Source organism: Mytilus galloprovincialis, chromosome 11 (genome assembly GCF_965363235.1).
Source record: "Mytilus galloprovincialis chromosome 11, xbMytGall1.hap1.1, whole genome shotgun sequence".
In the NCBI taxonomy this organism is placed as follows: domain Eukaryota; kingdom Metazoa; phylum Mollusca; class Bivalvia; order Mytilida; family Mytilidae; genus Mytilus; species Mytilus galloprovincialis.
Genome location: NC_134848.1, coordinates 39,729,005 through 39,790,889, shown reverse-complemented (window position 1 = coordinate 39,790,889; position 61,885 = coordinate 39,729,005). Strand labels below are relative to the sequence as shown.

The following is a 61,885-nucleotide window of genomic DNA, read 5'->3' as shown; positions in this document are numbered from 1 at the left end:
CAACTATTTATCGACTGTCAACATTCCACTCCTCAACCAACCGTTACGGATTACGCCTATTTGATCTTTTACTTTTTCAATTGCTTGAATAGTCCAATTAGCGTGTATTGGATTCATATTTGACAACTTAAGATTTATTTGTTTTTGACAGTTTTACCAGCTTCTAATTGTATATAAAAGTAGATGTGGTATGATTGCCAATGAGACAACTATCCACAAAAGACCAAAATGACGCAGACATTAACAATTATAGATCACCGTACGGCCTTCAACAATGAGCAAAGCCCATACCAACTTGTTTGCATACCATGCAATGAAACTCGATTTCACTTCCTCCTTAATCCGAGATTTATCAGATAAATCAAGGGGTTAGAGGTCTCAGGTACAACCTGATTAATTGTTATGCTTGCTTTCTGCAATAACATTAACGGTACCAATTTTCTTGCACCAGATGCGCATTTCGACAATACATGTCTCTTTTTCATATAATTATCCTTTTTAGTATAAGAGTTACCTCCCTTTCATTGCCTTTTCTATCTGAAAAACCATAATAATACATGTGTAAAATCATGGCGGAGAATTCGAAAGATTATATATTTATGTCATAATATGTCGCACTTAGTTATACATATAGGATGAATTGTACTTTCAGTTTTGTCAACACATCTGTGTGTTGTATTTGCATTAGTAAAAATCTCTGTGACAAAGACAGAGAAACTAAGGACATTTTTTGTCAGACGTTCTCAGTTGTAGTATGGATATTTTTCTGCCGTAGAGCAAAAACTTCTTCATTTTGCAAAACACATTCGCAAACACTTTTAATAGAAACCCGTCAAAGCGTTAATCTGTGCCATGTGCTGTTCATGTCGTTCATGAACTACCTACACAACTTAACTGAAGGTGGTACCTAACACTACAGGGAGATAACTTTTAAAATCAGCTAAACGGTTTTATTACGTTGCGTTGTTAAGGGAATATTAAGCTTTTCAATGATCTAAATTAGTGTTTGTCAAAGTGCTATATAACCAGTGTAATTTTTCTGATCAAACGGTTGATTCATTTTTTTGAAGTTTTTATATTTTTGTCAAAGGGTCAAAGTAAATACTTTGTCAAAATTTTATGAAAATTAAACGAGCCAAATTAATTTTAGTGAAGGTGTTGGGTACCACCTTAGGAAGACCAGAAAGAAATGTAAGCAAGCATATCATGCTAAAGATCCAGAGCAGCACTGACATTGTACTGGCTAAAGGAACCCGTATATATAGTACTAGGCACTGCTTATTTTCCAACTTTACAAGAGCCTTGACTTTTTTAAATCTGTAAGGATGATGTGTGAAGTAACAGTTTGATCCTATGGTTTATAGATAGTGAAATAAATTACCTTCCCTGAAAAACCGTAAAACTAAGAAACTATTCTTCTACCTGCCTAACATTGTAAAATAAAAATATATCTGAGTGCTTTAATGCATAATAGATTATCGACAGACTTACAACCATTTTGTTTGTTTAAAGTTCCTTATTTATCAAAAATATTTGCGAAAACTTGATTTTAGTATGCAAATTTAAAGTACCTTTAAAGTAGTTTTCTGATAATGAGTATAGAATCTTTATTTCATTTAAAAACATTAACAGTGAAACCCTAGTGTGTGGTTAAGGTCATGAAACATCACTGATTAATAAAGAAATTTACCAGCATGTAAAAAGTAAAATCACAAAAATACTGAACTCCAAGGAAAATTCAAAAAGAAAAGTCCCCAATCAAATGGCAAAATCAAAAGTTCAAACACATCAAATGAATAGATAACAATTGTCATATTCCTGACTTGGTACAGGCATTTTCTTATGAAGTAATGGTTTTGTTTTGAAATTTTGTTATATTTAATGTAACTGTACCAGTATCAATGACCCACTATAGTGTTAATTTGTTGATTCATGGTTTCCTACAGGATAATTTGCCCATCATAAGTCTTTCCCTGTATTATGTATGAGATATATATGAGAAGTTTTGTTGTACTAACTCACTGACAGGGTGGCAGTAAGTTTGTGCCAAGTAAAACTGAAAACAGGAATTGACTACAAACTTGTTATATGAGGGCAATCCCTAAACAAAAATATGTTTTTTTTTGTTCTATAAAACGTTTTACAAATATTGTAGAGAAACGAAGGCTTGAGAGAAAATACAATGCAATTTCCTGTAATAATTGATGTTTCCAAGGGGCATAACTCTTTAAAACTATTTATTGGCACTAATTTTCGAACTTCTCAGAGACATCATTATATAGAGCTGCTAGAAAGTTTATAGGTCTTCCGTAGGACAATAAAATATAAACTAATGGAGATGACATTTAAAGGAGGTTTTAGACTTAATGACATTTTAACAATATGATAAGGGTACCTGACAATGTCCTCCAACTTAATATAAATATACCAACTTCACCTGCATATGTGATATACATTTACCAACGTATTCGGTATTCAAGTGCTTGTAGTTGCTAGTTTATAAAACGTTAGCAGTGTCTTAGCAGAAAGTCGACAAACCAGGGTTATGTCAAGGAATATCTCGACCTTCTTCTTAAAAAGTTCATCAAAAGATATACAAAGGGATAAATATTTCTTATCAACTTCAAAAATAATACATGATTGTCTTGAAGTATAGATTTTAGATACTGGCGTTGTTTATCATCTTAATTACGTGTTTTAGTTTTCTTTTTATATTTTTATATTTTTAACCTTCACTGTTTAGTCCATGTTTTTGTTGATATGCTTCTGCCGTGGCTCGTTGTTTTATACACCGCCATTGTGTTATTATGCTATGGTCATTTTCTGTATTCTTGCTTTTAAGTTTTGCGAATATGCTTATACTAGTATGCCATTCTGCCTGTCTTTGTTGACATAGATGTGTGTTTTCATTGTGATTATGATTGTAACACTATGTTGACTGCTGTTCCCCAATTTCTGACATTTTTACCTTTTGTGTCTGTTTGTTTTGCTCACAACACATTGCTGTCAATATAATGGAATTATATCCGAATGCCATCCAAATGAGAAGTTTATCTAGCCATAAACGTTTAATTCACCATTTTCTACATAAGGAAATTCCTGTACCAAGTCAAGAATATGACAGTTAATTCCATCATTTGATGTTTCAGCTTTTGATTTTGCCATTTAATTAATGATTTTCCGTTTAAAAAAATCTTTGGAGTTCGGAATTTTTTATGTTACTTTGAACGTTACATCTTTTTTTAATATCAACTGGTCTTAATGTTCTGTTTCAGACAGTATATGAGATGATAACTAGACGTTTGTATTAGATTCATAGAGAATAAAGATGCGAAAAGGTTAGTACATAAAGCTTCGTCCTATGGTTCTGATGTGATGAATAAAGAACATCTTTCGTTCTAATGGAAGAAAGTCATATTTAGAGGAATCACGAAGGATATGTGATGTACAACACTGATGATCATAGCTGTGACAGCGTGGGGGGTCAGAGATCATTTTTTTTTTCATCACATTGTCCAAATTGCGGGAAGGACTAGATAAAATACATATACCATCAGTTTTGTCATTGCACCAGTATGGTATCGAAAATCTTATTTCTCTAATCTAGTTGTCTCCCTTTTGCTATTTAGAGGTAATACAAGATGAGGAATGTTAAGGGACTACATAACACTACAGGTAGATAAATCTGTAAAAGTTATGTGAACATTTTAATCACTCTCCATTGTTAAGGAAATATTAGGCTTCTCAATCATCAAAATCAGTGTTTGTCAAACTACAGTGTATTTAATGAATTTTTTCCGATAAAAAGTGCATTTCATTTTTTTGAAATTTTATATAACTTGTCAAAGGATCAAAATTTATATTATGTCAAATTTTATGAAGATTGAATTAGCTAAATAAATTTAAGTCAGGATGTTTGGTACCACATTAGCTCTGTGGCGTATAATTTTTCAATGATACGCACTCCAATGAAACATACATTCGTATTTCTTTCTTTTCGTTTCACAGACATATTTCAACCTGTACAGTTTACATTCAATCCGTAAAAAAGGATGTTGTGCTTTTCAATTCAATTAAGCGTTGCTGATGGTGAGGATAACTTTTTAAGTTAAATTAATTGTAGATTGGGAATCTGATATCAAATTGTTATAGTTTTTTTCGTTTTTGAATTTTACATTTAGAAAGCAAACAGTTTTGTTCAAAGTCATTAAACAAGTTTAAAGTCCAAAATGAGCTGTACTTGATTTGTACGTGGACTAATACAAATATTATAATTGCTATTATCATTCGTGCGCTGATCTGACTGTATATTTGAATGGTTTATTTTAAATTTCTGATGATAAAAGAACACCTAATACGTCTGACGACATCGTTTCCATGTTGGCTTGTTTCGGAGCTTTTAATTCTTTGCGAAGTCAGAGCCAGTATTTTTTTTATTTTTTTACCATACAAAACTATGAAAAGTGAGAGGTAATAATTATATGCTGGACTAAGACGTGTTAAATAAATAACGGCTGATTTAGATGAATTTTATTGCTTACATGCATTGCAAAGCATACTTATTGAAGAATGATCAATGTTGCTATAATATAACGTGTATTCATGTTGTCAAGATACCCATACAAATCCATGAAGATGTTATGCATCTAGCAAAGGTTCGTTTGATTCAGTTTGATACCCATACAAATCCATGAAGATGTTTGTTTGATTCAGTTGAAATTACTTCTCGTATTTTACAACATATTTTGATTTTAAAACGCAAAAATAGATTTCAATTTGTTTTACTTTTTTTGCATAACATGTATTTAGCACTGTTAATCAACAATGTCAATAATTAATCTTGTTTTAAGTAAAAGACAAAGTTGAACATCGCAGAACACAAAAACGATCAAAAGACAAACCACAGTATATAAAACACAACATCGAAAACTAAAGACTGAGAAACACAAACCCCACCAGAAACCATGATATATGATACATAATGGGGGGTTTTGACATTCCGCTTTTTCTTGGAGGTCTTGTTATGTCAAATTACTAATTTTTGAACATTTGCTAATGCCTAATTTCTTTCATAAGGCGATATATAAATATGCTTCGTATAGCAGACTTAAAATGGGAAACGGTCGGTTGATGTTGAAAGCTGGTTAACCTATTTCGAATAAAATAAAAACAATATGAGATTATATTTCTATTTTGAAAATACCATTAAATTCTTTGTTATTATTTCTAAGTTATTTTCAGATTATATCCCTTAGTCATTTAATGTAAAATGTCCTCAGGAACTTTAGAAGGAAAGATGTAACACCGTCATTCATAGCTTCATTTAAACATCATTTGAGTAGACTTCAACGAATATTGATATCCTTTCCATGTAAACCATACGATACCATCGGCAAAAGACGAATATGGTCCACCTAAATAGGCTCCATTCAAATTTGCATAATGACACGCTCTGTGCCACCACGCTCCCTTGAACGTGTGTGCGCAGTTGTGAGCAGAATATCTGTCATTATCTCTATCTTTAGTAGAAAACATCATACCGTTGTGGTTTCTAGTACCAGGAATCATAAGGCTATCTCCTGTGAATGTAAAAACAAAAGAATACAAATGAGCATGCATTTTTATAAGTTTGACAATACAACAATCGTAAAAAATTAAGGAAATTATAATGTACTTACTAGTATCTCATTTATCCTTTATTTTTCTATTATCTCATAAAATAGCGAGCAACTCTCAAGCGCCTTATTTGTATACATTTTAATGTATATATATGTGAAAGATTACAGATATTTTATATCTTTTTTTTTTTGGAAAGAAATGTTTTGTTTTTGTTTGTTTATAAAGTGGTTTCTATTTATAGTAATAACACCCAAAACCAATTGTTGAATTTAATTTATATATAGGGGTATAACCGAAATATTATTTGTTCATACTTATATATAAGCATATATTGTTGTATATAAATGATAAGTCACCGAGCTTGTTTTCAAGCTACAGGTTGTAGAAAAAATATCACATTTTGTATGAATTTTACAGAGAAAAAACATCATTATGTGAATTGATAGTAAACTAATTTAAATGTCATATTATCAATTTTTCCACATCTTCTATGTTATATAATAAATACTTTTTTTAAATACTAAATCAGAAGACAGCTCCTATAAAGTGCTTTCAGAATATCAAAAGATCATTGTACATGTTTCCCGGCTATAAAATCTCGTGCATTCAGAATATCAAAGGATCATCGGACATGTTTCCCAGCTATAAAATCTAGCTTGTTGTAGAATCGTTCTCTGACCAAGTTAAAGAATGTCGTCTGGTGTAGTAAAGTATTCAAACTTCATCAGTGAAGTCTAAACATTTACAAAAAAAAAACGTCATTCAACCTTTTATCCAGGAGAGAAAAAAACCGTTAATAATATGTTCACAGTTAAGACCTTTTAACAGAACGTTGTATTACACTTGAGAGTAATGCCTTACAAAATACTGTTTGTTAAAACAAAATATGCTGTACCCAACCAGTTTGTTTCGTTATAACAGAGTACTAAACAGAATAAGGATAATTAAGAAATTAGAGGTTATCAATACTCAAAATTCACAATTCTATAAGGAAGAGACAAACCAAGGTAGCTAACAAAACTTGAGACTATCCCATGAATTCCAAAAGAACTATGCATGCATTACCCACCATGCAAATACAAACTTATAATTTTGGAACTGAATCAGTTATATTTGTATTTATACCTGCAGTTCCATTGTATCCTTCAACATCTAAATGGTAATTTGTTGTGGCATCACCAATACTGAAGTCACTGTACTCTGCATATGTCGAATTTCCTTCAAAATCCTCAAGAAAGATATAAAGTTTCTTCTTTCCAATAGAGGTAAGAAGGTGTATGTATTTATTTCCTGTTCGACAATGAAATAGAATGCAATTGACCAAAAATGATCACACATATTCTTACTATATGTTCCCGGAACAATATTGTGTTGTTTTATACAGAAAATGCTATCAGTTCTAAAAATAAGATTTGTTATGATTGTCAAATAACTATCCTCTACAGACGAAAGGAAGTGTATACAGAAAACTATAAGCTAATTAACAGCCTTTAACATGAGCAAAACCCATACCATGAGTAATGCCAGTGCCGACCATTGAAAATAAAATGGGAATCGTCGAAATCAACGGCATGATTTATGCATAACACAATAAACGAACAACAAATTTGCATACAACAAACAACGATAACTATTAAATTACGAGCTCATAACTTGGGACAGGTACATACAAATTTGGCGGAGCTTAACATATGTTTGAACACTCATCCCTGTTCTGACATTGGACAGTGGTGTAGTTACATAACGGAGAAATAAGATGTTAAAATAAGTTGAATAGGGCTTAGTAAATGAGATCAACAAGACGAAAAGCAAACGCACACCACCATGCTTGTTTACTACCATTACTGTGGAAGACCAAATTTAGAAACAATATAAGCACATACACTATACAATTATAGGTCTTTAAGGTGGTACCCAACACTTTCACTAAAATTAATTTGGCTCGTTTAATTTTCATAAAATTTTGTCAAAGTATTTACTTTGACCCTTTTATAAAAATATAAAAATTTCAAAATTTTTTAACCAACCGTTTCGTCAGAAAAATTACACTGGTTATATAGCAGTTTGACAAACTCCAATTTTGATCATTGAGAAGCTTAATATTCCTTTAACAACTCAACGTAATTAAAACGTTCAGCTGACTTTACAGAGTTATCACCCTATAGTGTTAGGTACCACCTTAAGAGAATGATTTCATTAAAATACATTTTGAAACCGTTGGATATTGAGATGTGTTGACCAAAACCTTTGAAAATCCAAAACCTATAACAAACGCTGACGAGTACAAATAACCATATGCATTTTGTTGGGTGTAACAATCATTTTCGTATATGAATTCCATAACAAGTTTTAACAAATAAATAATTCAATTTAGTTTGTTTGATTTAACCGATTCTGGTTAACCGTTCTGTCGCGCTATTGGCATGTATGTCTCTTGTCGGCAGATCGCGCTAGACTCTTATTTATCACCCGTAAGAGTATGTCAACAGAAATTTTCAAAACAAAATAAAGCATAATACACATATTTACTTCTTAGAACATGTAGAAAGTATTACACATTTATTTTTTAAGATCATTTGCATCCATTAAATAATTGTATAACGTCATATTGTCAGAAATGACGTCAATCGTGTATCTTAAAGAGATTTTCTTGTAAATGTATTAAATGGACAACGTGAATAAAATATATCACGTACAACACGACGTTTATTCTTAATAAGGCTAAATTAAAAGATAATTATAAGAATATCATCTTAATTTGAAGCGTTTTGATATTTTCATCATTTGAATCAAACTTTGATCGTCTCCAACTTGAGTCATATTTGTTAGAAATTTTGTGTTGGGTTAAATATCTAGCTATATAATAACATTAATGGTACCAATTTTTCTGCGACAGGATGCGTTTTTCGACAAATATGTAAGGCTTATCAAACATATATTTTTTTTTTTTGTTCAGACTGGTAACCATCAAAGTAACTGAATTCTAAGAATATTGAATTTTGGAAAGTTAATAATACTGAGATAATATTAAAGGGAGATTTGGTTTTTAAGAGTCTGCCCAAATTATTATCACAAACAACATGAACAATGATGAAAGAAAATTTTTAAGCAGATATACAAAAAGAAAAAATTACCCAACCAAAATTCTGTTTCTAAATTTCCGAATCCCATCTCAAACTCATACCATCCCTGGTAAAAGTCGATAGTTCCATCCGTTCTCCTTTGGAAAACCTGTTCATGTGAACAAATAGTAAAAAAATTAAAGCAACAGTATTTAAAAATCTATTTTTTCGATTAAGCAGATAAATTATGGTAACAGACAAAAACTTGGGGAATCGCAGGAACCCCAAAAGGACCGAGAATGGTCGTGTCAAAGGAGTAATTGTCGCCTATTATGCACGTATCACCCGCCACAAAAAACCACACTCTGTAAAAAATGTCACTATCGGAAATAAGACAAAGATGGTATATTTATAGTGTAAAATAAAAAAAATAGAGGTTATTCAATATAACTCTGTTGGAGCAGTTTTGCTGTTTTGGTTTAATAAAATATAAGTGTATTTGTGTCTGTAAATGATGTAGGATGTATTAAATAATCAATATGGATGATTTGATTGTAACTGGACTTTAAAGAACAAATATTTAACATATTATCGAGAAAATAAAGTATGTACGAATAAAATGAGACACTAAGTCACACGTGTTATTTTTATTTTTTTTTTTTGGCATATCAAACGTTATGTCTCACAGTAGCTTGATAGAAATTATTGAGAGAAAAAACACGTGTTTCCACACATATTTCATATCTTATCTTACCTCCCCTGCACCTAGATCCCCACCTGAGGTCTTGAGTTCCCTTTCAGCCGTGTTTGGTGGGAATTCTGCTGATCAGTCTAGTTTTCTATGTAATGTTCTGTGCACCCTTTTCCTGTTTTTTTCGTTTTTGTCATTTCGTTGTCAGTTTACCTTCGATTTATGAGTTTTGAATGTCCAAACGGTATCGTCCGCCTTTTTCCTGTTTACTTCAGAATAAATGTTATTTATACTTACAGTCCATCCAGGTCCAGCTATATCCATGTCACAGTAAACATCAAAATGTTCATCTGTTGGGTATATGGTGTATACCCCTGATAAACTTCCTGGGTGGATGTCACTGCAGTCACGTGGGCGTAGAACTATTAAAAAATTTCACATAAGATCAATTATCTCATTATATGTTAGTTTTATATTCTTGTAAAAAGATAACCATATGTCAAAGTTTTGAACAACTTGAAGATTTTATTGTTTTGAAGACAAAACATGAACTGAATCAAATGTTGCTGAGTCATAACTTTTCAAGTACTCTTATTTGGATATATTTGAAGATATTGCATTTACTCTGCATTTGCAATACCCGATCACAATTTCGTCATCGGATTAAGGGCAATCATAAACAAATTGCAGTTTTGCACTTGTGTTTCCATTGATCCAGAAGAGAAAATCTTTTCAGGTCGCTTATCATTTTTGCCGCCACTGTATATCGTTGTTTTCGATGTATGTTTTTTTCATCATTGATGGCATAAGAAATTAATTTGCGTTTTGACGAGAACAGGGTGAATGTTTATTCAAATACGATATTAATTTACCAAAATATGCAATCACAATGTGCAGGCAAAAAGGCAGGGAACTAAGGTTTCACAAAGTGATAGGTGAATTGTTCGGCTATGGAAAGTTTTCTCTTGTTTTCATTCAATAACTTTGCCTGAGAACATCAAGGTTTTAAGTATGTCCTACAGCAAACTATATAGAACTGCTAATGAAAATATGAATAGACAGATGATGCCCCCGCTTGCATATAACAATACAAAAGGACATGACTGAAGAACGGATTGATCATAAAACTGATAAAATTTATATGAGATCATTGAAAGTTTTTGGATAATTTTAATCGTTGGCTAATCAGAAGGACCAGCAAAGCATGTATACCAGAAAACACAAAACAATAGTTTGAAACAAAAGTATGTGTTTTGGATATATATGTTCAACATTTATACATGTGGAAGTCAAGTGAATTCGTCAGATCTATTTGGGCAGATTTTTCCTAAACATAATGGTGAGCAAGAACAATTAGAGAACATAAAACAATCTTGAAACAGTTAACTGTTAGTAAATCTCACATAGAAAGATAAATAAATTCATTCTACTTCTATCATGTGTTGTTTTACAATACGTTCGTTCAGATAACAAAATATTAGAAAAGAGAAAATACGGTATATGAAAACTTGAGAAAAAAGATGATGATATATAAATTAAAAAAGTAATTTATTGATATTATTCATCTAATTGTTCTTTTCTCTTTCTTTAGTAAACATACCTGATAAGTCTCTGTGAATAAGAATGTTTTCTGTATTTGAAACATCGATTAAAAGAGAGAAACAAGAAGAATACATCATACACATATTCGTTTCTGTATCATAACTTGCGACACAAATGTCATCATTATTAAGAAGCCGTCGACTACATTCCATGAGAGACCTTTCTTCTTTGTATACTATAGTAGGACTTCCAGCTAATGATATATTGATGTTCTTATCCGTCAGGAACTTTCCCTTTTGAATCTCAGCATAAAGGGAATAAATCTGGTCGCAAATCATAACTCTTATCAAAGAACAATATAGTGTACTGAACATGTTTGTCATCATACTGAGAAATATAATTTAGCGATGAGTTACTCGTGATAAACAATCTTCAATTATCTCTCAGTCTGGTACACCTGAAATAACATAAGAATTATATTATCCAATTATATTCAAAACTATTTTCAATTGAAAAAAGTTTCATTAATAAGGATATATTCACCTCAGAATATGTCTTGTACATGTCCATGCATAAGTTGCTAATAGTTGTTCCGTTACAAAATGTCTAAAATGTCCTGTATCCACTCTGAATTTAAAACAAAAAAATGTTCATAAGTTCCAGTAGACAACAGAGAACAAATGTTTTGTTACCTAACATGCTAGCTTTAACATATTATTAGAAGTGGGAGGAGCAAAGTTAGTCAATCAGCCAATAAAACACAAATTATGTTACAGGGTCTGGATTGGGAGGAGCAAAGTTAGTCAATCAGCCAATTAAACCCAAACTATGTTATAGGGTCTGGATTGGGGTTTGCAGAGTAGAGAATAAGAGGCGAAAATAAAGACAAAAAAATGGCCCCAAAATGAAGAATAGAGAATAATGGGGTCCACAAATATAAGGGGCAAAAGACATAAATCATAGAGAAAAATGACATAAAAAACTAACGAATACAGAAATGAAGGGCCCCCATACAGACCCTCATGTTATGGTTCGTTTATGATTACAATATACAACGCATGAGATAAACAGGATTTTTTTTATTATTTTCTGTTGAAAGGAAGTTGTTTTCAAATTATATTTTCTTTTTTTTTTGTTCATATTGTTTGAAAACTCGTGTACAGAAATAGCGAAATATCTAAACGGACATTGAAAAAAAAGACATTTAATGTATCTAAGTATTGATATTTATAAAGTAGGAAAAAAGATGAGTTAAAATGAAAAAAATATATTTGTTCATTTGCTTATCTGGGTTCATTGTAAAATATCGCAAGAAAAAAGGAACCTGTTTATTCACTTAATAATTTTATGTTAACTAAATTCTATCAAGAAATTTATGCTAGGAAATGCAAGCTTAAAAATATCGTTTCACTGGGTCGATACCTTTGCTGGTAAACAATCAGTTCCCGAGGGTATCATCAGCTAAGTAGTCAGTACTTCGGTTTTGACATGATTAATAAGAAAACATTTCTGAAACTGTGCGTTTATAAATTTTGAAATTACAAAGAAACTAAGGTTTCAACTCTCTCATGCAAAGTTGACCGTAGATTGATTTGGCTATTTCGTAGATCCTTTTGATCATATAGCTCTTTAACTGGTTCGACTCTTAAACATTCATGGTTTCTAAATATTTTTCTTTGAGCGTCTTAAAAAAAGTAAATCCAGAATACCGCTGCGGACTCATGAAGTTATTAACCTGTTGTTTTCATTTTTATATATATTTGACAAGTTATGAATTTTAAAATTACAAAGAAACTAATTATAAGGTGTCAACTCCCTCAAGCAAAGTTGACCTAAGATAGATTTTGCTATTTTGTAGGTCCTATTGGTCATACAGCGCCTCAACTGTTTCGACTCTTATACATTCTTGGTTTCTAAATATTTATCTTTAAGCGTGTTAAAGAATGTAAATCCAGAATCTGGAGCTGGCATGTCAGAAACAGCTGGTAGTCCTTTGTTAATTGATGTATAATCGTCATTTTGTATAGTTTCTTTAGTCATATTCTGACAACGGACTCTGCCTTCTGTTAAACTGAGTTTCGCTGTGTGTATTGCTGTGTGCTTTTTTTCTACATTGGCTAGATGTATAGGGGAGGGTTGAGATCTCACAAAACATGTTTAACCCTGCCGCAATTTTGCACCTGTCTCAAGTCAGGAGCCTCTGTCATTTCTTAGTCTTGAATGATTTTTAATGTTATTTCATATATATATTTCGGAGTTTAGTATAACGTGCATTATCACCAAACTAGTACGCATTGTTTTCATTGTTTATAATGTATTCATACAGACAAAATATGTTTTATTGCAGAATGTCATGAAATATTTTATGGACAAAGTTTATTGTGTAATTTCCATAACATGATCGAACCAAGAAAGAAATCGTTTATACTATTGATATATAAAACGTTAAAAAGACAATGTACATTCTTGTTTTTATGAACAAATGGTTGAAAACAATGCATTTATCTATATATCTATAAATAAAAGTTTTATAGTACTAATTATAAAAAAGTTCTTTCAAGATTCAAAGATAATGCTTACAAAAGAAAACAAATTACAGCACGAACACGACGAGGAAAATAAAAGTTATGGTAAAAGTTATGGTAAAAAGTTCAATCTATATCATTTTTCGTCATTTGCATCCAACAAGATAGTTATCATGCATGAATCCATTCACTGGTCAACACAGGTAGATAAAAAAACGTTCAACCGTAACATGGTTCATGTAGTATCTGTACCTGCCAATCATTTAATTTATGGTGTCCGTAAAATTTTCGAAAGGGTTGGTTAAACTTCACCTCATGAAATTGTTGGTTTATAATCTTTTTTAGTGAGCACCACAAATCTATCAAGAAATACATGCTCGGAAATGCAAGCTTGAGAATATCGTTTCACTGAGTCGATACCTTTCCTGGTGGACAATCAGTTGCCGAGGATATCATCATGATTGATAAGAAAACATTTCTGAAATTGTGCGTTCATAAACTATGAAATCACAAAGAAACTAAGGTGTCAACTCCCTCAGACAAAGTTGACCGTAGATTGATTTGGCTATTTCGTAGGTCCTTTTGTTCATATACCTCTTCAACTGGTTCGACTCTTATGCATTCATGGTTTCTAAATATTTATCTTTAAGCGTCTTAAAGAAGGTAAATCCAAAATACCGCTGCGGACGCATGAAGTTATTAACGTGTTGTTTTTATTTTTATATATTTGACATGTTATAAATTTTAGAATTACAAAGAAACTAATTATAAGGTGTCAACTCCCTCAGGCAAAGTTGACCTTTGATAGATTTTGCTATTTTGGAGGTCCTGTTGGTCATATTCTTGGTTTCTACATATTTATCTTTAAGCGTCTAAAAGAAGGTAAATCCAGAATCTAGAGCTGGCATGTCAGTAACTGCTAGTAGTCCTTTGTTAATTTATGTATCATCGTCATTTTGTATAGTTTCTTTAGTCATATTCTGACATCGGACTCGGCCTTTTGTTAAACTGAGTTTCGCTGTGTATTGCTGTGAGTTTTTTCTACATTGGCTAGAGTATAGGGGATGGTTGAGATCTCACAAAACATGTTTAACCCCGCCGCAATTTTGCACCTGTGCCAAGTCAGGAGCCTCTGACCTTTCTTAGTCTTGTATCATTATTAATATTATTACATATATATTTCGGAGTTTAGTATAACGTTCATTATCACCGAACTAGTACACATTGTTGTCATTGTTAATAATGTATTCATACAGACAAAATATGTTTTATTGCAGAATGACATGAAATATTTTATGGACAAAGTTTATTGTGTAATTTCCATAACATGAATGAACCAAAAAAGAAATCGTTTATACTATTGATATATAAAACGTTAAAAAGACAATGTACATTCTTGTTTTTATGAACAAATGGTTGAAAACAATGTATTTATCCTTAGATTGATAAATAAATAATAAGTTTTATAGTACGAATTGTAAAAAAGTTATTTCAAGATTCAAAGATAATGCTTACAAAAGAAAAAAAAGATACAACACGACACGACGAGGAAAATGAAAGTATGGTAAAAAGTTCCATCTATATCATTGTTCGTCATTTGCATCCAACAAGATAGTTATCATGCATGAATCCATTTACTGGTAAAAACAGGTAGATAAAATGCGTTCAACCGTAACATGGTTCATGTATTATCTGTACCTGTCAATCAGATAATGTATGATGTCCGTAAAATTTTCGAAGGGTTGGTTATACTTCACCTTATGAAACTGTTGGTTTATAATCTTTTTTAGTGAGCACAAAAAATCTATCAAGAAATTCATGCTAGGAAATGCAAGCTTAAAAAGATCGTTTCACTGGGTCGATACCTATGCTGGTGGACAATCAATATCCGGGGGTATCATCAGCTAAGTAGTCAGTACTTCGGTTTTGACATGATTTATGAAAAAACATTTCCGAAATTGTGCGTTGATAAATTTTGAAATCACATAGAAACTAAGGTTTCAACTCCCTCATTCAATGTTGATCTTATATTGATTTGGCTATTTTGTAGGTCCTTTTGGTCATTTAGCTCCTTAACTATTTCGACTCTTATACATTCTTTGTTTCTAAATATTTATATTTAAGTGTCTTAAAGAAGGTAAATCCAGAATAACGCTGCGGACGCATTAAGTTATTAACGTGTTGTTTTCATTTTTATATATTTCAGTATTTCCCGTTAGTAATAGGGTATAGAAATATGGTCACCTCTGGACTTCTTATAATCGACAGTAAACCCCATTTTAAGAGGTCCGTTGTGGTAGCTGAATGTATAAATACGCAGCCCGTCAGTTCAGAATGGAGAAAAGGATGAGTTCCGCGCACGCTTCACATCAAAGGATCATAACAAAAACTCTACAAGTTTGAGCTTTCTAAAATGCTGTGGCCTGCTTCGCTTTATCCTAATTTTAGGTAATATGTGTGCATGTGGTTGTTGATTTACTTTTGGAAATGTGGTATTTTTGGATATTGATTGATATATAATGGATGTCCTAGACTTGGAATATCAATCTTTGTATTTATATTAAGATGAACTTGTCTAAACTTTTAAACTGGCTGTTCAGTGTTTAGTTGTCAATGTGTGGCGTGTAGATTTGTAGTTCTTTCAGCAGGCCATTGACTTGCGATTTTGATTGCTAGTTCTGTATATAATTTATTTAGATATACTAGTATATGAATGTTTAGGTATGTTTATAACATATAATTGTAAACAGCAATAAATATTTAGTTTCAGTGAAAATGATGTCGTTCTACTTGAAGAGTGTGCGTTATATACCCATACTTTTAAAATTTTGTTCACTTTAATTGATGAAAATTAAAACATTTGCAAATAGACACGACACTAGAGATGTGCCTCTCTGGAGGTGTGCCTAGATTGACAGAAGTTATAAAATACAGATAATGCCTTGTTGTAAACCTTGTATAGGAACATTGTTTAGCAAAACAAATCATGCATATTGCAGATTAACAAAAATGAAATACAGTTAATTTTCCGACATTTGGTGTCTAATCTAGAGACGAGAAAAGTCTGTAATTCTTTATCTCATTTAAGCCTATAGCTGATGTTGCATCTCAGCCGCATCATAAAGCAATCACTCAGAATCTATATGTGATAAGTAATTATTTCAAGATCGACTGAAACTAATAGCTCCGCACCGTGAAACAATAAGGTGCCAGCTGATGGCCTGTTTCTGGCCTATATAAATCCATCGCATACTAATTTCGAGTTGAACTATCAATTGTTGACGTTCAACTTCATTTTGAATTGTCTCATTCTTAATATGATTAATGGTTGCCACTAGAAATTAAATCATTAATAAAAATAAGTAGCCGCCGCTTTAAGAAAAATCCTCTTTATTAGCAATGCCTAAGAAACTACTGTGAACGTCCAATTTTTAAATGATTGATTGTTTGATATTCGAATTTAGAAAGGAATAATTCCTTGTAACTAAAACATTTGTCGGTATTTGAGCAATAAATAATTGGACTTAAATTTTCAAAGATAAAAATGATTTTTCTTTAAAATTATCACTTACCTCATGAGACGGGTCTGAACAGCGTCTTTTAGGTAACTAACAGCAAACTGTGATACATTATTGATTATAATCATTTTTTTTCATTAAACTTATGTGTTTTTTTTTTATTTTATTGAGAAGAGTTGGTATGCAAGTGGTCGAAGTAGTTATTTTAAGGGTACATGTATCACTAGCCTAACAATACTGGGGTTGTAAGTTCCAATCCGGTTCGAGGGAAGGTGTGTTCGACTCCAAACTTAATTGACAAGGATTCACACATTCCTGACGGAAATCGGTGGGGATCAGAATCAGCGCCACTTGATCAAAACAGGAAGTTGTCTAAATGACTTTTCCGGGAATGGAATCTTTATAAGGTGTATTGGTGTATACTCCTCGTCTCTTTTTGCTCATTTCTATTTTATACTATAAAATTATGAAATAAAAATGTAAATAAAATCAAACTTCCACTTTTTAAACAAAGTTGATCTAGGGGTAATCTCAGGTGCTCCGGAAGGGTAATCAGATCCTGCTCTACATGTGGCACCCGTCGTGTTGCTAATGTGATAACAAATCCGGTAAATAGTCTAATTCGGCAGGTCACATTCATGCAAGGGAAGGGGATTGTAGTTACGACGTAAGGAACATATCCGATATAAATATACCCGACTTACTCAAAAAGGAGATGGGTGATTGCAATGAAACTATCCACCATAGAATAGAGTGCAAGTATCTGAACCTGATGACTACTTTTAACAATAACAAAAATCCAAACAAAAACAGATATAAAAAAAATCTTTTATTACAATGTACAAAATATGTCTGTATAAGTAACATGAATAAAATAGCATTCAACTAACAAAATAACTTCCATTAAAAAATCAAAAATTTTCTTTCGCAAAATCAAAAGAAAACTTTTCACATGCTAGTTTTATGGTTTTCCCTAATTGAGGGGCTCCACAGAAAAACACTTTGACTTTTCCTTTCTGTTTTGAAGATATCTCTTTGAATACCTGAAAGAAGATTTTGAATTTAACTCGACATGTTTATAAAGAGATGGCAAATAATGTTCTAAAATGTATCAACAAATTTCACATTGTAAAGATTGAATGTAATATGTACTGATCAAGGGAATATTTTGTAAAATGTTGAAGGGTTTTAAATGGTGATAATGAAGTTGGGGTGAAATTTCCATCGTTTTTCGGATACATCATGATATCTTTTCTGTTGTGAAATACATGTGTAATTTTTTCACAGTTGTCCAGGATATGTTCGCCTTATCATAAATAACGTCACGTTTTCGGTTTTTAGTGTTGTTCTTGTCACTCAATCTTTATTGTTCTTATTTATTGTGTTTTACCTGCTTCTACCCTCATTTGGTAGCTTTTCAAATATATGGTCTAGGTACATGGCTATTTAGGGCTACATTGTATGTATATCGTAAATATTTTCTTTACATTTTATTCTGACTAACAGATGAGAATTGTTATTGTATATGAAATATCTAAGCTTATTCATCTTTCTTAACGATTACTTTTTAAAAAACAAGTACAGTTCCAGCTGTTCTGAATGAAGGTAAGCTTTGATAATATTTCCCTGTGCTTATTTAAAAAATTAATTTGGCTCGTTTAATTTTCATAAAAATTTGTCAAAATAAATTAACAAAAATATAAAAAATTTTAAAAAATTGAACCAACCGTTTTGTCAGAAAAATTACACTGGTTATATAGCAATTTGACAAACACCAATTTTGATCATTGAGAAGCTAAATATTCCTTTTACAACACAACGTAATTAAAACGTTAAGCTGACTTTACAGAGTTATCTCGCTGTAGTGTTAGGTACCACCTTAATTTGCTCTTTTGTGGTTACCATAACATTTATAATGTATGTTGATATGCTTGTGTTTTGTTTACTTTCATGTGCATTTCTTTTTCCAGTTATCTTGCTTGATTAAGCTTTTTACATTGAAAACAGTTGTATAAAGTTGTATGTGTTTGGTTTACAGCTTTATATAATAGAGCATCTGTTTTATTGTTTGTACCTATTGTTATGATATTGTAATTATTGTATTTATTTATGTTGGCCTGATTTGTGTTGTGTGGCCTGATAGTTGTTTACAGAATAATCTTAGAACTGTGCAGTTTAGAAATCACTGGAACAATTACAGAATGATTGGAACTTTCCAGAATGATCCTAATAAAAGATGCGTTATATAAACTTCTACATTTTACTAGAAACTTCCTTTGTAACTTTCTAGGATGTTCCATTATAGACTGTTCTAGAATCTTCCATGACAACTATATATATACAGACACTAAAGTTAAACTCTCACTCTTGGACTTAGACTTAGACATCGATAGACATTAATATTCATAGCATTTGGATTGACACTTTTATTCTACAAACAACATCATACTGGATTGTGACCGTAATATTCAGATTGGATTCCCAAAGATATCTGGATACAGATAAAGATAAAAGATTGGACTCATATTTTGACAGTTAAGTTGACAGTAATATTTGTGTAATACTTCTTGTAAACATTTGTATAATAAATCTTGTTAATTTTTATAATTGATTTGTGTCTTTTGTTGGCTACAATTTAAAGGCGATTTCTGGCCGTAACACTATATACACGCAACATAAATGAAGTTTACATATAGTACTAATTTGCTGCATACATTACCACTGATGGTGTTTCAACGCTTATAAAATTACCTTATTCCAATCAGGACGACCTGGTTGTGTTTTAACTTGTAATCCAGTTATCAAATCTCGTTGCGACTTCTCGTGCATAAGATCCAACGCGATCTGTAAACCAATTCCTTTCATTTCCGTTTTCTTAACTGCTGCTGTCATGTACATGTGCATATCGATAATTTTCTCATCCGGGTTATCTCTGCCGTGTCCAATCGATTGTTCAACTTCTAATGCTGTGAGTAATGATATAAACCATTCGAAGGCCTTCTGATCACGATTAATCCAAATAAAATCAACCTAAATTAAGTATTACAAGTTAATGCAAAGCGCAAAAATGACAAGATATTATGTAAACATATTTGATCTATTACGTCTACATATGAAGTACAGACAAATAATAGACGAGGGCTAATAGGTTACAGTTTTTATAGATTCAATTGATATCTATGTCAGTCTTATATTTTTTTTTTATTAAAACTGACCGGATTGGAATTGTTCATCCTGTGTTGGAATGGTCGAGAGTTAACAATTTTGAAGTTAAAAGTAAAATATAATGCTATGCTAAAAAGTAAAATCACAAAAATACTGAACTCTAAGGAAAATCGAAAAGGAAAGTCCCTTTTTTAAATGGCAAAATCAAAATCTCAAACACATCAAACGAATGGATAACAACTGTCATATTGCTGACTTGGTACAGGTATTTTCTTATGTAGAAAACGGTGCATTGAACCTGGTTTTATGGCTAGCTTAACCTCCCACTTGTATGTGGTTTCAATAAGTAAAAATATGTTTTCGTGCTTGACTGTAATATTTTATGGAATATTTTGGGTAGAAAAACATGATTTCCATAGCATAGCTTTTTGGAATTTTGGGTCCTCAATGCTCTTCAACTTTGTATTTGTTTGGCTTTTTAACTATTTTGATCTGAGCGTCACTGATGAGTCTTATGTAGACGAAACGCGCGTCTGGCGTATAAAATTATAATCCTGGTAATTTTGATAACTAATTATACTTCGTATTTATTTTTAATTTAGTCTGAATATGCAATTAGAATATAAAGCTTGTACCGACCAAAATTAAGTTTCATAACGTAAGTGGTAAATTTATTTCATTACATTTATAATAATTCTCCTAATCATTAATGACTATACAAAGAACAATAACAAAACACTTTTTTAAGTTTCATTGCTTCTGCAACAAATTCTTCTAACCATTAATGAAAATACAAAGAAAAATAACAAAATAGCCTTTTAAGTTTCATTGCTTCTGTAGCAACTTCTCCTAACCATTAATGACTTTACTAAGAACAAAAACCAAATACCTTTTTAAGTTTCATTGCTTCTGTGGTAAATTCTCCTAACCATGATGACTATACAACTAACAATAACCTATTATCTTTTTAAGTTTCATTGCTTCTATAGCAAATTATCATCACCAGTAATGAATATCCAATGAACAATATATGACCAAATACCTTTTTAAGTTTCATTGCTTCTGTAGTAAATTCTCCTAACCATTCATGACTACAGCTAGGACAATGTCGTTTTGATGCTTTAAACTTGTACATGACACTTTGTAAAATTGATGCCATTGGTGTGACGCCTATCCCAGCTCCTATTAAAACAGCATGCTCTGTTGTGAAGATTTCTCTTGTTGCTGTACCATAAGGGCCATCTATGTAACACTTTTAAAAAATAGAAAACCATTTTAAAAATAGAAAATCATGTTAAAAATAGAAAATCATGTTAAAAATAGAAAATCATGTTGGAAATAGAAAATAATGTTAAAAATAGATTTAAAAAAAAGAAATAGTACTAGTATTATTATAAAGGTCAGAAGCGAAAGATATCGAAGGGACATTCAAACTCATAAGTGGAAAATAAATTTACCACAACATGGGGTGGTCTTAGCTATATAGGTGCTCCGGAAGGGAAAGTAGATATTGCGCACATGTGGCACCTGACTTCTTGTCGTCTATATTTTAGTAGTTATTACACCGTCTAAATGGTATTTATATTTGAACTGAGCCACTACCCTTCAAACTTAACAAAAAAATAGTTATTCTGTTTTGATTTTATTGGTGAGTTTGCAGCATGACGTTTTGCGAAACATTTTAATTTTAATTATACTAGTTTATTGTTTTCGAGCGAAGTAAGGGCCCCGGTGGGCGAGTAGTTAAGTAGTCAAACGAATATATCATTAGACTGTCGCTAACATGGAGGTTGCAAGTTCGAATCCTGCAAATGAAAGGTAAACTCAACTCCAATCTTAATTGACAAGGATAGTCAGTGTTCCCACCTTACGTGGTTCTCTCCGAATAGTCCGGCTTCCTACACCAATAAAAAACTTACCGCCAATATATAGCACAATAGTGTTGAAAGTTGCATAAAACACCATGCAATCAAGCAATCAGGCGATCGTTTATGTAGAACGAGTGATGAAATTGATATAAAAAACTTAAACAACTTAGTTGTGACGACGCTGAAGGATTTCTGTTTAATCCTAAGGTTTCAATAAGGGTCTTCATTTTACATAGTAATGAAGTCAGGGCAATCATAATCAAAGATACTATGAGAATAAAATGGGTTTTAAAAATAAAAAAAAAATGCAAACGTAATGGGGTTCTTAAATTAGAGAAAAATAGACTTAAGTCAAAAGGAATAAAGACAAATGACATTAAAGCGACAAATTTCGGAAATGAGACTCCAACACATTCATTTACCTAAAATGTAATACATACCTGTATTTTGACTATTTTATTACGTAATGCAACTCTTCGTTCTCTGGCTTCTTCTTTCTAAAACAGAAACTTCAGACATTTTTATCATATTTAATGTATGCAAATTAGATTCTTAAACGTGTTAACTATTATCCTTGTGCTTCTGATACACAATGTTTTTTTTTCAAAGATACGGGTTTTCCGAAAAGCTTTTCGTGAAGAGCGATTCGAACTGCTTACTACATTGCAGTGTATGACATTCTAGTTTGACGACATGTTTATGGTAGCATGTAATTGTTACGGTCAACTTTCCTTCGGTGCTTGATTTTTTATAAAAAGATTTATATACTGCTGTTAAAATAATAACATTCTGTCATTAGAAATAAGGTAATATGGTGATTTCTTTTATAACTCGGGTTGATCTAATTAAAAAAAACTTGATATATACCATATACCACGTATATATGTTGATAATCGTATCTTGAATCTAAATGTCTTTGAGGTTTTATGTGTCGTTTTATTTACCTTGTATTTATATACACATATATCATAAGGCAATGCATTAAAAACATAGCATGCCGGGTAACGCAAGTTGCTTACTTAATGGAACTCAAACCAATAAAAATTTGACATCTTTTCACGGTGATATCTCGTTAAGTCCCTTTTGGTCCGTTTTAATATGTATTCAATTAAGTATTTAAACATTTTTGGCTTTTTTAACGTTTGATGAATCCATTCCACATGAAGAGGTTCGGATCCCCCATATATTTATATAGAGTATTGTTTTCATTCGTTGGTGAGTTAAATTAAAATGGTTACACGTTTAATGCAGGATCCATATAAGTGGGAGGTTTGGCTAGACATAAAACCAGGTTCAACCCACCATTTTTTTTTAACATGTTCTGTAACAAGTCAGGAATATGGCAGTTGTTAAATCAGGAATATCGCAGTTGTTATGAAATACTAGTAGTTCGTTTTTATGTATGTTGCATTATTTGTTTTGTTGCATTTCAGTGGTTCTGTTGTTCCGTTGTTTTCCTCTTATATTTGATGTGTTTGCAACGGATTTATTTTCTCTCCATCGATTTATGACTTTTGAACAGCGAGATATACTACTGTTGCCATTTTTTCATGAAATCACTGAAATCATCGAAATGTTGAGTTCATTAAATATAAATTGAGGAGTAGGTGAAAGATAATGACGTTACATACCGGATCATTTGAAGGTCTCAATGATCTTGACTTTTTTCCTCTGCTTGACAAAGTTCTTCTTCTCATTACCACAGAGTCTCGTTCTGAATTTAAAGACACAATATGTGTTATAATAAACTACAGATATATTTCTTTAATTTTATATAAAAAATATAGGTATTTCTTCTAATGAAATAGCTGATTCAAATATTTCATTGAAGTTAAAAAGAGGACTTTGTTCCCAACTTTTAAAATAACTTTCACACATATTTCATTATAAATCTATGCTTGAGAGAAGACATTTTTTCCAACGAACTAACATCTACATAGATTTCATTTATGATCTAAAATTTCTTCCATTTTACTAACTGCCATAAGTATTTCATTTTAGAACTATGTTGGAGAATAGAAATGTCTCCCAACAAGATAACAGTTTTGGATTTATCAAAAACAGTCTTCTAAACTAGAAATCAATTGTTGTAAAGTCCTTTTCAAACATTTTTTTTCAAATATGTTAACTTCCAATAAATATACCTACCGATACTACCACCTCCCTTCCAACCCCGAATTATGTAAAAAAAAATATTATTCGTTTGCCTAAATTTAAGGCGACAATTTTAAGGTGCACATTTTTCTGAAAAGAACTTGCCACGAAATCTATCAAAAGCCGACACATTTAAGTTATTTGTGCAAAATAATAGGTGCCTTACACCAAAACGTCCACTTTTGCCAAGTTTATAATGGAACTGTGCAATATGAAAATAGTTATTTGTTCCAGCTATGTTACATATTCATATGTCTTACCTAGTGAATTATGTTTGAGAGTAGCCCTCATTCGTCGGTCTATGGGATTAGTAGGAGCAAGGGAGGCAACTGTTTCTTCATCATTTGTTTCACCTGGATCGTACTGGTCAAAATATTTGTACAAACTCTTTGTCCAGTTCCCCGCAGATCTAATATGTAGCCATATTCTACCTGGAATATAATTATATAATTGATATTTTGAATTCGGTACTTTCCATTCCATATACTAACTGGTATTTAGATCAGTCACAAAAAGTATGACATATTTGTGAAAAGACTTTGCATTGTATTGATAAATCGTCTACATGCAAATTCATGGATCTTCAATCTGTCGATACATTTTTTAGTTGGCATTGCACAAGGTTATGTTTTTTTTTTCTCTAATTAGTTTTTAAATGGCTTTGAAGTAGCTGTCGGTACCTGCGACTAATCTCGAATCTGTTGTCAATGTCTTTTGTTATAGGGATGTATGTATATCCTGCTTGTTACTTGTTAGTCTGCTATGTATTGATCTGATGAGTTAACTAAAGCCCTTTTTAACAAAAAAGAAGATGTGGTATGATTGCCAATGAGACAACTATCCTCAATAGACCAAAATGACACAGACATTAACAATTATAGGTCACCGTACGGCCTTCAACAATGAGCAAAGCCCATACCGCATAGTCAGCTATAAAAGGCCCCGATAAGACAATGTAAAACAATTCGAACGAGAAAACTAACGGCCTCATTTATGTAAAAAAAAATGAACGAAACACAAATATGTAACACATAAACAAACGACAACCACTGAATTACAGGCTCCTGACTTGGGACAGGCACATACATAGATAATGTGGCGGGGTTAAAAAATGCTAGCGGGATCCCAACCCTCCCCCTAACCTGGGGCAGTGGTATAACAGTACAACATAAGAACGAATGTAGTTTGTTCATGTGTTGTACTGCTACACAACTGTTCAAAGCTATGAGACGGTTGGGCGTCCTATAACGTGTTAAACAATGCGACATTCTGTCGTACCTGTCTCGAAGCCTGTCATTCGGTTGTTGTCGTTTGTTGCTGTATATCATATTTGTATTTCGTTTATTGATTTTACATAAATCAGACTGTAAATTTTTCTAGTTTATAGTTGTCATTTTTGGGCTATAGTTGCTGACTATGCGGTATGGATTTTGCTCAATGTTGAAGGCCGTACTGTGGCATATAGATGTTATAGATGCTTAGTGATGATACTCCCGCCCAAATATGTCGGTCAACAGGGAATTGTTGAGGGATGACTTTAAAAACGTATCACACGGTAAAGCTTACTTAAATTTATACCCTGAAACAAAATTTAAAAAAATACTTGTATTGAAGTTCCTGAGAAAAATGTGACGAAAATTTCAACTTTGCTACTCGTGTTAAAAGTTATGTAATTGTCAGGTTAACAGGAAATTATTGTTTGATGAATTTGAAAACACATTACATGGTAAAGCTGACTTATATTAACTCTGTAACAAAATTTTAGAAATCTTTGTAATGCAGTTCTTGAGAAAAATGTGACAAAACAAATATTCATTGGACGGACGGACTGACGGATGGATGGACTGAAATACGGACGGACAGACAGAGGTAAATCAGTAAACCCCAACTTTTTTTTAAAGCGGGGGTATAATTAACGCGTTGGTTTTCTTGTTATAATTGTTTCAAACTAGTAATTTTGACACCTTTATCTTGCTGTAATGTGAGCCAAGGGTCAGTGTTGAGGACCGTACTTTGACCTGTCAGTGTTTATTTTTTACACATTAATGTTACTTGGTTGCATGGAGAGTTTTCTCATACCTTCTTCACGTGTTGCCATGCATTGAGAGTTTTCTCATTGGCACTCATACCTTCTTCACGTGTTGCCATGCATTGAGAGTTTTCTCATTGGCACTCATACCTTCTTCACGCATTGCCATGCATTGAGAGTTTTCTCATTGGCACTCATACCTACTTCACGTGTTGCCATACATTGAGAGTTTTCTCATTAGCACGTATACCTACTTTACGTGTTGCCATGCATTTAGAGTTTTCTCATTAGCACGTATACCTACTTTACGTGTTGCCATGCATTTAGAGTTTTCTCATTGGCACTCATACCTTCTTCACGTGTTGCCATGCATTGAGAGTTTTCTCATTGGCACTCATACCTTCTTCACGTATTACCATGCATTGAGAGTTTTCTCATTGGCACTCATACCTTCTTTACGTGTTGCCATGCATTGAGAGTTTTTTCATTGGCACTCATACCTTCTTCACGTGTTGCCATGCATTGAGAGTTTTCTCATTGGCACTCATACCTTCTTCACGTGTTGCCATGCATTGAGAGTTTTCTCATTGGCACTCATACCTTCTTCACGTGTTGCCATGCATTGAGAGTTTTCTCATTGGCACTCATACCTTCTTCACGTGTTGCCATGCATTGAGAGTTTTCTCATTGGCACTCATACCTTCTTCACGTGTTGCCATGCATTGAGAGTTTTCTCATTGGCACTCATACCTTCTTCACGTGTTGCCATGCATTGAGAGTTTTCTCATTGGCACTCATACCTTCTTCACGTGTTGCCATGCTTTGAGAGTTTTCTCATAGGCACTCATACCTTCTTCACGCATTGCCATGCATTGAGAGAAGAAAACATTATTACAAAAATCGATGATATTTAACCCACCATCAAGCTCTGGTGCACTGCTTACTGTAAACGGATGCCATTCGTGTCTGGATATCACTGGTATCTGAATAAACACATAGTCTCCTGGCTGGTAGGCAAAATTATCAGGACGAGATATTTCTAAGTGGGTAACCTGAAATTAATGTGTATTGTTGTCATCCAATCCAAATAAACTCTCCAAACAATATTGCATTATAATTCACATTCAAATCAACATTTTTTTATCTTAATGTCTTTAAGTCAGAGTTAAGTTAAAGAATAAGATTATGTCTACCCTTTTTTTACTTGTTTGCTGCTTATATTTGTTTATGAGAAAGTCAGAATTTTAACAAAATCGGTCCCATGACTCACTCCATAGTTCATGTCTGACTCAAAGTGTTTATAGCTTAATATCAATACGATCGATCTTTAATCAAAGGACATGTATTAATGCTATTAGAAACTTTCGAATTCTATAAGAATTGTAATGCAATGTGCTCTACCTTTTCTGTGTATTATAATTTATTTTAAGGCATTACAATAAGTGAAACAGTCGCGCGTTTTGTCTACATACAGCGCAATCAAAATTTGCCAAAAGACCAAAAAGTGAAAAAGTATATTTTAACAAAACACATTTGACTAGCAGGTCGAACAACGGATATTCTTAAACTCTGCAGACTGCCGTTGGCAATTTCCAAATAAACGTATCACCAGATTTAACAGATTAATCTCTTAGTTAATAAATGTATATATACGAAGCATAATGTTTATAAAAGGAAGAAAGACGTATCATAAAGCCGTACAGAGCTACCTACAGGTGGTTTGATAAAAAAAAAAGGGGGGGTTTGTTTTTTGCTTTGCCCTAATTGCATATAACTGAATTAAAAACTAAATATTTCTGTAGTAATATGTTAATGGCCAATGCATATACAAATGTGCATAACAAACATAATAACTTTCTACCTGGACGGCATCATTACTTTTTTTTCTGAATCATTATTGAAACACTCATGCTTCTGTTTTGGGTGATATTTTGTTCTTGTGGTAAAGTATGTTTATCAAACAAATGATATTCCCTATAAATAATATTATAATGCAACAACGTTTGTAACGTTCATTTTGATTAGATAACGTCACTTATTTATATGGCATCAATTGACAATTGATGCTATAAGACATACGCGCAAGCGCAGAAGGCATATGGCAGATTTCATTTACGTGTTTTAACCTTGTTTTCTGTCAGTTTCATTAGAATGGAGATAACAATATTCAAATCCCCAATTGATGCCGTCGGATCGAGCTTAAAATACAATATAGTTATCTCCTAATTTGCTATACATACCGACGAAGACAACAAAGAAACTTCCTCTATAAATGTTTTTCCATATCTTGCTTGTTTGACGAACTTTGACCTTGATATTTTTTCTCCAATGAATATGAATCCAGGGGCAATAAACCATTTCCAGAAGTTTGGTCCATGGAATATTAATAAAATCCAGAAAGGTATATAGCAAATGTGTGTCCAATAGAAAATCTAAAATGAATATAAAACATTAGGTATAAGATAAGATAAGGTAAAATAAGATAAGATAAGATCAGTTTTATTTTCCAAATTAGGTCCCCAGAGGTGCATATACACATAACATATATATTTGATACAACATACAGTATTTTACATGACATTCATATGATAAACATTAACTATTGAAATAAAGTCATACAGGCTATTATGTGTTATATATACACAAGAGACAGTGCCAATTATGAAACACAGAAAGGTCGAAGATGAATTCCACTTCCTATTAGAAAGTGATTACTATACAGAACTGAGGAGGGAATTGTATTCAAACATACCGGCATTTTTTTTAAATTATTTTTTAATATACCTAAATGTGAACAGGTAATTCAATTGATTTTATATTTTATTAGATAATCGGCAAAATACTCCTTCAAAGTTTTTACAAAACGCAGACTTTAATAACAGGTAATTTTACTACTTTATTGGTCTTCTGCTCTTGCTAATTTCATTGAAGTGAAATTTAGGTCCAATGGGACGGATGTTCTTATACTTATTGTTTTACAATTATACATCAATTGTAATACAATTATACGAAGTCAATGAAACAAAAAATATACTTACTTATATAAAATCTTTACCAGTATTTAATCAATACGATAAAAAAAGATTCTAGTAAGTTCAAGGTTTGTTTATAATAAGACAATCGTTCAAAGAGGCACTAGCTACGAGAAATATGAAAACCCTAATATATTATTTTGTTTGCCTCAATCAGAAATGAAATACAAATAGTGAATTACAAATTCCTTTTTGGTAGCCAATAAGGTTCAATTTTGTCAAAATAAGCAAAAAAACATTGATTATGAATTATTCACTTGCAAGTGAATAATTCGACCTCATTAAATCCGTATTCATGTGAACTTTAATTTAACCCCTTAGCTTGAGATGGATAACATATGAATTGTATGTGTAAAGTTATTTAAAGGAAGAAAATTTCAACATCGAAAGCAAAACAAAGGTAAATCATATGATTGACTGATTAGATCCACAAATAAACATTCTAATACAGATAAAAGCGAAGATAAACATTTATTTTTTATCTGTAATATGAAATTAAACAGACCTAGAATAATTCAACAGCACGTGTTTGCTTAATCTATTTATATCTATATTTATGTTTACATCGCTTATAGGGTCATTGGAAGACTTTATAGGTCAACTCGATAACTAATTAGATGGCGTCTAGACTCAAATACACACGAAACGAAGCTACGTATTTTCATGCCTCTGCCTTGCTTATTGTTTTATCTAGACTTTTAATAGTTTTGATAAATGTTTAAAATTGTTATAAATCAAATATGAGAATTTGATTAGAATCGGTGAACATGAAAAGTAAAATCACAAAAATACTGAACTTAGAGGAAAATCAATTAGGAAAGTCCATAATCACATGGCAAAATCAAAAAACAAAAAACCTCAAAAACGAATGGACAAGAACTGTCATATTCCTGACTTTGTACAGGCATTTTCAAATGTAGAAAATGGTGGATTAAACATATTAAATGGTGAATTTGACAGTTAGTGCCCCTTTAAATAAGCTAAAGTACATCGACGTTCAAATTTCATAAATTTATTAAGAAGATACAAATCATGGTAAAAAAAAATGATGGAATTCTATAAGGGAGCTACCATTTGATTTTTATGGGGGGGCTAGGATGAAAAATTTTGTCCTGCATTTTTTTTTTTAGTTGTAATCTCTGTCCTGCCTTTTTATTTTTCACTCTATTCGGTCCTGCCTTTTTTTTTTTAGTTTATTCTGACTTTTTTTTACCTAAAATGTCATCCTGACTTTTTTTTTTTTTGCAAGTGTCTCATCCTGCATTTTTTTTTTACTCAAAATTCCTGTCCTGCCTATTTTTTTCAAATTTCATCCTAGCCCCCCATAAAAATCAAATGGTAGCTCCCTAAAGTCCAAACGGATCCTGGCCGGATGTGCTGTTAAGGTCTTAACCCGTGATTGTGACTTGGGTAGAGAGTTTTCTCATTGGTACGGATACCACATCTTCTTATATACTAGTATACATCTATCTAAGAACAACTTCGAAATTGTGTATTTATTATTAACACGAATGTGTCCCCAGTACACGGATGCCCCATCCGCACTATCATTTCTATATTCAGTGGATCGTGAAAAGGGAAGAAAATCTCTACTTTGGCATACAATAAGAAAGATCATATCTTAAGGAACATGTGTACTAAGTTTCAAGTTGATTCGAATTCAACTTCATCAAAAACTACCTCGACAAAAACTTTAACCTGAAAACTTAAACCTGAAGCGGGACAGACGGGCGAACGGACACACGGACGCACTGACCAGAAAACATAATGCTCATAAATGCATGCAAGGGGCATAAAAACAATAAATAAATAAAAAAACTTATTATAGCTGATAGTGTGCCAATTCAGTTTTATGTTATAGCAATCGGCAATCCTCGGGTAAATCCGCTACTTCCGGAATCGGCCGAGTTGTGACGAATGATTTTATAGGTTACCTCAAAATGTCCAGATCTTCTAACAAACTCCATGGAACATATAATCATTATTATCAGGATGATATCTAGAGCCCAACCTGTGAAATACGCACTACCAATAATTGTACCAAGCTCTGCCGCATCTGTAACCAAGATGTCTGCCACTGTAAACTCACTCTCATCTGCCACAATAACTAGGAAGATAGAAAGAAAAAAAATAATTGTTCTGTGATCATGTCTGTTATGTTTGTTTTTCTTTAATTGCTTCGTATATTCTGTTTATATGATATCCCCAAGTAATAGTTTCAAAGTCTCATCTTGAAATTCCTTTTTTCAAAAACAAAAGCCTTTTGAATTAATTTCGACATTAACTAAGTTCTTTTATTTATGAATTGATACAAGCTAAATTGTCGCTTTTTCAAATTCATTTAAGTCCCTACCATCAAATCCTGAATCATTTTTATCAAGATAATTCACGTTGACTTCGTTCACAACAATGATTGCTGTTTTCGATTGTTTTGATATCTAACTAAAGGATTCGCGCGAAATCGCGGTACAATTGGGCAAGTGTTGAAACAAAGAGTTTATAAATATAGCAGGCAGTACGTAGACTGAGCATGCACAAAAGCATAGACATGTAGAAGACACGAAACGGTAACCATGATAACGGTCTCTGAATTGGGTCATTTTCTAAACATTTGACGTTTTCTGTATAAAAAATAATCTTTCAAAGACAAATTTAGGAAGTACAAAACACTACATTTATACGGAATATCACAAATATTTCCGAATTTTAATGGTTTCAGAGGAGGTTCGGCTCAATAAAATCGGTCTCTTCATTTAGTAGTAAAAATACAATCTAATTAGACGGTCATACCTTAACCTTTATTTTGTTATTTATACATACCTGCGTTTCCAATATGAGCTCCCGTATGTATTATTGATAGGATAAAAATTATGATGCCCACTCTCTTATGGAACAAAATGTTATGATCCAATGGAAGGAAATTATTCCAAAATGTTAGTCTGAGGTACGTAAGAGATTTCCTCATCATGAGTATAAGAATTAACATACAGTTAAAGTTCAACGGAAGTCCACAAACCCGAGCGGTAATGAGAAATCCGTTTTCTTCTCTATAGAGATATCCAGCATAACCCATGAGAACGATGTTCACTACTGCGTACCATACATAGAATAAAACTTTTCGAAGGTTATTCGCAAAATAATTCTTTGAACAAAGTTTGAAGCAACATGATGGCGTCGATTTTGTTTTCTTTTTACTGTTGTCTTGTGGTTTTAGCCATTGTGCAGCGCTGAAAAAATAAAATAATGAATTATGGATATTACAACAAACTTCAAATATGCATCAATAATAAAAAATTATGTTCAACAAATATCAATATGCAAAATTAACAAGTTTAACCCCGCCACATTATTTATGTATGTCCCTGTCCTAAGTCAGGAACCTGTAATTCAGTGGTTGTCGTTTGTTTATGTGTTACATATTTGTTTTTCGTTCAATTTTTTACATAAATAAGGCCGTTAGTTTTCTCGTTTGAATTATTTTACATTTTCTTTTCCGGGCCTTGTATAGATGACTATGCGGTATGAGCTTTGCTCATTGTTGAAGGCCGTACGGTGACCTATAGTTGTTAATGTCTGTGTTGTTATCTACTATGTTTGATTTTGAAGCTACTTATTATTCTCTATTCTTTTTTTCTTTTGTCTGTTTTTCTCAATTCAAAATATTTTTTGTCTTTTAATCTGCACTTTTTGCCCTTTATTTTCTTTTTGCAAACTCAATCCAGACCATCATAAATTAACTAAATCTCAAAAACATGACATCAGTGCAACATATTTAATTTTTTTTTTTTAACTTTAGACAATTGAATAATCAAGAGTTTGTATAACGTTTCAATAATTTTTATATTTGTCTTATCGAAAAGCTCTCTTTAACAACTTGATATAGTATCGCCGAATTTATTTTTTCGTATTGATTCAAACTTTTATAAGTAGGGGAAAATTGTAAATCCTAAAATAAGTATGAGTTCCTCATCTGCAAAAATATTGTCATCGTAAATACGTGAGCTAATCGACTTTTTCTACAACTGATACTATATGTCCATGCTATGCAAATCATTGTGGTGAAGCGACCATAGTAACAACATGTACCAATGAAAATTCATTTAGTTAGCCGTCTCTAAATCCGATATAATATGCGTAATATCTTAACAAGCGAATACCTTACCGTTCTGTTTGGTAAAAAAATGTCCTGAACCAATGGTGTGACGTTATTTCTATTTTTCAAATTATCCAAAGTTCTTTAAATGCAGAAACGGCAAATAAGCCATATCAGAATCTAATGAATCCTGGGTAATATTTCCAAAAGCGAACACCAAAATGTCGTGATTGGTTAAAAATGTCATAAACAGTGAAAATTCAACCAATGACGTGACGTTATTTTACATTCTGAAACGGTGAATTGTGTGTGTATATAGCACTTACCTTATAGTTAAATTCTCAATAACACCGGGGTGTTTTTCAAGTTCGTTTTTAAATTCATCAAATGATATATATCCAATATTTTTTGTATCTGCAGATTCAAATAAAACAGCAGTTAGATTTTCTAGGTCATCTTCACTAAGCTTTACTGAACTTTCTTCCATACAGCATCTCAGCACTGTCATCAGCTCTTCAATGTCCAACTTGCCATTACCTAATACATGTATGGAATATAAGCATCAGAATTAATCATTGATTACCTAATATGAAATATAATCATTAGAATCAGTGATCATACAATATTACATATAATCATTAGAATCAGTGATCATACAATATTGCATATAATCAATAGAATCAATGAAAACCTGATATTGAATATAATCATCAGAATCAGTGATCACCTATTATGGAAAATAATCATCAGAATCAGTGATCCCCTATTATAGAAAATAATCATCAGAATCAGTGATTACCTAATATGAAATGTACTCATCAGAATCCATGATTATCTAATATGGAATATAATCATCAGAATCAGTGATTATCTAATATGAAATATAATCATCAGAATCCATGATTACCTAATATGGAATGTAATGATCAGAATCAATGATTACCTTATATTAACATTAATCAGCAGAATCAGTGATTACCTAATATTGTTACAATCATCAGAATCAGTGATTAACTTATATGGAATATAATAGTCAGAAGCAGTGATTACCTAATATGGTATTTAATCATCAGAATCAGTGATTACCTAATTTGGAATGTGATCATCAAAATCAGTGCTTACCTAAATGGAATATAATCATCAGAATCAGTGATTAACTTATATGGAATATAATAGTCAGAAGCAGTGATTACCTAATATGGTATTTAATCATCAGAATCAGTGATTACCTAATTTGGAATGTGATCATCAAAATCAGTGCATACCTAAATGGAATATAATCATCAGAATCAGTAGATTACCTAAATGGAGTATAATCATCAGAATCAGTGATTACCTTAATGGAATATAATCATCAGAATCAGTGATTACCTGGTATGGAACATAATCAGAGATAATCTCATATGTAATATAATAATCAGAATCGGTGATTAAATATTAATGAACATAATTTTCTGAATCAGTGATTACCTCATATGGAATATAATCATCAGAATCAGTGATTACCTAATATGGAGTGTAATCATCAAAATCAGTGATTACCTAAATGGAATATAATCATCAGTATCAGTGATTACCTAAATGGAGTATAATCATCAGAATCAGTGAGTACCTAAATAGAATACAATCATCAGAATCAGTGATTACAGAACCTAGCATGGAACATAATCAGAGATATTAACCTCATATGTAATATAATCATCAGAATCAGTGATTAACTATTAATGAACATAATTACCTGAATCAGTGATTATCTAATAAGGAATATAATCATCAGAATCAGTGATGTATAGAATTAAAAAAGAGAGTGGCGAACGATTCCAAAGGGACATTCAAATTCATTATTCGAAAACAAACTGCCAATGCCATGGCACAAGAAACAAAAAAATATCAAAACCAAAACAAAACACAGACAATCAAAAGCTGATCAACAAGAATCCCACAAAAACAGTGGCGATCACTGGTTCTACGGAAGGGAAGGCTAATCCTGTTCCACATGTGGCACCCGTAGTAATGCTCATAACAGTACACACTCGGTGTTGATCTTACGTGGTAGGTCACATTTGAGGAAAAGAGTAAAACACAATTTAAACTACGTCTTATATTCATTAATATAGTGTTAAGTCATTGTCTAAACGTACAAAGTGTAAAGACATTTTTAATTTCTATTTAAATAACGTGTAAACATTTAAGTGTAAAATAAAACAATTCACACCAAATCAAAAGGCATCTACGGGTCAAACTACTAATATACTATTAACAGCAAATAAATGTCTACACGATATAATTTGACCTAAATCTTAAAAAGAAATAGCAAAATTCTATGGCGACTTGTTATACCACAATTTATCCTGAAGGTCTGTTTCATTAAGATATAAGTAGGGCATACTTATTTGTACATGCCCGTGAACATCTGACGGGGTTTAAAAATTAGAACATAACTATTATTATATAGTATATCTTGGTTTTTTTCGCACTACGTGTTGTTTCTCACATTTACAAAGACGTTTTCCTTTGTTCCAATTTCACGACTTTAAACTTTAAACTCCTAGTGGGAACAAATTAATCTTCATTCGGCATACTGTATGACTGGTATTTTTATTTATTTTCATGTCAAAAGATTTTTAAAGCAATAATCTGTTTTGACGAGAAACATGAAACCAAACAAACTCGACATAAAAAATGACACGTATCAGGTGGTTGCATTGACGATCACTCGAACTGAGGGATCTTTAAATCTTGTATCGTGATCATAGGTTATTAAGCGGATACATGATCAAGTCATCATGGTCTGATGCACGTTTTAAAATTAAGACTTCTCTGTGTGAACTTGGTCAATTATCAAAGATGTAGATAGTCAAATGACCCGTTGCGTTACATTAAAGCAAACTTAAGTGAAATTGTACACTTAATACTGAAGAATGTCATGTAAATGTCACATCTGATATGAAAAATAAAATAAAAAGTGTTTTTTAAGAATGACTAATGGAAAAAGAGTAAGTGGTGGGATGTAAGATGCGGTAAAATGTTTTACTTTTGTAGAGTTAATTAGTTTTTATTTTATTTTTTGTACTTTTTTAAAATTCCCTGCTAACAAATGATAGATTATTAAGGACGTATGGATCAAACACCCTCAGGAAAAACTGACCGTGTTTACTCTTTTGTAGTCTATTTTTGTCTGTGAAGCTCTTCACGTTTCTACGTATTTTTACAACCCCCGCATTCACATATGTTGGTTTATTGGATTCTAATTAAGGTTTGTCCAGAAAAGTAATTCGGACGCACGAAATAAGAACTATTTATATTTTAATTATTCGTTTATGGTTGATCAAAACTACTGTCTATTCTTTTGCAGTATCTTTTGGTTATGACACTTTTTTTAATTTAAGTTTCTACGTATCTTTACAACCCCGGCATTAGCGTACTCTATCGGTATAAGCGTTCCTGATTACGGTTAATCCAGATAAGCAATTCGGACGAACGAAATTCAGAAAGTATTTATATTCTTTAATGGCTGATCATAGCTACCTTAACCTAATTTTCATCTACAATCTGTTAAAAACTACTAATTTACAGTAGAGAACCGAAAGATAAGCGCATTGCATTCATCAATAACGTTTTACATCGACTTTTAATTCTAACATAAAAAAAAATACCATGACTAACACGACGGTAGCCACGTATGAAGCAGGAATTCCGGACGAAATTATCCGAAGGTTTTGTTAGTGTTCGTGTTAGTCGAACTAACTCATTTTTTAAGATGTGGTTTGTTGACTGTACAGTTGTTTGTCTTGTCGTCATTGTTCATTTGTTGTCTTTAATTGAGACTCTTCAACTTATGAATTTTAACTGCTGTATTGTATCTTGAAACTATCTGCATTTTGGATGTTTCTACTTGCAATAACTTTAATATTGGAATTGGTATTGAAACAAGGAATGTGTGAAAGAGACAACAACCCGACCAAAAAGCAAAAGACAGCTCAATTCCACCATGGGTCTTCAATGCAGCGAGTAAATAAACTCATCATAGATACCAGGACTAAATTTAATATATACGCCAGACGCGCGTTTCGTCTATAAAAGACTCATCAATGACGCTCGAATCCAAAAAAGTTAAAAATGCCAAATAAAGTACGAAGTTGAAGAGCAATTTAGAACCAAAATTTCTAAAAGTTTTGCCAAATACAGCTAAGGTAATCTATGCCTGAGGTAGAAAAGCCTTAGTATTTCAAAAAATTCCACAACTTTGTAAACAGTCAATTTATAAATATAACCATATCAATGACAATTCATGTCAGCACAAAAAGTGCAGACTACTGGGCTTGTGATACCCTCGGGAAAATAAATCATTTATAACTGTTTGCAGTACTATTTTTCTTAACCACTCATCTCCCTCGTAAAAAAAGATCAGACCCTTTAAAAATATCAATTAATACCAAAAACATAAGTCGGTACTGGAAAGCCAAACTACTAATGGATTGATTGACAGTTGGTTGCTTAACGTCCAGTGGCAAATGTTTCATGCATATTGTTCAAAAAAATCAAACAACTAATGTTATCTATTATACTTATGATTTAATCAGACCTATTACAAGTAAAATGAAAACAGTTTAACATTATCTGGATTCAAGAATGAAAGTTCCCCTTGACTATAAAAAAGCCTTGAGATGAATAAAATCGGCACATCTCTTTGATAAAATCTTTTTCTACCCATGTTATATTGATTTAACACGTCTATATTGGTCCACCATGATTATACGAAAAGCCCCGAGACGAACGAAATTACTTCGATCTGAATAGATAGCATCTTCATATACATACCACGTGATACATACATGACATCGATTTTGCACTTATATCTTTTGTCAATAATTAAGATATCAGTATGCACTGAAAAAAAAAACGAAACTGAAGGACTTTATTTATAACATAATTTTGATTTGGGTTTCACGATTACGTTTATTTTGAATAAAATTGAGGATACATTTGGAAAAAAATCGAATATGAAGGACATTATTTTATTACATAATTTTTCATTTTGTTTTTTATTCAATGACAATTTTTATTTTGTTAAATCATTATAATAAGTATACATTTGGGAAAAACGAACCTAAAGGACATTATTTCATTACATAATTTTATTTTAAATTTGGGTTTCAGACCGTAATTTTATTTTTGTCTAACAAAAGTATTCATTTTGAACAAAAACGAACTTGAATGACACACTTTGTTTCGGTTTCAATATGTATAAAAGTTTTGTTATGAATGACTAATGGAAAAAGAGTAAGTGGTGGGATGTAAGATGCGGTAAAATGTTTTACTTTTGTAGAGTTAATTAGTTTTTATTTTATTTTTTGTACTTTTTTAAAATTCCCTGTTAAAAAATGATAGATTATTAAGGACGTATGGGTCAAACACCCTCAGGAAAAACTGACCGTACATAACAATGTTTATTCTTTTGTAGTCTATTTTTGTCTGTGAAGCTCTTCACGCTTCTACGTATCTTTACAACCCCCGCATTCACATATGTTGGTTTATTGGATTCTAATTAAGGTTAGTCCAGAAAAGTAATTCGGACGCACGAAATAAGAACTATTTATATTTTAATTATTCGTTTATGGTTGATCAAAACTACTGTCTATTCTTTTTCAGTATCTTTTGGTTATGATACTCTTTAAGTTTCTACGTATCTTTACAACCCCGGCATTAGCGTACTCTATCGGTATAAGCGTTCCTGATTACGGTTAATCCAGATAAGCAATTCGGACGCACGAAATTCAGAAATTATTTATATTCTTTAATGGCTGATCATAGCTACCTTAACCTAATTTTCATCTACAATCTGTTAATAACTACTAATTTACAGTAGAGAACCGAGAGATAAGCGCATTGTATTCATCAATAACGTTTTACATCGACTTTTAATTCTAACATAAAAAAAAAAATACCATGACTAACACGACGGTAGCCACGTATGAAGCAGGAATTCCGGACGAAATTATCCGAAGGTTTTGTTAGTGTTCGTGTTAGTCGAACTAACTCATTTTTTAAGATGTGGTTTGTTGACTGTGCAGTTGTTTGTCTTGTCGTCATTTTTCATTGTTTGTCTTTAATTTAGACTCTTCAACTTATGAATTTTAACTGCTGTATTGTATCTTGAAACTATCTGCATTATGGATGTTTCTACTTGCAATAACTTTGATAGAATTGGAATTGGTATTGAAACAAGGAATGTGTGAAAGAGACAACAACCAAAAGAGCAGAAGACAGCTCAATGCCACCATGGGTCTTCAATGCAGCGAGTAAATAAACTCATCATAGATACCAGGACTAAATTTAATATATACGCCAGAAGCGCGTTTTGTCTACAAAAGACTCAAAATTCCTAAAAGTTTTGCCAAATACAGCTAAGGTAATCTATGCCTGAGGTAGAAAAGCCTTAGTATTTCAAAAAATTCCACAATTTTGTAAACAGTAAATTTATAAATATAACCATATCAATGACAATTCATGTCAGCACAAAAAGTGCTGACTACTGGGCTTGTGATACCCTCGGGGAAATAAATCTCCACCAACAGTAAAACCCGCAACCGTAGTCAAGCTTCAGTTGGACTCTAAACGATAGTGTGTATACTAGTTCAGCGAAATGAATGCCGTATAAAACTTCATTACATATATAATTTATTTATAATTGTTTGTAGTACTATTTTTCTTAACCACACATCTCCCTCGTAAAAAAGATCAGACCCTTTAAAAATATCAATTAATACCCAAAACATAAGTCGGTACTGGAAATCCAAACTACTAATGGATTGATTGACTGTAGGTTGCTTAACGTCCAGTGGCAAATATTTCATGCATATTGTTCAGAAAATCAAACTACTTATTGTATCTATTATACTTATGATAAGTAAAATGAAAACAGTTTAACATTATCTGGACCAAAGAATGAAAGTTCACCTTGACTATAAAAATGGCCTTCAGATAAATAAATCGGCACATCTCTTTGATAAAATCATTTTCTAACCATGTTATATTGATTTAACACGTCTATATTGGTTCACCATGATTATACGAAAAGCCCCGAGACGAACGAAATTCGATTTGAATGGATAGCATCTTCATATACTTACCACGTGATACATACATGACATTGATTTTGCACTAATATATTTTGTCAATAATTAAGACGTCAGTATGCACTGAAAAAATCGAAACTAAAGGACTTAATTCATAACATAATTTTGATTTGGGTTTCATGATTACGTTTATTTTAAAAAAAAATTGAGGATACATTTGGAAAAAAATCGAATATGAAGGACATTATTTTATTACATAATTTCTCATTTTGTTTTTTATTCAATGACGACTTTTATTTTGTTAAATCATTATAATAATTATACATTTTGGAAAAATATTTATGACGTTTTTTCCCTCATTTCCGTGATCACAAATTGCAATCTTTAATTTGCTAAATGAATTTTAATTTTATGAATTAGAAAATTTGTGGGTGTGGCATAAACGTTTGAACTCAAGGTCAACTTCATGTGTTTGCATTCAATGGGCTGAGACATAAATGATTTCATTATCCGGAAACAAATTATTTCATCAGCTGATATTCGTTACCATTTAAAATTCTTTAAATAGCGTATTTTAAAGTTAATTTTTTTTAAATATTTTGATTACCAAAAGGATTTTTGGAAATTTAGTTTAACTATGTTAACAGTCAGAATATTTCAGTTTCATAAAACTATTTGTTTAAGTAAAAATTAAGCAGGTACCGGAAGTTAAGTGTGATTCTTTTCACATGTTCCGTATATCATTGAAAAAAGTTACTAAACATTAAAAAAGATAATAATTTAATTTTGACCATGGATTCAAATTTTGTTATTCACTTCCCTTCTGAAACAATAATAAAATATAATCAAACAGTTTATTGAAAAAAGATATTCCGTCCAAAAATTAATCGTCGATGCTTTAAATTATTACTCTTACTTATAAAATAAGTTTTCTAAAGTGTTTACGCAATAATCGACATATATGCACATGCACGTTTGTTCTAATTGTTTGGTGACCAATTTATTGTGCGTATATATGATTTTTTAAAATAAATCCGTTGATTGGTTCAAGTAGTAGTGGTACATTTGTAGTACTGGATGCCATGTTCTTTTTTATGAATAGCAAACGCCTAACTTTTATTAATGGACATTTTCAAAAACATTTAGAGAAACAAATTAGACTAGAGCTGCAAAAAAGTTTTTCGACAAAAATTGCAGTTTTGAAGTTTGATGATGATGATGATGATGATGATATAAAAATTAGAATAGGTTGTATGACTGCCATCGGGGCAATTCTTCTCCAAGTAGCAATTAACAACCATATATCACCATACAGTCTTCAACAATAAGAAAACCCTAAAGTACATGTATATACGTAAATTAGTAATAATTTAATTTTGGATGTTACGCGTATTCTGATTGGCTGACGTTATTTTGTTATCGGCCCATAGACATAATTTAGTCATGTGACCATGATGTCATCAACGTTTTTCATGGTTTTCTACCATTTAAAATGGAATTTGGAATTAAATTATAAGAAATGACTGTAATATTTTTTCTGTCTATTCGAAATCACATAAAAAAAATGTGGTGCACACTGTTAAATAACCCGCTACGCGCGTTATTCAGTGTGCACCAAATTTTTTATGTCATTTCTTCATAGACAGAAAAAAATATTACAGTCATTCCTTAAATAAAACAATTTTAATCAAAAAAAGTCCGAGAAATCGGACGCTATAAACTAATTCAAATCGCCGGGAAGTCCCAGTAGAGTGCGGTATCTGAGTTGTGAAGACCTGCGTTCACAAAGTGTGAACAGGAGAAAAGATTAATGAATTAATGAACAAGCAGATGCACAGATCACATGTACTACCGCCTCAGTAAGGCGGGAATAAAAACCATGACGTAATGATAAAAGGGTCTGGATAGGGTATCCAAAATAGAGAATACTAGTAACGGTCTGAAAATAATCATATGATGGAAGATAGACAAACAATGCAAAGGAAAGAGAATAAATGATAATATGACTAAAATGGGGGTAATAATGGCTTAAATAATACAAAAATGAAGACCCCCTTTCAGACCATCGTCAGGGCTTAGGGGGCAACACTATGTATAATATTTACCGTCAACATCGTACAAATCAAACAGGAACTTAAGTCTTTGTGACGGTGTTCCTTTTGTTACTTTCATGAGAGGTGTTGTAAGGTTCAAAATATCTGTAGTCCCACTGTTGTTGGAATCACATAGAGCAAAAAATCGTTCTGCGAAGAAACACTGAAATGAAAAACACACTGAATAAATTTTTAATTGACACCTTGATAAACTTTTAACTTACAGTCACACATTAATAAATCTTTAATGAACACACTAACAAACTTTGAATTGACACACTGACAAACTTTGAATTGACACACTGATAAACTTTTAATTGAAACACTGATAAAGTTCAATTGACACACTGAATAAAATTTGGAGATATGGAATTTGTGCTTTTATTCACTCTCTGAATAAACATTAAATTGATGAGAAATAAAATAACTTGATTACTTAATTAAGGCTTGATCAAGTTAAAAACAATCTGGTGAAGTGGTGACCAATTTAAAGTCATGTACATGTACTTAAATTCCTTTCCAGAGGGAACTAATGATGATGGAAGTGTTTAACGACCTTGACTGACTTCTCAGTCCTCGCACATTCGGCTCGGTGCCCGAAGGCGTTTGGTGAGCTTATACATATTTTCTGCGGTGGGTCAGAAACAGGTGAGGACGCCATTATAGGTAGGCCGCAATCTTGGTTTTTACTATTTTGATGTTTCTTTACTTCACAACGGTTGAGGGAAATAACACCATACTAGTGTACTAGTAGTTTTGTCATACATGTTGAAAACTACTAAACACAAATTGTTACAAAGATTTGCCTTTTCCTTTTCAACTTGCGACAGATTATTTTATATTTGTGTATTACCTGTTTCAATCCAATAGCATTTTTAAACTGCTGTAAAGTGATTTCGCTTTTGTTTCCAGCAATTTTCTTTAATTGGGATTCCATCCATGTTAACCATTTTGTTTCTTCTTCCCTGTAAATTAAAACATTAACTTGTTTGGCTGTCAATATTACACACTCATACTACTAAACATACAGGAAATATAGTAAGTAACCCCTTCCTCACCCCCTCCCCCTCACCCCCGGATCGTATGTCGTAAAATTACTTACAAATTGAAAGCCCTCTCCGTTTCCTTGATAGCAAATATCAATCCCGGGTCAAAGAAAAATATAAGTTTCCAAATATAAGACCCAAACTATCGGCATATTTGAGGGCATGAATTGGGTTAACAGAGTAGAGCATAACGCAATCTCCAGCGCAGTGTACTAAGTATACGAAAAGGAAACGAGTGCTGTACGGAGATTGAGCATAACGATCAAATGATCATAGAATATCTAGAGAAATATGACCCAAACAAATACAGAATAGGGAATAATTATAGGATGCAAGAGTATGAAGAATAATCGTGGAAAATAAAAGATTATAAAAATGATGATGTGGTATGATTGCCACTGAGACAACTCTCTACAAGAGACCAAACGATAGAGAAATTAACAACTATAGGTCGCGGTATGGCCTTCAACAATGAGCAAAGTCGATACCGCATAGTTAGCTATAAAATGAGGCAATACAATACTGATAACAGAAATGAACGAAATACAAAATATGTCTTGTACTTATGGTATACTACACAGACATACTTACACGCTGTCGAAATACTCTTCTTTCCATAGATTGTCCCTGCTGAAAAATGATAAGTCAGAGTTTATGGTGTACTCAATTTAAAATTGTATTTGCACATGCATCTTGCTTTTTATTTATATTCTGTGGTATTTGAATAAAATGGACTGCTTGTTTTCATATTAGTAACGTTTAAATCTTAATTTCTTATAGTCGCCGTTTGATATTCATAAGCATTCTGGGTACTCCAAAACATTTTGATAGGTTTAAAAAAATGTCATATACAATGTAGATTCGACCAATGTTGGGACGTTATTTTAATATATAGATCCGAACAATGAAATTGCCTCCAGTCCTTTAAATTCAGAAATAGCTAATGTTCTCTGTTGTAAACATGAGCTCAGATGTTTGTAATTTCTTGGGCACTGGTAAAGGGTAAATTTTCCTTTCGGAATGAGAGGGTAGACATCGATACTGCCGTGCATAAGACTATCGAATGTCTTATGCACGACTCAAGCGTTTAGAGTGATGTTCTGGGTCCGAGTTCGGGTCAGGGTCAAACCAAGGACTCTTTGATTTGTATAGGAGTTGTTTTGTTTGTGAATTTTTAGATTTTGATTTCATCTGTTTGTTTTAGCAGGTTTATATCTGATATAAATCGATCGTTGTATTTACGTGTATAACACGAAACAACCTTGGATTACTTTTTTGGCTGAATATTTAAATCATATAGCGGGCTTATAGGAAACAACCAAAATCTTGAAGTTCAGAAATAGAAATGTAATATATTTTTGCAAAACAATACTTTTATTTCAAAAATTCAATTCAAGTGAGAAACATAATGCGAAATTCTTCTAAATTGTACTAATTGATTTTATATAATAGTTTTAGCTCCATAACAAAAAAAGATGACTAAAAAAACGGGTCGATGTTTGTCTTATTAAGAGCTAAGTCTACAGGAAAGTATAATGGTCAACCGTAACTTTTGCATAAAGATATTTTTTTACTTTTATGTATCTCATTTTCACTGAAGAGAATTACTGTAAAATATATGTGAACTAATTCAATCAAAATGTTAACTGAAATAGAAAGTTTCTTTCATCGAGATGAATACAAATTCATTTGTACATATGCTTCCAACCTAACTTGGATTTTTCCACATACTCATTTTGAACACGTTTAATACATTAATTTAAAAACATTTTTTTTCCTTCACGGAAGTCATCTACAGAAATTCATGTTAATGCAGTCATAGATGATTATCTATCTCTGATGTGAGAAAACAGGGACTTTTTTTTACAAAATTGAGAAATTATAGGTACAAGTATGTAAAAAGTTTTTTTTTTTAAAACTGCGACCGACAACGTCATTGAAAGAAAGACTAAGGCTAAAAGTACAATTGTTTGCATTTTGCCTTTAATTCCTCTTTGGAATACGCCATTGTCATTATCATAAACTTTTAAAGAAGATACATTGCAATAAATATATAATTGAAAGAATATGTAAAACATGATCCCACTCAAAAACATTTAGTGACGGGTTCCTCTAGGTGATCACAAACTGTTTCTCCCTTCCGCAGCACCCGAAATTATCCCCTTTTTGATCGGGTTCGTTTTGCTAAATCTTAAGTTTTCTGTGTTTTGTTTTGTTTGTTTTTGTTTTTAATCTTATTTTTAATCTTATTTTAAAAATACATATAATGTTTATTTTTCTACCACTTAAAATTTTTTTTTTCTATTGACAAATATATGTCCTCTTACATCCCTCTATTCAGGATCTCTGTAGTCATTTTCTGCTTTCACATTATCAGTATTTTCTAGCTAAATACAATACGCATACCTGAGGGGGGATAGGAGGGGTCTTGATCCCGAAATCCCGGACTTGAAAAAACGAAATCCCGAGGTCTCGAATTTAAATAAAGCAAATCCCGACATCCCGAAATCCGAAAAAAAGGATTCCCGGATCCCGAAAGGGTCGATCCCGAAATCCCGAGCTTAAAAACACCCGATCCCGGAGTCCCGATAAAGGTCCTATCCCCCTCCATACTAAAAAGTACCTGTTCCCATCCTTGATTGCATGATTTGTGCCATTATTATTCGGTCCATTATTCGGACTAATGATATTGTCACTGCCGTCATTTAGCGTTATTTGAACTTCATTCTCTTCCACTTTGTGGTAGTGTTTTAATTCCGATCCACTTTGATACATGGCATTGTCATACGCTAGGGCATCAGATTCTTCAGTTGATTTTTGTTGGCCATTTTCTGTCACGTGGGAATTATAAGGATCGTCTATTCTGTATTTTGCACTCATTACAGATTCCCTAAAATACATAAAAAATGAGAATGGAAATTTGGGGAATATGTCAAAGAGACAACAACCCGATCAATCGAAGGCCACCATGCAATAGGTCTTAACGCGTATCAATATGATAAGAACAGGTGTTAAATGTTCTTGCATCAGTACAAAAAAAAAATACGTAATCTAATTTCCACTTAATCCATAAATCTCTCAATATCATGAATAAAATATATAAAACAAATATAAAATAATCCATATATCTCTCAATATCATGAATAAAATATATAAAACAAATATTAAACTTCCTGAATGCACAACTTAAACTTGAGGACAATCGATTTATTACTGATAAATAAACAAAAATATAATGATATGTGCAATTTAACTATCGAAATAACTAACATAAGTAACAGAAAATATAAAAATAAATTCCCCTCCTTTAGCTTTCTTGTTGTCCTGGAAAAAGTAATAAAATCGACAAGCGGGTCAAACTCAATTCAAATAGACCGTCACTGCTAAATATTTTCTAAATGTAAAAGAAAAGTCCAAAACCTATACCAAAAACACAATAATCTGGTGGGTTCCTTAGGCTTTAGGCGGTTTAAGTAAGATGAAACTTCTTCAAATATATATTCAATTTGCCCTCATTTTACAGTGACAATCCAAAATTGTTCACAACACATTACAGTCAAGCTATTAAGTAGACATACATGTACTAGTGTATGAACTGTTAATTTAGGCAAGTACTGAAAATTTCTGAAATAATAACCATTGGACGTCAACAGTGTGGTGCAGCGAACGGAGGTGTATGGCTAGTAGGGAGGTCGGAATATGAGCGCTGTTCCCGGATGTTATCTCACTAAACAGTATTTTGTGTTTAGTTTTATCTTAAGATTCTAGATATTAACTACAAATATATATTTTTATTCCGAATATCTTTTTGGTCTCTTTTTTTTTTTGTTAAAACATGTAAAAAATACGAATTAGGAATATGCGAAAAGCTTATTATATCCGTTGCTCTGCATAATATATTTAAAGTTTTGAATATTGCTTGGATTGATCAATTGAAGTTTAATGCCAATTTCAGCACTGTTGCGCTATTTCGAGGCGGTGAGATTTGGTTTTTTATGGCGGAGGAAACCGGATTACCTGGTGAGGATTAAAATCACAAAAATACTTAACTCCATGGAAAATTCAAAACAGAAAGTCCCAAAAACAAATGGCAAAATGTCATGTAATCACAACCTCAGTGTTGACAGTCTATTGATACATGTACTGTAGTTTGACCACTAGAATTATAGTTTTATAATACAAAAAAGCGCTTCCTATCAATTGAAAAAAGTATAAAGATGATACATTAAGGTACACGCCATTAATAAATAAACTAAATCAACCGCAGTCGAGAGGTGTGTTATTCGACGGTATTTATTTACATGTAGTACTATTTCTGGCTCTGTAAACCATTTTGAAAAATTATTAAAAAAAATCATGATATTTACTTTTCGTACACATTACTTCAAATAAAAGTACACATAGCAGCTTTTTGAAATATGTTGTACCAAAACATCTAGTTATGACATATATATATTTTATATATAGTTTTTTGAAGTAAGTTAGAGTATATCTAATGTCACTACATGTATATTGTTAGTTATTTCTTAGTTGTTAAGAAATGTTATGGTAAAAACGTAGCAGTCTTGTTGAGATTAGCAATTACATGGTTAATATATTTTTATAATCATTTAATAAAATTTTAAGTACCAAAGCATATTTTAAATGATTTAAACAACATACATAATTTTTATAGTTCAATACTTACTTTACGATTTTTTAATCCTTACAATAAACGTTTTTACTAAAAAGTAACAAGGTATGAAGTAATTTTGGTTTTGAAACTTTACACCTGTCTAGTTGGCACATGATATAAGTGGGGAAACCCCTAAAACGTATCCAAATGATGCAAGTTTTATAACAAAAATAAAAATCTATCAAAACTCTTTTGTAATATGCAAAAGTAAAATTTTGTGAGATTGTTTTACTGATTATAAAATCGTAGTAACCGATTAGTGAACATTACTCTGCGTTTAAAATAACCATTAAAATCAACATGTTTGTTTATCCATTCATGATGTTCGTGTCTCATTTTTTAATTTCTGCGACACTTTTTTCTTATTTTTAATTTTTTTTCGCCATTTTTCTTTTTCCGGTAAAACCAATCTAAAACTGCATTGAAATTTCTTCTGTCCATAATAGTTTTGAACGACGATATATAGAGTTTGACTTCGCGTGTAACTCATGTGAAATCAGGGCCGTAACTAACCTCTTCAAATATTGAGGCAAAATATATAGCCGAGCGGAGCAAGGCGAAAAAATTTTGGCGAGGGGACTAGGGGCCGCTCAAGGCCCCCAGAAGCTCTGAGAAAACTAACGCAAAATCGTGCATTCTGAGCGTTTCTCGGACTCTTTCTGACATTGAATTGCAATTAATTTTCAGCTTTTTTTCGACAATATTCTGGTCTGAAAGCAAAAACATAGATTTATTGTATTTTAAGACTTTAAGGTTTTATGGTCAACATTAAAAGACCGATATGTAGGACAAAGTACAATTCGTAATTCTCATAATCATTAATACCGGATCTGTCTGTCTGTTTTAGTCTTGTATTGTGATTAGACTTAGGTGATATTTTTATGACTAGATTGAAATATAGTGACAGTGCAGTATTATGCTTTAAATACTAGTACTGCTCAAGTCGACACTAGGGACACTTGACCCTGTTTTACGGTATAAATGATTCTTTTATTGTTGAAGACCCTCCAGCAACTTTGACCAAATGATTGATCATTAGTATTTTTTATGCATTGACTTTGTGTGCGATAAGGTTTCGTGCACATTTACTCCATATTCCTTTATTTTCTGTAAAAGGGTCTGAACATGACTTAATGCAAGTTTAACCCATCAATGGAAATGGTCATATGGCAATACATTATTGCTTCTTGTCAAATTATTTGATACCGGAAAATTGGCGACCTTACTTTCATTTAAACCATGTCAGTTATCTATTTTTATCAACCAAAAGTAGCCAGTTGTGAATTCTTTGATATCAAATTCAATTCTCCATGCAGAAACGACCATTTTTTTCTGTGTCTTGTATATTCTTAAAACATTTTCTAGCACAATATCTGGACATCGGTGGGCATGCAACATTGCAAAACCACACGTTTACAAATGAAAATCTACACTCAGACTATTGTCATAAAGTACGACAATAAATGAGCAAAAAACAAACCCGGGACACAGAAGTTCAAACAATAGACCATCAACTCTGAAAACTAAAAGTAAAAAAGAAACATGGATCACGAAAAACATGCAGGGACGACACCAGATAGTGAAGAGAACTTGCTTCTTGTTAGACACTTTCCGTGAAAACAATTTGATATTAAGACAATCTTTTGTTTCATTTTTTTTTTTTTTTTTTTTGAAATTTCTAACATGAGGCATTTGCCTCATTTGCCTCAATGTAGTTACGGCCCTGGAAATAATCGCAAACAATAGACATTTTCTTACTATTAAGAATGAGTCTACAAATGAGTTTTCAACGGTATATGCATACTACTTGTATAAGCTAACGTGCACATCTGCACATGATATTATCACGATGTGCATCTATTATAGTTTATAGTTTCAATTGCATAATTTTAAACCAATTTCAAACTTGGCACGATTGCATTCAGTAAAACTTATGAAAACAGTATGTAGCGTCAATGTAATTGAAACAATTATCAAACATTACAAGATAAATGTAAATAGATATACGTAGATTACATTGTCAAAATTTACAGACACATACGAGTCATACAGCGTGCCAAGTTCTAAGACAGCATTGCTTTGAATCATTTCAAGTACCATTAGGGGATTGAGGTGATAAAAAATACCTGATAATTTAGCAATGAATAAATCTATCTCAAAATAACATCAAGAGGTGTCTCGATGTCGGTAGTTTTTTTGCAAAAATTATCGTCCAGTGGCAAATGTCAGGGCATTTTAAAAGCGATCGTTGTCAATAAATCACACCTTTTAATTTAATTTATCTGTAGCAAACTAATCATATATAATTCTTTCATAAATTTGTCTCGCGGACTTTTGTGGATAGTTCTTTCATTGACAAATATACATAATCTACTTATTTTTTTATATGACATCTTTCTGACGATATGAAAATATCTTAACGGTAAAATGAGTTATCCTTTTGTAGTGAAGTTTTATTATATTTAAAGGGGGAAGCGGGATATAACAAGTGAAACCGTTAGATAAAACAAGACTAACATGTCTTATTTAAAATATCATTTTTTTGTAAATTTGGGTAATCATTGTTATTTAATCACATTATAGATGTATGTTTCATTATACTATGTTATTCTGATTGGCAAACAGAAATATCGCGTCATTCTGAAATGAACCTTAATTTCAAAATAAATTGTAACATTTATGATGACACCAGCTTCTAAAATGAAGTGAAAGCTTAGATGTTTGTAGTTTGTAGTTCTAATCATTTAAAAATACGTATAGCTAGTTAAACGCTGTGAAACAGAGATCAAATAGCGTATATGTCATAATGTAAACAGTGATTGATTGATTTATTATTGGTGTTTTAACGCCACTTTAAAGCTTAGCGCCAATTTTGGGCTATTTCGTGACGGTCAGTTTTTATTAGACAGGTATAGGTAGCCGGAGTCCCCGGAAAAAACACCGATGTTTAACAGGAAGACTAACAATCATAGTCGATAAAGATTGGAGTCTAGTGCATCTACACGAGTGGCGTTATTCTCAAAACCTCAGTGTTGACTGGCAGTAGTGATTTTGAAAGTAGTAGAACTACATAGACTACCGAGGCCCCTGGTATCAACATAATTATCATTCTAAAAATATCTACTTTCAAACCGTTATGTAAAAAAAAACAATCAAACGACAAAACGTGTAACTTAAAACTAATTCACTCCAATTTTGCGGAAATCAAATATGAGTGAAATGAATCAAGGATTCTAGCTCTTGTATTCCACTTAGCTAGCCTATGTTTCAATTTGAGTTGCTTCATTGTACAAATTAATCACAGAATAATAAAAAAAAGTTTTAAAAAAACCCTGAAAAAACGTATAAGAAAAAAAAGGGTCTATAGTGTTAATATTAAGTGTATAAAAAAGGTAACTAGTATCAAAGCTTATACTTACATAGTGTATTACTTCCAATAGTTTTGATTAGTGTTATGTGTCCAATAAATAATTTCAAAAAACCAGAATGTTAATATCCATCAAATTTTCATATCGTTAACCGGATTTATTTATGAAAATTAAGAGAAATTTCACAGTGATTAAGGTATTTTAATATAAACAGATATAGATACTGTGAAGTTTTAAGTTTTCTTGCTATCTTGAAGATAATGTCTTTGTTTAATTTAGAAATATGAATAATAACTTGAATCGTAATCATAATTTTATAAACTACTTAGCACCCCTTTAAACTCTTCTCTCAAGGACGGGGAGGCTAGGGGTTTTTCATTTTCTAAATCCCACATTTTTTTGTGATTTTTCCCAATTTATACATTTTTTGGGTTATTCCAACATCCGTTGTTTGTTGTTTTTTTTTCATTTTCTCACGTACCCTCTATATCCCACATTCCCACTTCTTATCCCTTATGTCCAACATTTCAAAAGCGTGTGGTCCACTTTTTACCACGTATAATGTACATTAAACGATCTTCATTCTGTTTATTTTGAAGATTTAATTTTAAACTTTTGATATTTGATGAAAGGTATCCGTACAAAACACGATTTGAAGGCCAAATTATCATAACCATTACATAATCAATTAAGTTTGAAAGGAAATTATAATGAAGAAAAAAAGAAGGAACCAAAAAATAATTGAAGTAGTCGGAAGAAACTGGATATTATATAAATTTCCGTGCTCATAAATTGAATGAATGTTTTCTTAAAGTAATTAGTATGATCACAAACAGACTTTTGTATCAATTGTGCCTAAATAAAAGTTTGCATACATAAAATACATGTTAAAACCACTTCATTTTGTAAGAGCAAAAGTAAATACCATCTGTTTTGTATAAACACGTGCGATGTATTTTCGAATTAGAGCACAAATTAAAAAGTTTGCTTTTAGAAAAGTTTGCATATGTTTTAAATCTACTAAGAGCAAAAGTAAATATCACGTGTTTTTGTATACACACGTAATATGTTTTTTTTTAAATTAACATTTCAGAGATTTTATCCATCATCACTTTAGTCCAAATAATTCTGACGTCTGGCACGGCTATTTTAATTTTTTCTGAGACGTGTCATAATTATTTGGACTACATGCACTTTTGATACCAAAAGAGACAACCATTTCATCTGTCATGTTATTATCTGATACCAAAGTGTTCAAATCTTGATAATGTTGTTTCCTCGAGGTTAACAGTTTTTTTTTTATTAGAATGACACAAAAAGTGTGATACATAGTGCGTCTTGTTGAATGAGAATAAAAAAATACACACACACCAACATCGAGATTCCTAACATGATGCGTGTTTGATTATTATTGCATATGCATATTGGCATTCTTCTGTCAGGTACAATGCGTTTAAAAATACCATAAACAGGTTCATATTTTATTCAAATATCAACCTAACTGACTATTTGTCGAGATAAGGTTAAATGTATTCTGCTTGTTTCGTGTTGAATGATTATTTTGCACTTTCTGTGTCCACTTTCTGTGTCCACAGAGATGGACATTGATACACATGCTTTTCAATTCGGCAATACGTCCTACAATATTTATCTAATGAATGCTATGATATATAGACAATAACTGTTTAGTGTCTTTAATTATCATATACTTAGACTAAATAACATATGAATTTTACTGTATGATAAAAGCACTAAAATTTACGTAAACTTCATATTTTTTGAATTGGTACTTAGCGGGCTGATATGAAAAGTTTATCACATGCTTCGATTGTTATCACATGCCTTTCCGTAACGTTATCGCATGGCTTTCCGGTGATACTCGGCAAATTCCGGAAAATACACTTCAATGCTACGTTTTCAGTGAAAAACATTACAAAGTATTATTGTATACAAACCAACTATTTGGATACATGGATACTGGAAAGTATATTGTGTAAAATAATAAAAACAAAAAAAACCATAAAAAAACAACAAAACAAATTATTAAATAAATGCCTTTTTTAAAAGTTTCAAACATAATTTAGAAAGTTACTTTAAAAAAGGTTGTGTTCATTATATATATATTGTTGGATTATTTTTTTTATTGTCGATTCGTCCTTATTAAAATGTTTTTTTTTCTCTATGGAGGCATATGTTAAAAAGATTTCATATCGAATGTACTAAATTTGGGGTCCGACGTCCGTGAACTTTTCACTCTTTGAACTTCTATTTGGGAACAACGTAAACGGATCAATATATGAATCTGTTATTTTCTCCGTTGTTGAAGAATATAATAAAAAGATCATAACATGTCATTTTTCATATCGCATGTATTATCAGCTATTGTCTTTATCCTGCAAATAATTCTGTATTATATTATTTGTGCTTTAAAAGACACAAAAACACATGTTTTGCATTTATTTTGGATTTGAAACCTCTTGAGGCCCGTGTAGTAATACGATACAGTAATCACACATTCAGCTGAAGACGGGTTCGCAAAAAAAGAATCTCGAATGGTCAACAATAATACATCGCTCAAGGTGAATAATTATCTATTTTAACATAACATTTAATTTCAACAGTAAAAACAAATAACAAAACATTGTCCAATTTGAAACAGGAGAGTACAAGTTGTCCTACGCTTCAGACTCGACATTCATTAAACATGCATGCTGAAATTGACATGGTTGTTTGTTACACAATCATACACATTCAAGTTTTGAAATCGATAGAAAAGACTGCTGTTCATGTGTGTATGTTATAAGAAACTTGGTGTGATTCTTATTGCTCTAAAGAAATGCTTGAAAACAAACAGAACGTATAAAAGTAATCGTCATTGGAATGCGATAGCAATACACATTCTGAGGTCACGCAGGTTCATACAATACTCAGTCCGGCAGTGGACGGAACTTTGAAGCGATATCTGTATAGTATACAGATACAGCATATCGATATTTGTAGGGCTGTATCTGTATAGTAGAACACCCCATTGCAGGATAAATACATGTATTGCAAATATAATATTGGACACTACATGGGTTATTGCTAACTTGTATTTATTTTACAAATAAATAAGTGTTATGGGTTGACCGGAATAAATTACCACAAGAGTACAACATATCGCTCGAAGTTTTAAAAAATACATTAATTTACATATCATAGCGCTGATCATCATACATCGTGTCAATTTCAAAGATCGAGCAAAAAACCTCCGCAAACGTTTTTTTGGGAAATTTTGACAAGTGTCCAAACACTTTGAATGTACGTCCTTTACGGAGTATTATCTCTTCCATGTTTCTTTAAACTTATTTGGACTTTCATCAGAATGAGCCAATAAGAGTTTAGTCAAGGCATGTTGCAACTTTGTTTACAAAACAAATGCACACGGAAAACAACTACCAGAAAATAAAATCTGAAGAAACATGTAATTTAAGGTTTCAATTTGCCTCTTATTCAGGAACATGTAATAGACAAAATATATAGTGCAACATTCTATGAAAATTTTGCAACAACCAAACCATTAAGCCAGTACACTCTTTTTAACGCTCGAATTCTCACCTATATTTTGATCAATTACCAGAAAAATACTATTTTTTTGTGGCGAAGGTTGAATGGTAAACTGCGATAATGACAAAAGGGCAGTGATTTAATAAAAAATTACAATATAATAACAAGAGTCGTAATTATAACCATTCAAGTTATAATACTATCATTAGGTCATATTTTTTCAAATAGTATACAATTTTCCCACCAATATTATAAACAGTTTGAAATATATAACGCCTTTAAAAGTAATAACTTTATATTGTTATTCCTACACGTAGTGTCTTTGACCCTGTTATTGGTGTACTCTGTGCTTAATAAAGTATTTAATATGGCTGAAATGGATGTAATCTTAAAATTCATATTTGACCTTAAATGTTTAAAGGTCGTTTGTATTAATTTATTTTTTGTTGTTGACTCCAATCTGTTTAAAGGTCCATTATATAATACCGAGATTAGAACTTGTCCAAGTCAAACCAGAGTTTAGAAAAAAAAGTAAAAATTACTCGGTATTTAGTTGTTTATTCATAATTTTAAAGTAAATAGCCGAAAGAAAGATAGCAAAAATATCGAACTCAAAAGAGAAAAAAAATCAAAACGAAACGTCCCCCTACAAAACGGCAAAATCAAAAGCTAGAACACACCAAACGAATAGAAAACAACTATCATATTCTTGACTTGATACAGACATTTCCTTCTGTAGAATGTGATGGATTAAACCTGGTCTTATAGATATGCATAACCTCTCAAATGTATATCAGTTACATACAATTCCATTATATTGTAAGCAAGACAAACAGGTATGATTGGTTAGTGTCAAAAATAGAGGTACACAGTGGCGGATCCAGCCATTTTAAAAAGGGGGGGTCCCAACACAGAGTAAAGGGGGGGTTCCAACCCCCGAAACCCCCCTGGATCCGCCACTGGTACAGCAGTTTACATTGTGTGAAAACATCCTGTTTCAGGCGACTGCATGAACGACCTTGGTGTACTTAGCTCTTACCATGAATGTCTTAGATTTACTTGATTTACTTGGTGACCGGGTCCATTTTGTACCTTGTCACTAGGTCAACCAGTACTTTCATATAAGCCACCCAATATTATCCTTTGATTATAGTAATTTTACTCATATGAAGTCAATTCACATCCAAGGTTGTCTACCATGTATTGTATGTGTTTGTACTTCTATCTATTTCAAGACTATTTCCATATTCAAGTATGTTAATCTGTAGTTATATTTCTAGATCATTTATATTTTGAACCGGTTTTTAAATAATTCGTAGACAAATTTGTCAAAAGAAAACGTGTTGCCATTTAATATTTCTCTATTTATAAAACATAACTTACGAAAAAAAACCTTGGGTGTCTTTAAATCGTGTTAGAAGAGAATAATTTTGCATGTATAATTGGGATTCAATATCGAAATAATATGTTTCTTAAAAATATGAAAACTTACCGGAAAAATATATATAAATAGGAATTGATATATCCAAGGGAAGTAATTAGAGTAATCAAATTAATACAATCAAAAAAGACGCATTGAAACTTTTTAAACACCCGTCATAAATATGTACACTATAAATATAAACGTGAACCACGGCATATAAATTAACCCCTATGTGTAATGATGCGTGCCCTTATATAAACACACACAAGAAAAACTTTAAAACGATTTAAAGTCCATTCATTCAATCCTAAGGCCAAGTTTATATACCATGACACTAAAAGTATCATGACTTTAGATTTTTCTTACAAGCGATTCTTATAGATAGTTTATAGTGGATCTTTCTATGTTGTGATGTTACGTACATTATTGTATTAGATAAGGGTGAAGGTTGTTACCTATTAAAGATCATTAAAACGTTTAACCCCGCTGCAACAGTTTTCCTCTGTCTTACATGTAAGTCAGGAATCTGATGTTAAGTAAATGTAGCTGACGTTTGCTGATGTTGTTTCTCGTTTTTTATATAGATTAGACCGTTGTATTTCACGTTTGGATGGTTTACACTAGTCATCCTTGGGTCCTTTTATATCTTGCTGTTCGGTGTGACCCAAACTCCGTTTTGAAAACTGTAATTTGACCTATAATGGTTTACTGTTATAAATTGTGACTTTGATGGAGAGTTGTCTCATTGGCACTCATACCACATCTTCTTATATTTATAAATGTACAACTGTTTGAATTGATGGTCTGGGAGTGGTATACATATTTGAGGAATGACTGTAATATTGTTTCTGTCTATGAAGAACTCTGGACGAGATCCGGTTAACGAGATATTATATAATGTTAAGAAAATGTAAACCCTGATTTGTACTAGAATGACAGTTGTGTCAAAATCTGACAAAAAAGAAAGCTCTAGTGTCAGTCTACCAAGACACATTGTTCACACTCTGAGTCGAATAGTCAATGTTCTTGTTCTTTTAGCCACATTCTTAGCACAAAGCAGCAAATACTATTTTGCCTGGTTTGACGCGGCTGTGAATAGCACGGATACATGACCGCCTGCATTTAAGGTGAGCAGGCTAAAATGTATCACTGTCTGTCACATCTTTAATAAATGTGAACTCGACTTCAATATATCAATGATCATCAATGTAATTGACTTCAAAATAGCAATATTAAAACTTCAAAAATGATAAAAATTGTAATTTTCAAAATACTTACAGGAGCACTTTACTTCCTTCAACACATTAATCATACAATGTACATTTAACAAGTATCATTGTTCAAAATCAAATTACCTTAGTATTTTTCATTAAATGGTTGCTTTGCTTTGAATGGAAACAAAGTTCTCTACAAAGCTATTATGTAATATCATCGACAAATGATTCATTTAATTGTGTAGTTACACGCACCCCCGTCCTTTCCCCAAAGAAAACAAAACCGGTAGGAGAAAAGACTTAATAAATAATAATTACAATTTTCCGTGACAAGAAAACATGCGAATATGGTTCGATGATATATCCCATTTATAAGTATATACATGTATTATAGACTCAAATCAAGAAATATCGCCAGTTTAGACTGGATAAGTCCTACTTGAGTTTCAAATGTAAGGTTTGTGGTCCGCCTACTTTTTTAATTATTGTTTTGGTAGTCATTTTCCGACATATTGCTTTTATTCCACCCTTTTTAATCATAACTCCATTCCTTGTCTACCGAAGCTATCATACATATACATGTCTACATGTAGAATTATACAAATAATGTAAAGTAGCATGATTGCCAATTAGACAAAACTAAATGAACAAATTATAAATTCCCTTTTCATTTTAGGGCCCTTTATAGCGAACTCCGAAACAGCGGTTACGTCCTCTTTACTACGCTACGTTGACTTTAAATATGATAGTTTAGCGAAGCAACGTCACCACTGTTTCGGAGTTTGCCTTTATAGATGATGATGCAGTTTGAGCTTGATCATTGTTGAAGGCCGTACGGTGACCTACTATACTTAATAAATACTGTGTCATTTGGTCTCTTGTGACGAGTGGTCTCATTGGCAATCATTCCACATATTTATACTTAAATTCATAAGTCGTTACAAACTGACAATACCATGACAAGAAAGAAAGAAAATCCGCTTAAATGACAAACATAGAAAACATAGTATAGAAATTAAAAGACTAAAAGTGACAACACAAGACCCATCAAAAACCAGGGGTGACCTCAGGGGGGTCTGTTGATAAGTCATTATCGTAATATATATGGTGGCTCTGGATGCTGAGACATTTGCACATACCCGTTTTGATTTTCGAGACGGCATTTAAAATCCATTTTCCAGCAAAGCACGCAAGCGAGGACGGTGGTAAAAAAACGGTCATTATCCCGATGAAATATTCAAAAAATTCTATAATAAAATTCAATAAAAGTCTGTAAGTTCTAATAAAATATTCTATAGTTTACGCCTATATAATTTCACTTTTCTCATCACCTCAGCTCGATAGAACTTCAGCTTTGATCTTAATCAAATGTGTCTAAATTTTATAATGCCTGAATAAGGAAAAGTAGTAAAAATATGGTTCAAAAGAAAGCAAATATAAGCCACCTCAACCCTCTCCCTTTTCCCACTACCACCACCAAAAAAGATACAAACAAAAATACATATAAAAATAGTATACCGTATCCAACTCCAAGAATATGTTTGTATAAACAGTTTCTTTAGAAATCAGTTGCTGTACGTCTTCTAAGATTTTATGGCAAGTTTTTCACAGTAGTGTGTCACAGTCTTGTTGTTGGGTTGCTGGTAAAAGGCTTGCAAGGTCATTGGTGATTTTGAATGGCTGGTCAAACGGAAACTAATTGTGATAATAGATTAATAACTAACTTTTAGTCGCGATATATATATTATATTTTCTAAGCGAAAAGATCCTTTGATATATGATTTTATTTCCTCAGGCAATTTATAAATTCACATGGAACATTTCAGTCGTACTGTCCGACTCCAAAACTTTCAAATATTTTAATAAGTATGGATTGCTTCCCCTGGCTCACTGCAATAACGAAAGATCTACGAATGGAAAATCTTTCTAAAGGTTTTGCCTTTTGTCCAAACCCTTTGTTTAAATATACCTTCGATGTTGGGACAATACTTTGAATATAACTAAAATGTCTCCATCTAATTGAATATTATATAATATTTTCAACCAATGTTTATTAAAAGACTAATTTCTAACAATACTCTAATTAAAATGACATTTAACCACTGGTAGCTAAAAGTGACAGCTTTTGCCAACTACATGTAATTAATAAAATAACTAATTATTATTGTTCTAATGATCGGATTACATGTTTTACATTTTTTATCTTTACATTTTATTTTCACACCTTCAGCATACACTACGTGTAAACATTCAGCTTAAAGTCTTTCCAAGTATTTTATTGTTCTTACATCAAACATATTAATTTGCCTAAGGCGCAGCCTAATCGAAGCTAAAGTTGAATGGAAAATTTTTTAACTATTTAGTGTATATTTCTGATATAATAGATCATTCATTATTGTAGTAAGTCAGGAGGGGCAATTTTCCCTTCTTGAAATGTTTTGTACATATTATACTAATTATTTAACTAGTTTGAATAAACGTATCATTTTTTTACTTCACATTAGTATGCCAAGGTAAAGAAGTAAACAAAATTAATAGTTCCAATTTTACTGCATCAGACAGATATTTCGCCAATAAATGTCTCTTCAATGATGCCCGTAGTCCAAAATATTCAGAAAAGCCAAGCTTATTAGACTTAATATTGAAAATTAATCAATTTGTCTAGCTCACTGCAGTAAATCTATTTTACTTCTACCTATATCATGTATATATACTAGCATATAAGAGTAATTGCCTCTTATTTTGCAATACATATTTAGACAATATACTATTTTGCATCAGTAAGTATCATTATTTTTTTAAACATACGTTTAAATGGTTTTACACTAGTCATTTTTGGGGCCCTTTACACGTTCTTGTTGTGTTTGAAACAAATTGCTCCGTGTTGAAGACCGTACTTTGACCTTTAATGGTTTACTTTTACAAATTGTACTTGGACGGAGAGTTGTCTTATTGGCACTTACACCCCATCTTCCTATATCTATTTAGATAGAGAAAAAAACATCACCTTGAAAGTTACATGTTATATACAACATGCAGATCGTTCGTTGATGACATTACAGAAATATTTTAAAACATATTTCGAAAAATCCAATTTATTGATAAATTACATTCGAACGGAAGTCTATATTTTGCCTGGTTACATATGCAGACACGGTCTTAGAAAAACCAAGAGCAAACAGAACAGATTTTCTCAGCAAGAGATACAAAATTAAATAAACAAAACAAACGACAATACGTAACCTGTAAATGTTTTTAAACTTTGAATTATCAATTTGCGGTCTACATCCAAACAATGCAGACGCGAGCATAACAACAATAATAGTTGTAACAGTATGTGCTTTTTGCAGTTTTGGTTGGGTTGTGTTGATCAGTATTCAATTGTCTATATCGTGTTTTGTATAGTAACTCTTTTATTTGTCTTTGGTTGTTATTCATCTCCTGTCACGACGTTAACTGTTCGCTTTCGACTTATGAGTTTGAAAATCCCTTTGGTATAGTCCGTGTCTCTTTTCTTAATTAATAAGTCTATGAAGACAAAGAGTAAGATAAGAATAACACTATCCCTCAACTTGTTAGCTTTATAAATATGTAAAAAGAAGGTGCGGTATGATTGCCAATGAGACAACTCTCCACAAGAGATCAAAATGACACAGAAATTAACAACTATAGGTCACCGTAGGGCCTTCAACAATGAGCCAGGCCCATACCGCATAGTCAGCCTTAAAAGGCCCAGAAATAACAATGTAAAACAATTCACACGAGAAAACTATGGTCTTATTTATGTACAAAAAATGAACGACAAACAAATATGAAACACATAAACAAACGACAACCACTGAATTACAGGCTCCTGACTTGGGACAGGCACATACATACAGAATATGCCGGGGTTTAACATGTTACCGGAATTCCGTCCCTCCCCTTAACCTGGGACAGTGACATAAAGTACAACATAAGAACGAATTATAAAAATCAGTTGAAAAAGGCTCAACTCATCAGATAGACAAACATACAAGTGGACGAGGACGGGTACTTGTACATCCCAACAACAAAATGACACAAGGTACATATCTAACAGATCTCGCAGTTAATCGACAGCTAGTTCCAAGCCACTTATATAAAAAAAATCATGCATCTAAG

The 61,885-nt window shown here is 32.0% G+C and overlaps 1 protein-coding gene across 4 annotated transcripts; it reads right to left on the bottom strand.

The window, feature by feature from the left end:
• Positions 1 to 17,773: 17,773 nt before the first annotated feature.
• On the bottom strand, positions 17,774 to 59,673 carry LOC143052164 (NADPH oxidase 5-like). 4 transcript variants are annotated; one of them, XM_076225119.1, is made up of 16 exons: positions 59,261 to 59,673; positions 46,140 to 46,406; positions 44,108 to 44,146; positions 43,324 to 43,435; positions 42,483 to 42,633; positions 33,625 to 33,835; positions 32,026 to 32,432; positions 31,140 to 31,312; positions 28,414 to 28,605; positions 27,093 to 27,225; positions 24,405 to 24,575; positions 23,622 to 23,704; positions 22,431 to 22,487; positions 21,165 to 21,374; positions 19,709 to 19,987; positions 17,774 to 18,000 (listed from the first exon to the last, which is right to left on the bottom strand). In XM_076225119.1, the coding sequence occupies exons 2-16, from the start codon at positions 46,394 to 46,396 to the stop codon at positions 17,869 to 17,871; spliced, it is 2,607 nt and encodes an 868-aa protein (XP_076081234.1). In that variant the 5' UTR covers positions 46,397 to 46,406; positions 59,261 to 59,673; the 3' UTR covers positions 17,774 to 17,868. The 4 variants fall into 4 exon arrangements, with proteins under 4 accessions (XP_076081234.1, XP_076081235.1, XP_076081233.1 ...); XM_076225120.1 differs by lacking the exon at positions 59,261 to 59,673 and adding an exon at positions 57,807 to 57,848; XM_076225118.1 differs by lacking the exon at positions 59,261 to 59,673 and adding an exon at positions 51,611 to 51,713.
• Positions 59,674 to 61,885: the final 2,212 nt, after the last annotated feature.

Bases quoted from the DNA above. Each gene is read 5' to 3' on its own strand.
- LOC143052164 (XM_076225118.1), bottom strand. The intron at 23,705-24,404 runs GTAAGACATATG...CTTTAAATTCAG, and splicing joins TCTCAAACATAATTCACTAG to AACGAGACTCTGTGGTAATG. The intron at 18,001-19,708 runs GTAATTTTATAA...ATCTTCTTTCAG, and splicing joins GTCGTCCTGATTGGAATAAG to GTATTCAAAGAGATATCTTC.